The following is a 72,089-nucleotide window of genomic DNA, read 5'->3' on the forward strand; positions in this document are numbered from 1 at the left end:
AGAATCTCTTCCAACTTTGAAAAGATATGCAGGAGGCTCTTCCCATGTCCTTGATGGCCCACTGTCCTAGGGGGACATAAAGAAGGAGAGGAAAGAGATAATATCATTAGGACTACCTAGAAAAGGCAGACAAATGTGCAAGGAAGCTACAACCACTGAGCAGCTGTCTGAAATCATCAATTCGTTAAATCTCTCTGCAAACTGTAAAAAAGCATCTCTGACTGACAACGCATAACCTGGCCTCTAGCAGTGTATGTGTTAAAGACAAGCAGATAGATAGAAACTGAGAACGATTCAAAAACAGAAACAAAGAGAGGAAATAAAAAGATAAAGACAGAGAAAAAGACAAAAAGGAAGAGACAGAGACAGAAACAAAGAGACAGAGGAGAGAATAATATGTTTACCAGTCATAAAGTGGGCATATGGGGAGAATTTATGTTCTACATGGTAAAGTGGAAAAAAATTAAAGTTGGATTTTGAAAAATTAGGTACATTTCCTCCTAAATTTACCTTTCTAAGGTTTCTGAGAGAGAACAAATCTAAATATGAAAAGAGAAGCTTTGGCAGGAGGTAATTCAGTGGAGAGAGCAATAGGGCTAGAGACAGGAAGATTTAAGATCCAAGACATTTTCTAGCTGTGTGACCCTGAGAATGTCATTTAGTCCCTGTTTGCCTCAGTTTCCCCATCTGTAAAATTAGAATAATAACAGCACCTACCTTCTATGGTTGCTATAAAGATCTATATAAGTCATATAAATAAATAAATATCATAGAAATGTTTATTATTATTGTTAATTGTTATTATAACAGATTTGTGCTCTTTGGTCAGGTTGATGAGCAGATAAGCTCCCAGATATTACTTTCAAGGACTTTTCCCCACAGTTTCTCCTTTAAAAATGTATTTAAATATGTCTTGCCTTCAGGTGAACAGCTATTTGTGAATCTTTGTGAATGCCCTGGACCTGGCATGGAGAGACTGTTTTTTGTTGTTTTTCCCCTTCCTGGGTTAAATGAGGTGTCCCTCCAAATTAACAGTGCATCTAATTGGGCACAGCAGGAAGCAGGGCTTTTGTCTATGTCTGTCCTCTTCCTGCTTAGCAGAGACTAGCCAACAGGGGACCAAGGTCATTACCAATGCATAGAAGATGAAAATGAAAACCCCTTCATATTTCTGTATTGCATTTTCAAATGATGGGGAGGTCTGTCCATCACAGAAATTTCACTGTAGTTTGATTTTTCTCTGGTTATATCCTGACATCACAGAGTCATGATATAATGGAAAGAACCTGGCTTCTAGCATGAGAGGGTTTAATTTAAATCCAGTCTCTGAGATGATTTCAGGAAATTCTCTTAAAATGGTCTTAGTTTCTCATCGATAAAATGAGGGGGGTGGATTGGATGGCTCCAAAGTCCTTTAAGACTACAAGATCTGAGTGTAGGAGTCTATAAGTCTAAATATCCCAGAAGTCTTCCTTTACTCATCATCCAATCCAACCTCAGTTCCCTCCTCTTACAGATTTAGGAAACTGAGACTTAGAGGGGAAATGATTTGACAAGGTTATAAGCTTGGGAAGAGTTGGTTCTAAATTTCAGCTCTCTTTGCTTCTATTCCAGTGGACATTGCACTAGAGTATAAAATCTCACCAAAATGGGATTCTTGGCTCTGTGATTTCCCACTTTTTTTTAACTTTGGGCATGTCTTTGGTCTGCATGAGAAATGAATGTTTTGGGAGAGATGATCTCCAAGTTTTCTGCCAGCTCCAAATTCCATGATCCTGACAAGTACATGGGGAAGAATGAAATGTGATGAAGAAAGAAAGGTTCAGTCAAAAGGAGCTAGGAAAGTTGAAGGAAGTAGCGATCAATACATATCTTGACATTTAAAATAATAAAGGTTCCTTTGAGAGTTATCTTTGCTGAATAGTCATTACAAGCCCAAGTATCAAGAAGAACAGACAGGTGCTATTTTAATGTCTGCTTTATAGATCTAACTGGCCTTTTTTTCACTTCTGCAACTAGTGATTTTTTAAGGCCATGATTACAGGTGCTATAATGATTTTAGGCTCCAGTCACATTAGCTTGGGATCTGATAATCAGGCTATATACATTGATTAGGTATTTACTATGATACTATGTATTTATTAGACACTGTGCTAAGCACTGAGGATACAAAAAAAAAAAAAGGCAATAAACAGTCCCTACTCTCAGGAATCTTACAATCTAATTGGGAAGGCAACATGCAAACAAATATAGACAAAACAATCTATGTACAGAATAAATAGGAAATAATCAAAAGAGGGAAAGACTTGGAATTAAGAAAGATTAGAAAATGTAAAAGGGATTTTGGTTGGATCTTTCAGAAAGTCACTGGAGTCATCAGTTAGGGTAGGGGAGAGACAGCATTTCAGAGATGGGGACAATAAAATGCCTGAAGCTGAGAGATAGAGTATCTTGTTCCTGGAAACATATAGGAGTCAGTGTCATTGCATCAGAGTATATATTGGTGAGTAAGAATAAAGATGGTAGAAATATAGCAGGGGGCTAGGTTGTGTAAGGCTTTGATGCCAAATATTTGCTCCTGGAGACAACAGAAAATCACTCACCAATCTGATGTTAGTTATAACAGTTTACATTTAACTTTTAAATTCATGTGCTAGAAATATTCTCTACTTTTGATGCCTTTTCTTCTGATTAGAGGGCTCCTCCCAGAACTTTCATGTAAGGAGGGTACCACGTCCAGAGCTATTTTTATACTCTCCAGCTATACTCTTGACATTTTTCTATCATGCTCCCCCACTACACACACACACACACACACACACACACACACACACACACACATTTTCAGCTGCCTTTTATGTGTGGTCTTCCCTTCATTAGAATGTCACTCCTTGAGGGCAAGGATTGTTAATCTTTCTAATTATATTTTTATGGCTAGTGCTTAGCATTGTGCCTGGAACAATAAGGGTTTGATAAATACTTGCCTAGTTGGCTAACACTATATACTTTACAAAGTGACCACCCTGTGAAGAAGGCAGGTCAAGCACATTCCATACTCATCTTACAGATAAGGAAACTGAGGTTTATAGAAATAGAATAACTTGCCCAGAGTCAATAAGTCATAGCAGCCAAGAATCCCAAATCCCATGAGATAGTATGGTTTACAATCCAGAAAAGAGAACTGAAGTGAAGAATGAAAGATCTGAATTTTTTTGCCATTTCTGCCAATGTGACTAACTTGACCAGGTAATAAGCAGAGAAGTCAGATTTGGAATAAAGAGATGCTGATTCCAAGTCTAGGACTCCTTCTGTCACATCATGCTGCCACATTCAGAATAGGGTAGGCAGGGACTGAAGGTCTCCCCATCTGAGATGCTATGGAAGTTTCCTCCTTCAGTGAAAGGTGACCTCTACATTCTCTTACAACTGAGATTGTTTAATTCTAACAATAAAAGGGGGAACTGAACAAAGAGCTTACATGGGAAATATATGCAGTTTGGATTTTTAACTATATATTGGTCTGACTTTTAAATCAAGGAGCTCCCCCTACTGCACACACACAAAAAATATTTTTTGTTTTGTTTTGGTTTGGTTTTTTCCATCTATGGATTCACCAGTGAAACAGGTCTGTTGTAGAAAACTGACACAAATCCTGCCCTAAGGAATCTCGTGGAGACATAGAATGGGGCATGTGTATAAATGCAAGACAAAGTGTGGTCAGAGGAAGAGAGAAATCCAAATAAAATGCTCTGGGATTTGATAAGGGAAAGAGTTTCAGCTTCAGCAGAATGAAGGAAGACATTTCACTGGATCCTAACCATGAGATCACAGAGATGAAAGGGAATTCGGTATCTATCTAAAGGAAGTGACATTAGAAAATCAGAAAACCTGGATTAAAATCTCAGCTCTGTTGCTCACTACCTATATAACCATCATCTTACAATTGCTTTGGCCTTTTTTCTGCATCTGTACAATGAGAATGTTGGACTCAATGATCTCTTAGTCACTTCTGGCATGAAATTAATGAGCCTAATCCAACCAGCACCAGAATAATATTGTACTCTGAAATAAATCCAACAAACAACATCCAACTTCCGCTGGACAAAAAACATGGGATTGGAGATCCACTATTGCACCACTATTATTTCCATTTTGGGACAATTTTAATTATTAGGAAATATTTCTTGATATTTCCTAAATCAGTCTTTTTGCCACTTCTTAGGTCTATCCATTGAAATCAAGCAGAGCAAGTTCTCGGAATATTTGAAGATGGCTTAGTCAGCAGTCTTTCCACCAGATTGGATGTCTTTAGTTCCTCTAGCCAATTGTTGTATAGAATGGCATGATCCTTTAGACACATTCCATTTTGTCAATGGCCTCTCTGAAATGTTATAAAATGAACTGAAGTAATATTCCAGATGTCAGGTGACAAGAGCAAAGGGATTGTCAAATGAACTACTCTTTAGGGATTTCAATAAATTGACATGTTAAGGCATCGTTGGTAGGACATTGAGATGGAAGCATCCATCTTGAATTAAATATCAGGCCAGAAAAAAGAGAGAAAGAGAGGGAGAGGGAGAGGGAGAGGGAGAGAGAGAGACAGAGACAAAGACAGAGAGAACAGAGAGACAAAGAGAAACAGAAAGAGAGACAAAGAAGAGATACACACATATTCACGCTCATATAAAAAGGGGGGACAAAGCATTTATTAAGGTCTTATTTTGTATCACGTACTGTACTAAATGTTGGAGACATAAATATAAACAAGTAGGATGATCCAACTTTTCAAGAAGTTTGTATTTCAGTGAGGGAAGATAATTCATTTGGGATAATCAGAATGGGAACAATAAGTAAAGAGAAAGGGAGAAAGAGAGAGAGACAGCAGGGAAAGCAACACAAAATGTCCTGAAATTAAGCTTTTTAAAAAACAATTTCAATTTGGGAGTCAGACACTTAAGTTTCAGTAAAAAGACTGCCATCTGAGTGGATTTCAAATTTGTTATAAAAGAAAAAGCTATATATTTGCTAAAGGTGTTTGACACTATTATAGAAGAAATACGGTTTGGATTCAAAATCCAAAGAGTTGTTATAAAAGAAAAGAATCTTTTGTTCATGAATTATTTTGGACTAATTGCATCAAGTTTTAAAACGCTGCAGAACCTCCTAAAATGAGATCTATAACTACTCATAGGAGGCCTTTTCATTCCCACAGGAAGAAAAATATAGAAAATAATTCCCACTGTTGTCTTTTAGAATATGTAATCACAGAAAATTTTTATTTTATTCATTGTGTGTGTATGTGTGTATGTCAAGACACTTAATAATGAACTAAACCCACAATAGAAAAGGAGTAAAGGTGGTTTTCTTGTCTTAGGAAAATAATCCAATTCTTTTAATGTTCCCATAGTTTTATGCTCAAAGAACTAAAACTTTGAACAAGTCATTTTCCCTGAGCCTCAATGTCTTTATGTGTAATGTGAGGGGTTGATTTGGATGTTTTTTCTGGTGGCTTTTACCTCTAAATCTATAATTCTGGTGATGTTCTATCTATGAGTACTATAAAATAATAGAATCTCCAAAAGTTAAAGCGGAGTATTCTTTAATGGGAAATGGTAAGGACAATTTTTAGCACATGAGTATCTTTAACACATTACAAATAATAAATTGCTCAAAGAAGAGGAATGAAAGATGTCATCCAAGAAATAGATGATTGGGGGGGGAAAGATGGGCTGTCATGTTATTGAAGTAAGGATAGCCCACATGCTTCATGGACATCCATACTTTGTCAGTGTCAAGATATTTAGATGAAGAATTAAATGAGCAAAACCAAGAGAATGATTTATATGACAATATTGTAAAAATAGTCAACTTGGAAAGCTATAAAAAGAAGATCAATAATACAATGTCCATTTATGATTCTAGAAGATTAATAATGAGACAGGCTATTATAGAGACATGATGGTTTTATAGAGAAGAATAAAATACAAAAAAAAAGCTTTTATACATAATGAGAGAATGTTTTGCTTTAAGATACATATTTGTTACAAAAATTTGTTTTTGTTTTCTTTTTTCCTATTGAGGTAAAGGTGGTAGAAAATAGAGAAAATATATTTTGGTTCTTTTTTAATGGATAAATATATATTTTTTTCAACTGGGCAAGAGTGCAATAGATATGAAATATGCATGTACTTTCAAAATATTGCATACTCCATATTAATTTCATTTAACTTATACTAACTATTTTATTTTGTTGCAAGACCTCCATAAAGCAGAAGTAATTATAAATGTATATAGTATAAAAACATAGGCTATTAGTAAAAATTTTAAAAATATTTACAGCTCTTGTATTCAAATATTATCACACTATAAAAATAAAAACTGCAAAATTACATATTCCTATTTCTAAATTATTTATATATGCTACTATTATAGACATTATAAAACTTACAATGGATAAGAACTTTAAAAGGCTAAAGATAAATTAATATTTGATCATAGAGTAAACAAAAACTACTAGAATTAATTGAGTAGAAATGTGACAAATTCAGACTCTTGTTTTAGAAAAATCATTTTACCAGCTATGTAGACAATGAATAGGATGAAGGAAACCCTTGAGCCATAGAGACAGATTAGTGAAATATTACAATAGTACAGGAAAGAGATAATGAGGGCCTGAGTTAGGATGATGGCTATGTAAGTAGAGAAAAGACATATGCAAGAAATAGCATAAAGGTAGAAATAAGGGGATTTGGCAATTGCTTTGATAGATGATGGAGACTGAGAAGTGTAGTATTAAACCAAGAATACAAATCTAGGTGCTTGAAGAATTGTTTGTTCTTAACATTAACAGGGGAGTTCAGAAAAGGTTGGTTTTGAGGAAAAGATCATATAACTAGATCTGTGATTACAAATAATGGGTGAAGACTAAAGTGATGTTGGATTGGAGTTAAGTTCATGATTGGTTTATTGTGGAAAAGACAGGATGAGATATACCTTACCACTGTCTAATTCATCACATACTACTTGTAGGTGTGTCACAGTACCCTTGGAGTCATGCCATAGACCCCTGAAGGGGTACAATCAATAAACCATTGATATTGAGAGGCTGTCAGCACATTAGGTGAACCTGGAGTAATACATGGACAAGAATCACATTGGCTAGGCAGGGAATATCCACATGGATGAAACTACATGACCTTTGAAATATTAATTTTTTCCCCAAACACTGTCTCTTGCACCTAGTAAATAAAAATTTTATACATGTTTGTTGAACTGAGTTAAAATTAAATCCTTCTCTCTTTGCAATATGCTGCTTGATGGTAGCTTTATCCTCCCTAGAATCCTTGGGTCCTAAGACTAGATGTCATATTCCTATACCTAATAACAAAGACAAATAACTGAAGAAGTGTTTGAGAAAAACAATTAAACAGTGGAAACAGAGAAAGATGACTTCATAATGCTGCAGAATTACATTTCAGACATTTTCTACAAAAAAAAAATGTATCTGTCCATTGGATTCTACTTTAACTTTGACCTTGTGCCTGAAAAGTACATTTCAAAGTCGTGTTCTATTCAGTAACTTAAACATTACAAAATGCTTCCAGGTTGTTTGTCAATGCTGCTGCTGCTGTTGTTTTACTGTTTGTTGGTGCTTTTGTTTCGAAGTGCAGTTTGACTTGTCTCCCATTCATAGAGGCGCAGATTTATTCCAGCGTTGCTGGCAATTTAGCATTCCCTAAACCTCTTGCCTTTGCTCAATTCAGAGAAAGCTCCTCCGATGGCCAAATGAATTGTGACAGACAGTCCAGAAATAGAAGGTCAAAAGAGAGGTAGAAAACAATTGGGGTTTGTTCAAACCTTTGTCAGGTTCTGCTGAGTCTTAACTTGTCAGTTCATCATATTTTCTTTTAAGCTGAACTGATGCTACAAAGTTAGGAAATCTTAGACAGCTGTGGGAGGAGACAGGCTCACCTTCTTTCACAGGAATCCTTATTCTTATACATGCACAACAGATATGCACAAAAATGCATTTCTGTACCCTGTTAGACATTTGGGCCTGAACCCTTTACACAGAGGAATGAGACAAGAACTGCCAAGGTCTGTCAAAAGTTCATTTACCCAAGCAAAGAAGTAATCATTTTGATACATCATAGACCCTTTATTCTAAGCTCACACTCTCCTCAAGTCTCATCCTATTACTATTCAGTCATTTTATTCATGCCCCACTCTTAGTGACCCTATTTGGGGTTTTCTTGGTAAAGATACCTAGTTTGACATTTCCTTCTCCAATTCATTTTACAGATGAGGAAACTGAGGCATAAAGGATTAAGTGACTTGTACAAGGTCACACAACTAGTATCTGAAGCTATATTTGAACTCGGGTCTTCTTGACTCCATGTCTGGTGCTCAATCCACTGTGTCACCTAACTGTTTTAGTGACTTTTAGCAGAGATATATAGAGTATCAGAATTTTGCCCCAAAACACCAAAATTTAAATCCAAATGACAATATTTTTTATCCCTTTAACAGTTTAAACCAACTGAATTTAGCAAGTAGTTAAGAATATTAGTCATAGAGATTGGACTTGTGCTTTCAATGAGGGATTCTGAGATAATGAAACTCCTTCTACTAAAGTAGGTCATCAGCTTTTCTGAAACTTGAAATCTCAGTTACTTGAAATACTTAAAAGTTAAATAATTTTCTCATAATCACAGCAAGACTTGAATCCAGGTCTTCCCTGCACTAAAGTCCCTATCTACTCCTCCCTGACCCCTTTCCTAGTCACCATAAATAATCAGTTAATACCAGATAGCCCCTAGTATCTTGTGTTATTTGGCACAATTGAGGAGATCTCCCTTGTATCCTAAGGTTTCTTTCTTTCGCTCTACTACCCACAACCAAAGTTATCTTCAAATGTTGATTTGAGAGTGTTTTTTTCATGGCATTCATTTGCAGTCCAGATTGAGAAGCAGGCACAAAATAATCGTAGATCTAGACCTGACCTCCAGAACAACTTTACTTTCCCTTTCCCAAGATTCCTATTCACATAACCATATACACTCCTATGGATTGACTGACTTCTCTGGTTCCTGAGATTTGGAACATGTAGAGATATTTTGTAACTGGGTTCAGTTCTCCTAACTTTAGGATGAAGAGGAACCTTTTGGATTAATGGTTCCATCCAGTAATGGAACTGAGGATACTCAAGGGGCACTAGTCAAGCAAAGCTTGTCCTTTTTTTTTAGTGGGATTCCTTCCTTTTGAGCTGTACTCTGGTGATAGAAGAGAGAATCCTAAAAGGAAAGCCCTTGGTCTTCCCCATCCAAGACTGTTGTGTGATCCTTGAGTACAAGTCTCAGTTCATTAATGGCCTTGACATTTGTTCTTTCTACTTTTAGGTTTAAGAGATTGGAGAAGATTATGACTCTATGAGCTTTGAAACATCAGGAGAGTTAACTACCAGGCTATCTGGGAACAGAGAATATGCTGTATTTTGCAAGCAGCCAATCAGTAACACTGCCCTGAGGATCAATGATCTTTGGAATTCAGTTCATGGATAACGGAAATGCAGGCTTATTCAGTAATCATGGCTAAGGCTGTGTAGAAATTAAGTCTCAGCCTACTCTCACCAAACAGCAGAGTACAATATTGCCCAAGGGTGTTGGGTGGGAAATTTCTACTTCCTATTTTTTTAAAATAAACATTCAACTGTGATATATTTAACATGTATAGGACTGCTTGCCATTTGGGGGAGGGGGTGGAGGGAGGAAAGGGAAAAGTCCGAACAGAAGTGAGTGCAAGGGATAATTGTAAAAAAAATTACCCAGGCATGGGTTCTGTCAATAAAAAGTTATAATTACTAAAATAAATAAATAAATGAATGAAAAAATTTTAAAAATAAAATAAATATTCATTTGTAAAAGCAACTTAATGATAACTGCTCAAAAAGAAGTGGAATGCTTCAATGATGAAAAGAAAACACCAAACTGGATATTCAAGCTCATAGCAATTAGTGAAAAGACAATTTAAACCCTTAGTCCTCAAGTATGACTATAGTGACCATCTATGTATCTGTTGCATAAGGAGCAGCCCAATATGTTTTGAAAGGGCAATTAATTACCAGGTTGTCTGGAGGGTGATGAATTTTTCTGGTTCAGCCATTTATTGAAGACCATTTTCCAAGTGATGAAATTAGAGATCCTTGAAGTCTTAAAGTAAGTAGCAATGATAGCTTAGGGTTTCCAGAATTGCTAAATGAAATCCCTCTCCACATTACCTAATCTAGAGTTCTTTTTTTTCCCCATTAGCAAGAGTGCCCAGTCTCGCTTCTCATATTAAACCATTAAGATGTCTAATCTATCATGTAAGCAATTGTTGTTCAGACTCTGCTACATAAGAAAGAATAAGAAATCAATAGAGCCTGTGACCTTTAATGAAACTGACATTTTCTAGGACATATCAGCCGCACATGCTCTACATGACTGCTCGCTCTCAGCACTTGCTATCTGTCCCCCGAGTTCTAGTGCACGATTACAGCTCTATTGATGTCTGCCAGTGCCTAATATTCAATGATATTTTTTTCTACTTTATAATAGAAAAGCAAGACTTCCTGGCCCCCGAAGACAGAGAGTAAAAACCTCTGGAAAGGATATCACACTTTAACAGACAGACTGTCAAGAAGAGATCGGTAAGGGTACAGAGGATCTGGCTTTAGAACCTAGAGGAGACCGGAACCGAAAGGGAGACCCTAAATAACCCCTCTTTTTTTTTTTTTTTTTTTTTTTTTACAAAAGAGGATGCAAAATCCTGGATATTTATGGAAGGGAAGCAATTTCTCATCCCAACTTATGCCCATGTAAAACTAGCCTGTGGCAAAATCACTGAACAGGCTGAGTTTGCTCAGAGTTCTTTTCTTCCACATTCAATAATTTTCTTTCTTTTAGAGTTTTCCTTCCCTTCCCTAAAATTTAAATTTTAGATCCCCCATATTAGCCAATCCCTACTCTCTCTCTTCTTACTGTTCTATAGACATAAGGAAAGAAAATGTCTCAGAAAGACCCTCATGGAAAGAAATATCCTTGTTAGCAAAATCTGAGTTTAAAATATAATCATAATGGCTTCATTAGTAATTACTGATTTTACCTGATTTATAGACTGACTCACTGATTTCAACCCTCTTATTTCATAGATAACTAAAAGAAGGCCACACAATTAATAAAGGACTGAGGTAAGAGTATAAATCATGTTTTCCTGGCTCCAAGTCCAGCATGATAAAGATTAAGCCATCTAGCTGCCTAAATGAATTGCATTATATTTCCAAGATACCAGCATGACCCATGGATACAGACCTTGAAATATCCAGGGACATAGATGAACAGAAAGAAAGTTTCTTAGAATTCAAATTCTTCAAGAAGATGCTACAAGAAGCACAAAAGGTCACATAAAACTTGGAGTAAAGAATGGACTCAATACTAGTTGACAAAGTGGCTATTATGACAGCTAGACCTACTTCCAATTTTCTGTGGAAAATATACTTGAGGAAGAGGCTTAGAGATATAATTCTAGTCATATACCCCTTCTCACAGAAGAACAGCAGTTATCCTCCTGACTCCTTCTACTAACCTCTAGAGCAAGAGTGGAGAACCTTTTTCTTCTATGGATCATTTAGAAATTTATTTGCAGGTCATTTGCAGGTCATTCAAAATCATCAAATAATAGAACTCAGAGGGAGTTATTGTACTTTGCTTTCAGTTCATCATTGCCTGCAATTGTCTTGGCAGGGCCATACCAAATACTTTTGCAGGCCTTATATGGACCACAGGCCAGATGTTGCCCAATCCTGCTCTAAACAGAAGTCCCCCTTAGAGAAGAGTAGGCAAGATTCCAGAGATTTCTACTCATGCCATTGCACAAATAGTATTTAGACAACCCAGGTGGAGATATCATTATACATACACACATACATACACATACTCACATATATGTAGGTACATAAATTTATTTGTATGTATATATGCATCTGTATATATGTACATTGTATATTATATTAGTTATAATATATAATATGCATTCTTAATATATGTGATATATACATATATAATACTATGTATATAATACATTATTACTATGTGATAATCAAACATTAGTAATCATAATAACAGTAATATAGAATTGTAAAGTTTGCTAAAATATTTTAAATAGATTTTCTTACATGGGGGAAATAGGATAATGGAGTATAATGATTTTAAAATAATAGGGGAATTAGACTCTTTGACTCTAGGAATAAGTGTGATATACTGGGAAGTTTACTGGTTTGGGAACCAGAAGTTCTGTATTCTAGTCCTGCCTCTGCAACTAATTCATAGTGTGAATTCATGAAAGCTAATTTACCTTCACTAGACTCTAGCTTTTTCTTCTATAAAAGGAGAGAAAAGGACGAGATGATTTCAAATATCTCTTCCCTCAACACAGTGCCAGAACTAAGATGATTTTTTTTTCTTTGTGGTAAATAAAGAGGATAAGATTTGGAGTGAGAAGAACTTGATTTGAATCCCTCCTCTGCAATTTACTGCCTGTGTGATATTTATCCCCTCCTTAGAAAATTAGGGAGCTGGACTAGATGTGATCTAAAGTCCCTCCTCACTCATGTACCAACCCCCATACACACAAACACACAAACACACACACAAACAGCAACATGTCTCTGATCCTGCGATTCAAAAATGTTTTGAAAAATGAACAAAAAGCATCTGCCCCATCTCCCCCCCAAATAATTATTACATCTACTCCTCACTCCCAGAATCCACTTCCAGCTTTTCCACCCCTGACATCTGAGTCTGACATGTCCTTTTGGCTCATAATGAGCTTTCATTCAAGCCCCTGATCAATAGCTGAAACCAGCAGGCCTGTCTTTCTTACTTGTTTTCTCTATCTTGAATCTGCCAAGATAGATTAGGCTATTGCCAAGGTCATTCAATATGCTGGAAGTGAATGAAAAGCTATCTTGTGGACTTTTTGGAAGTCGGGACTGAAAAGAGACAAAGACCAGAGCTAAACTGTGTGTATTGTGACATATTTAATTTGCATCAAGGTCAAAGTGGCTATTTTTGTTCTTTAGTGAACCTTTACAAACACCTGAGTGGGTGACTTGTCCATCATCCAAGTATGAGGTCTTTGTAATACAACAATTGGCTACAAAACTCAAGATTAGATTCACAAGTCAGGACGAAATATATGATCACACATCCCACTGTCAGTGTCCTGAGTAATTCATGACATTGATGAGACATGTAAATTTTTGATAATCTGGTATCTCTTCAGATAGTTAACTGTTCTATTTTTAATAGATCATAGGCTCAGAGAATAAGAGTTTGAAAGGATCTATAGAGATCTTCCAGTCCCATTGATTGATTTAACAAATAAGTACCTTTTGTTTTTAAATCACATTTAGTTCAGAATTCATCCCTTCCCTTCCATCTATTCAATGAAACTTCCCTAGAAACAAAGGTTCACAGCTATGCCCAGAGAAAGAACTCTGGGAGATGACTAAAAACCATTACATTGAATTCCCAATCCCTATATTTATGCCCACCTGCATTTTTGATTTCTTTCACAAGCTAATTGTACAATATTTCAGAGTCTGATTCTTTTTGTACAGCAAAATAACGTTTTGGTCATGTATACTTATTGTGTATCTAATTTATATTTTAATGTACTTAACATCTACTGGTCATCCTGCCATCTGGGGGAGGGGGTGGGGGGTAAGAGGTGAAAAATTGGAACAAGAGGTTTGGCAATTGTTAATGATGTAAAGTTACCCATGCATATATCCTGTAAATAAAAGGCTATTAAATAAAAAACAGTTGAATAATAGATTAATAAAATGATCATAAAACAAATAAAAAAATTCTGACAAAAAAAAGAAACAAAGGTTCAAAATGATATAGCAAAAGCAACTAATATACTGACCAGTATATGTAATTTTTCAAACTTAGAGTTCCCACCTCTACAAAGAACAACAATGTTTGAATGGGTCTGTCAGACTATAATCCCTCTAACATTGAGAATTTCCAAGTATTGTCATCTGCCAATTTTCTGAATATGAGATAAAAATCTCATTTAGTTTCCATTGTTCTTATTATTAGTGATTCAATGTAATCTGTTAATAGTTTGCAGTTATTTTTGTGAACCTCATCAAAATCAATTTATTTCTTATCTATTAGTGAATGGCTCTTGGTCTTGAATATTTCTCATGATTCCCTATATTTATCTTGAATAACAGACTCTTATCAGTTGCATTTGGTGCATTGTTCTTCCTAATTTCTACTTCCCTCTTTTATGAGCTTATGATGTTGTTTGTGCAAAATCTATTTAAATTTCTTGTAATCAAAAGTATTTATTTTTATGTTCTCCATATGTTTTATGTCTTCATTTTTTTCTTAAGTATCTAGTCATAATTATGAATGATATCTTTCTTCACTGCCTTCCATTTTGTTAAATTATATGGCTCTTTTACATCCCAGGAAATAATTCATATTGAGATATATGGTACATATGCTATTATTGTTGGTTAGTCATTTTTTGGTCATTTCCAATTCTTCACGATCTCATTTGGGATATTCTTGGCAAAGATAGGAGAATGGCTTGCCATTCATTCTTCTGTTCTGCTTCTTACTTAAAAATTCTATTCTATGGATCTACTTTTTAAGCCAATCACAATTTTTTTTTTAAGTATCACTGCTTCATAATAGAATTTCAGGTCTTACCATCTTATTTATTTTTCATGGTTACATTATTATTATTAATTAAAGGAATTTACACAGCAAATCAAAAAATAGCAAAAACTATTGGAAAAATAGCTAGAATATGAAATAATATCTTTTCAGATTCTAGATACTTTTTTCTTCTAATTATTTTGACTTTTTTTGCCCTATAAAGAAATATTTTTACAAATTAATTGCTTTAATGTTGTCATTTATTATGCTGACACATTCTAACCATGAACAATGATTCTTATGTTGATTATTTAAACGGTATTTCTTTTTTTTTTAATGGTATTTCTTTTTAAGAAATATTTTTATATATAAAATTTTAAATATAAACATTTTTTAAAAATTATTTGCAACTTAAATGTAGTTTGTTAGAATGATGCCTATTTTAGGCAATTTATATCTTTTTTGAATGGGATTTTCTTTTATGTTATACTTCTCTCATAAGATTGATTTTCTTATAAAGAAACAATTTAGTACACAAAGGATTTGTAGCACTCTTCCCATTACCTTCTCTTTAAGTTTTTCTTATTTTGGGGGGCCTTTAATATATTTTATCATCCCTCTATGATCATTCGTTTGCTTAATTTCTTTTCTTTTCTCTTGAAATAATAGACTACAAACATGAAAGAATTTATCTCCTTATTCGGTTTCTTGTACATAATTGCACTTATTTACATTTTAATGAGTATATTTCTATTTTTCATATTGCTTCCAAGTTGGCTTTTCTGGTCAACAACCTTTTGGTTACTGTTTTGTTGTTATTATTGTTATTTTCTTTTTCAGGAATAATTCATGTCTCTTATTTAAAAATTCTCAATGTTTTTTTCATTGATAGTAAGGCTCAGATGTTCTTTGTACATTAAAATAAATGTGTTTGCTTTTCAAAATGTTATATCCCACGCATTAGTTTATTTCCTTTTATCTGGAAAGTAAGTTTGGGTCATTTGGCATTTGATCACAGAATCATATAACCAAGACTTACAAAAGATGCCATAAAGTCATCTAGTCTGTCCCCTAATTTTATACATGAGTAAACCTTGGCCCAGGCTATTTAAATCAGGACTTCTTAAACTTTTTTTTTTTTTCACACACTTTTTGCTTAAGAAATTTTTACATGATCCTGGGTACATAGGTTTACAAAATAGGTATGTAAATCAAGCATTCACTGATAATAAATCATAATTTTGCAACCTCACATTCAGTTATAAGATCCCATATGGGATCACAACCACAGTTTATGATTTTCCCAAAATGTTACAACTTATATGAGCTAGGATTTGAAATAAGGTCATTAACTCCAGAATCACCACTCTTTTCAATGTTCCATTCCATTGCAGAATTCTCCTGACAATTAAAAATAGTTTGACACAATACCTCACACTTTTGCTCTAAAAACCAAAATATTTTTAAAAATTTATTGTCTGTTAAACTGTGATTTTTTGGTAATCTACTACTCAGGTTTTTAGATTTATCATTGTCTTCAGGGAGCACTTTGATCCTTAAGTTTTCTTTGTGCATTCTGTCAACACCATGGACTTAGCTTATATAGAGTCATAAGTTCTTTTAAAGTTATTAACTTTTTTCCTTCTTTCCTGCTAATTTTCCACATTCTATATTTTTTGTAATTAAATCAATCATCCTCTTTCAGAAACTCCACTACTTAATGTTGATTCTCCATTTTGCTTTTTTTTTTCTTTTTCCTGTGGTTTGTCTTAAAAAGTAGGTAACTTCATGATGTCACCTCTATTTTCAATCAAATTCCTAGAAAAGTTCAGATATATTTATTGACATGACTTATTCTCCTCTCACTTCTCATTATCTTATAATATGGCTTCCCTTCTGAATATACCATTCAAATGAAACTTGAATGATTTGCCTAAGACTAGCAATGAAGATTTAATTTCAAAATCAAATGACCTTTTACCAGTAATCTTTCATCTTGGTATCTTAGTGATATTTGCCACCATTGAACACACTGTCATATTAGAAACTTTTTTCCTCTTCTTTATTTTGTGATACTGTTCTCCCTTGCTATAATCCTACATAGAGACATGGTTGAGGCATCAGCTTCTTTACTTGCTGGCTTCCTCCCAGAGTCCTTTTCTCTCTTTACAAACTCTTTTCTAAAGAGAATTTGAACCTACATCTTTCCTTTCTCAAAGCTGAAAGCCATAACTTCTCTCATATCTGACCCTCTCGGGCCCAGAGCTCGGAGAAGTTAGTTGCCATCAATGAGGAAAGTTTTAGGCAAATGTTTGACCCCCACATTATACTTCTATGTGTACACATTCTATTCCCTGACAGAATGTAAGTGTCTTAATGAAAAGAACTTGCATTTTCCCTCACAACTCCAGAAACTAGCATAGTGCCTGGCAAATAATAGGAACTTAATAAGTGCTTGTGGATTGACTGATATAATTTTGCATTGACAGGTCTGATTTCCAATTTAATTTCATTCCTAATATGTTCCTTTAGACATCTTCTTCAGTTTCTTTTAGTTGTCCTGTGCTCTCTGGGATATTCACAACATTATTTTTTTCATCATGGAACTATAGTTCATTTTCTCTCTACTATATTTGTTGAATATCTTCTCATTTCTTCTTGAATTTTTATTCATTTTTTCTTTTTGATTCCCTCTTTTGTTTTATCTGCTTGAAGCTTAACTTTATATCCACCTGTCTCTTTTATGTTTCCCCCCCCCCCAAGTTTTAGATTTTCTCTCATATTTGCAGGAGTTTGCTTTTTGTTTCTCTTTTTACTCTCTAACTCTTACCCCATTTACTGCTTCAGAGACTCTTCAAGCAAGCAAGCAAGTGTCCTTACTTTCTTTATATTGGGTTGTGTGGAGCTTGTCTATGACTCATTCCTTATCCAAAATAAATTCATCAAAGAAAAGAATGATGTTTTAGAATTTTTCCCCCTCAAAACTCAGAAGCTCCTTCTCCTCAATTCGTGCCTTGCATATTTTGCCTACTATTTCTTCAAGGTGCTACATCTCTATTTTATATAATTCCACTAATCAGTTAGTCAATAATCATTTATTAAGTACCTACTATGTTTTAAGCATGGCCCTAGGTGCTGGAGATACAAGTACAAAGAGGTGATCTCTATTAACAATGAAGTGAATTCTGGTGGAGAAGACAAGACATATATATAAAATTTATACAGCAACCTTATTATGTTGCTAAATGCACCCTACTAAGCCTCAGCCTGATTCAATCTACTACAAATGTAATTTACAAACTTGCAACTAATTCCTCACTAATACTAGGCAACTTTATGCTTTTCTTATCAATTCATTTTTATCCCTCTTTAAACCTCTTCCCCCCACCCTCTCAGATGAGAACTTTGTCTGATATTTTGGAAAAAATATTAGGCCATTCATCACAGGCTCCTCTTTTCCCATCTTCCTCAGATTTTTTTTTTTTTTTGCTACTGTTCTCTCCCTCATCCTTTTCTCACATGAGGAGATGGCTTCCTCAAGAGATCCCATTCCTCCCCATATACTCCAGGTAACCCCCTCTATCATCCCCATTTTATTATTTGTTGTTGTTTAGTTTATTCCCTACAGCTTACAAACATGCCTATGTATCAGCCATCCTCAAAAAAATCCTTACTTGATCTGTTTTTGAGACAACAGTCTCTCCTGATTCTCCTTCTACCTATCTGACCTATCTTCTCTGTTTTCTGTACTGGATCCCCTTCCAAATCACAACTTTTAGCCATATGTATTCCTCAGGATTCTGAGGAATTCTGAACCCTTTTTTTCCTATACATTTCCTATTCATTTGGTGATCTCATCAGCTCCCATGGATTTAATTATCACCTTTAGAGTGGTTTTTTCACATTCATCTATCCTGCCTCAGTCTTTCAATTTATCTCCCAATCTCTCATTTCCAACTTATTTTCAAATGTCTTGTAGATATCTTCAACTTTATCTAAAAAGAGCTAATTATCTTTCCCTCAAAATCTATCCCTCTAACCTTGAGGTTGAGACCATTTTCTTGGTACCTCAGGCTTACAACCCCCTCAACTCTTCACTATCTCTCATCCCCCTCCCTGCTCCCTATCCAATTTGTTGCCAAGGCCTCTTGATGTCACTTCACAACATCTCTTGTATATATCCTTCTTTTCGTTGACACTGCCACTAGTGCAGCCCTTTCTCACCTTGTACCTAGACTGTTTCAATAGCCTTCTGAAGGGTTTTCCTAGTTCAAGTCTTTCCTTACATTAATCTTTCTTCCATTTAGCCACTTGATTGACTTTCCTAAAGCACAGATATGACCATTTCATGGCCTTTCTTAAAAAAGTTTTTGCCTTCAGAATCAAATATAAATCCTCTGTCTGACAGTCAAAGCCCTCTATAACTTAGCCTTCTATTTTTCCATTTTTCTCCTTGACATGTGACACAAACAAGACACACCTCAGCCAATTTTTTTTTTCTGGCTAACCCGGACTTCACAGTTCCACACGTCTGAAATGCAATCCCCTCTCATTCTGCCTTCTGCCTTTCCAAGCTTCGCTCCAGTCCAAATTAAAATTTCATCTTCTCCAGAAAGCTTCAACCTTTTTAATTATTTCTGATTTGTCCTAAATATTGATAGTTTTTATCTTTTTTTCTGTTTGTTCTCTCCTTCCATTACCATATGAGCTCCTTGACATCAGGGACTGACTTTTATCTATTTTATATTTCACAGCTAAACACAGTGTCTATCACACAGTAAGTATTTAATAATTTATTTTCATTGATTCAACATCCTAATAACTTTCCTATGGACACTTTTTAACTACATCAATGATCTTTCTAAAGTAGTGTCCCAGCATAAATTTGGTGCTCTAGATATGGCCTAACAAGTGTTCATTGGTTGAGCTCTTTTAACTTCTCACTTCTCCTAGCTGAATCTATACATGAGGGAACTAGAGCCATTCTCACACTCAGGGATAGCAGGAACTCAGCTATATATGTCCCTCTACTTCATGACTTGGATGTCTATGAGGGGAGAGGATAAGGAACTCTCAAAAACCTCAAATCAACAAGACTCAAATGAATGAATATTTAATGGCAGAATTTCAGATATTCTAACAGATTATGGAATTCTGCCATCCTTAATGTCATATCCCTTATGTAGAGTTGTTTTGTGCTATTTCTAAAACCAACCCAATATATAATCAAATATGGGGAGAGCATCTCTCATGATTCCTTCCATTACCTTTGACAATCTAATAATGATAAAATTAAGACCCTACTATGTGAAAGGTATTATGTTAGGTACTGAGAGTACAAGAAAATTTGATTAAAGTCAATTGCATTTATTACATTCTCAGTATGTGAAGAAACCGTGCTAGACACTGGAAAAATAAAAAATAAAAATACATACTTGAGATCAGGAGCAGGGAATATGCTAACTATTGAGCTCAATCTGAAGCTGAGTGGAAGCAGGAGACAAAAGTAATCTGCCAAGAAAAATCCTGCTCTGATAGGGAGAAGTCTCAGAATTCTTTGACATTTTAAAGCTATCACCTCTGGGCCAAATCTTAGTCTTGATGGATAGGTACCTCCATACAAAGCCCACTTTCTTACATCTTACTGAAAGTCAACAAAGTTTACATAATGGTCTTTTGCAAATTACTTTTAATTTATAATTTGGAATATTAATGGAAATAGTACAGTTTTGGAAGATGCTAGGTAAGTATCACTTATCTATTTTTTCTTCTTATTTAGTGCTTTAAAACATTACTTCCTGCTTTCAAGGAATGTGTACATTCTAATTCCTAGTATTTTCTCCTTGTTCTTTCTCTAAAGAGAAAGTCCAGGAAAAAGTAATGACCCTAGGAAAATCACCCTAATACTAGCTCTACTGCACTGGCTTTATTCTTTCTTCTGCAATAGACCATGTACCTCTTTGGTAGTTAAAGAAAAAACACTCCATATTTTCATCAAATATTATAGCACCCAAAAATGGCATTTATATTTCACAATTCTGAGATTTCCACTGAGCCCTGAAAAGCAAAAAGGCAGTTAACACAAATGTTCCTGGGTAAACTCAGTTTTCTATTGGTTAATAAATCTTTTTATATTAAGGTGAAACAATAATCATCATTTTAAACAATCATGTGGAATGCGCTGGCAAAATAGCTCATTTGGAAAGAACATTATCTGCTTATGAGCTCCTTAGAGAGTCAAAGATGGAAGGTGCTAAGTACAAAACCACTGTTCTGGTAGTTATGTTATTTCTACAACACACGGAAGCAAAATTCTGGTTTTAATAGCATAATGAGAAAACAATGCAAATTTTGATTAAATAAAAACAGAGAATACTTATTATAGCCACATGCATTTCTCATTTCCTTTCTGGCTTTGAGGAGGATTCACAGGAGATATCAGCAACCATCTGTAGCACCTCAGGTACCATTGAGGGAGAAGTAGATTCTAAATCTGATGCCTCTTTTTGTCTATACAGAGGAGATCACACTAACTATAAGGTAATATGGTAAAGAATGAGAGACAATCAGGAAGCTAGAGAGAGAGAGCCAGAAAGACAAAAAAACAAAGAGAGAAAAACTGAGACAGAGAGACACAGAGAGAGATGGCTGAAAGAAAAAGAGAGACAGAATCAGAGTAGTATGGAAAGAGAGAGAAAAAAAGAGAAGAAAGATGCAGAGACAGAGATGGAGAGAGGGGGAGGGAGGGAAGGAGAGAAGGAGGAAGGGAAGGAAGGAGAAAGGGAAGGAGGAAGGGATGGAGGGAAGAAAGGAGGAAGGAAGGGAGGGAAGGAAGAAGGGAGGGAGGGAAGGAAGAAGGGAGGGAGAGAGAGAGAGAAAGAGAGAGGGAGAGAGAGGGGAGGGAAGGAGGGAGAAAGAGGAAGAGAGAGAGAGAGAGAGAGAGAGAGAGAGAGAGAGAGAGAGAGAGAGAGAGAGAGAATTGTTCTTGACATGAGGAAGACCTGGATTCAAATCCTGCCTCTGACATCCTAACGTATGGGAAGCTATATTACTGAGCAATTTATGTGATCTCTTCATAGCCTAGGAAATACTTGAAGCTTCTTCTGTTTCTTATTTAATGCAATAAAATTTATTTTTTTCTTCTATAATAGTTGATGGAAATATGGAAATATTTTCTCCCTAGTTATTAAAGATTTTCATTGTCCAGGGCAAAATAAAAGATAAAGTTACTGGAATCAGTGCTGAGGATCCTCCTAGCATCCTTATGCTTTCTTGGGTATAAGAATATGGAGACAGAGAAAGGAGAAAATACAAGGAAATCAAAAACATGCATACTGGGAAGTCCCTGCAGCAACAAAAGAACAGTTCTGCACCAAAATTCCTGGAGTACCTACTTCATGGGGTTATTTGAAAGCTTTAATTAGATAAAGTAAGCAAAGTGCTTCTCCTGCTTTATAACCCTGCATAAAAATTACTTAACCTTTCTGTGCCCCAGGTTCTAAAAGTGATAGTGACAAGCTGAGTTGTAATCTGTATTGGTGGAGGGAGTTTCCACAATAGGGGGTTCCATGCACTGATGAAAACACTGATCTGAACTTGAACAAAATTCCAATAAAGTATTACTGGAGGGGAAATGCTGATCATCCATGTATCATGTATCCTGTGGAGGTATGTAGCATTGCAAGAAGATATGTCATTGAAATAGTTATTGTTGGAAGCTGATGCATTTTGGAAAAGGTATTTCTTTCTGTTGTGATTTATCCTTTCTTTATGTTTCTCCCTGGGATGGCCTCAGCAAACTGTAAGACAAAATATTCCCATTCTGCTTGAGTTTCCTTGCTTCTTCCCAGGTTAGTTGGTAAAACAGGCCCAGCAGAAGGAAGGAACCCAGCAGAATGGGACAAGTCTTATAGCTTATAGACTTAGTTAGATGGTACTTTACAGGGCACCACATTGAATCTATGCGTTGTTAAGATATGAAAACTGAGGGGCACTCTTTCACAAAGTAGCAAGTTAACAGAGTATTGGAGAATTGACAGGCTTAAAGGCAAATAGGATAAATGATGCCATTTGAGTAGGAAGATTCCTTTTCCATCCCTTGCCATCCTAGAGATGAAGTAATTTAAAAGGAAGTAATTAATTTTCTAAGAAGGTGAATAGGCAATATTCTTGTGTATAACAAGGACTGATTGGGAGCTATGTTAGGGACTATAGGATGGAAGAAGGAGCATACTGGTGGAGGGCATGCATCTCAATGTTCCACTTGACAGTGAATTCAGGAAAAGTCAGGACTCCAATCTCTCATACTACCTTATTGATATCCTTGGATTTTGTTTATCTATATATTCTCCTTGGTGTATGGAGGTGGGTGCATGAGTTTAGAGCACATCATCCATTTAATATGAATCAATATGGAGCAAGCAATGAAGGGAATCCTAGAATCAGAATCTGTATACTTTGTAAGACATATCTTAATTTCCCTCAGTTATGATACTTCTAAATGAAAATGTCTTGGAAGGGGGAAAGAGGGACATTATCATCTCCTATATCAATAATCCTCAGATCTAATTTCTTCTTTTGATCTTTATTATGGCATCTCCAATTGTTTATTGGACATCTTGGATTGGATATCCTATAAATACTTTAAACTCCATATACCTAAAATTAAAATTATTACCCTTCAAACCCCTGCTTCTTCCTAACTTTCTTATTTTTGAAAAGTTATCACCATCCCTCAGTCATTTCATGTCAAAACCTAGATTTCATCTAACTCCTCACTCTTTTTCAATCTCCTGCCAATAGTCAATTATTTCCCTTTGTAACAATTCTCACAAGTGGCCTCTTCTCTCCATTTCCACAGCTTGGGTACAGGCCCCCATTCTTAGACTAGTGTGATAACCTTCCATTTGGTCTCTCCTCACTCCTCTACTCAGCCATAAAATTGATCTGTCTAAAGCCCAGATCTGATCATATCAGCCTCTCTATCCAATCAGTCAGTAAATCTGTCAACAAATATTTATTAATACCTTACGCTGTGCCAAGCACAGAGCTCTGGGAATATAAATATGAGCAGAAAGTAAGAGAGCCCCTTATCTACTGCAGTGAGTTTTTTTTTAACTGTCTTCCAGACCAAATATAAAGTGCTCTGTTTGGCTTTTAAATTACCTTTAAATGACCTTCTGTTACATATCAAATATTCTTATACTCTAGTCACCTTCACTCTCTTTGATTCAGTGATATTGTCTATCTTCAATCATCATGTAGCAGGCCCTGTACTAAGTGTTAGGGTTGTTGTTGTTGTTCAGTCACTTCAGTCATGTCCAGTTCTTCATGATCCTATTTGGGGTTTTCTTAGCAAAGATACTGAAGTGGTTTGTCATTTCCTTCTCCAGGCATTTTGCAGGTAGGGAAACTGAGGCAAACTGGGTTAAGTGACTTGCTCAGGATCACACAGCTAGTAAGTGTCCAAAGCTAGATTTCTAAACCCAGGTCCTCCTGACTCCAGGGTCAGTGCCCTATCCACTGGGCTACCTAGCTGCCCATAGTGCTGGAGATACAATTTTTTAAAAAGACATTTCTTGCCCTCAAGACTTACAATCTAAGTCCCTCCAAGGTGTTGCCTCACAACATATACCATCTCCAGATTCTATGCACAGATTCTCCCCTGTACCTGAAATTCTTGCCTATCTCATTTATATCTTTTGTTTTCCTTCTCCTCTTGCAAGTCTCAACTACAATCCTGCCTTCTGCACTCAGCCTTTCCCAATCCCCTTTTAGGACTTCCCTCTAAGATTATCTCTAATCTTTATCTTGTTGATGCATAGCTTTTTGCATGTTTTCTCCTGTGTTAGACCATGAGTTTTTTGAGATCAGAGTCCATGTTTTTGCTTTTCTTAATATATGTAGCACCTAGCACATCATCCAGCTGATAGCAGCAAAAATAAATACTTATTTATGTCCAAGAATTACAACACAAAACAGAAAGATACCAGCTAATAAACATTAGTGTATGCTTATCATTTCTAAAGTTCAAGAATGATTTATTAATTTTATGCTATATGTCAGAGTAGAATAGTGTGCAGAAAGCTAGTCTCAAAGCTGAGAAGAACTAAGTTCAAATCCCACCTAGGATATAAAGTGTATCTTTTATTTGGTGCAAGTCACTTAAGCTCCTGGTATTTTAGACAACTCTTTAAGTGATAGAGAAAGGGCAGCCATTCATTAGCAGAGTGAGTTTCCCCACAAGGGAATTCCCTAAACCAATGAAATCAGAGGTCAGATCCTTATTCAGATTCCCAATGTCACATTCAAGGCATTGTGCTAGATGCCTGTTTACACAGGCAAAATTAAAGCAGCCCATTTCCTGCTGATGTTGTCCTAGGGGGATACAACATGTACACAGTCAAGTAAATACAAGTTAATTTGGAGAGTGTATATGAGAGAGGGAAAGACAGGGCAGGGGGGAGAGGCAGAGACAGAGAGAGACAAAGACACAGAGAAAGAGACAAAGAGAGACAGTGAGACAGGGTGAGAGAGCAGAGAGATAGAGACTGAGAGAGGGTAGAAGAGACAGAGACAAAGAGACAGTCAAAGAGATGGGGGGAAACACAAAGAGAAAAAAACAGAGAGAGACACAGAGAGAAACAAAAACAGAGACAGAGATGGGGAGGGAGGAGAAGCAGAGAGAGAGAGAAAGACTGAGAAAGAAATTTATCAATAATTACTAGGCAGATGGGGAAGGCTTCTATGAAGTAATCCTTGAGATTATCAATAAAAGCTGTTGAGTATCCTGAGAGGTAGAAGCTATGGAGTACAAGCATAAAGCCTTAGACATAGAGATGAGAAATGAATTGCTCAATGCAAGGAACAACATACAGGACAGTTTGGCTGAAATTTTAAGTGGATAAAGACAATAAGGCCCCAATAGAAATTATTTCCATGTCATGTTAGTTTGGGATTATCCATACTACTTACTCTTCTACATTAAAGAATTTAAGTGGCTTAATTTAAATTTCTTTAAATTTAACCCTGTCTAATTCAACTTTTTTTTTAACTATTGATAAGATCTAATGATAAATACTGGACATACAAGGATTTTTTTTTTTTCAATGACATCCTGAAATTACAGTCAGTGTAGAGATATCAGGGACTTTTCTTTGTGGTATATTTTTATAACCTTGGCATGATGGATAGAGAGCTAGTCTTGGAGCTAGACTGAGCACCATCATTGACTCTGGGTAAGTCGATAGAAGAGGCAGAAAAGGTACTAGCCAGAAGAAAAGTTTTCTAATGAATGAGTTCCCTGGATCAGTGAAATCATAGATTAATCTTGACCACTGATATTTACTGCAGTGCTTAATGAATCGATTAAGTGAATAATAAGTGATAGTTTTGTTAAACTGAACTTTATAAGTTGTTGGCTAATACCCACATTTGGTCATGTCTCTAATGTGGGGTTGCTATCCAAGTGCCCTTGCCCTCACGATGAGGGCAAAGGATGGATCCAGACAAAATGCTTTAGGAAATTTTGAGGATGGAAAAAACTGATTTTAGCTGGGGAATCAAGAAAAGCTTCAAGGAGGAAGTGGCACTTCAGCTAAGCATTGATGTTACTTTTGCCCTCTGTCACCCTGAATTAAATGAGAGTCGAATACTAAAAATTCAACTACTACTACTAAAAATTAAAAGATATTCTCTCCTATATTTTTCTCTTTGTTATAGAAATCAGAGTAAATCTGTTCTTATTATGTTCTTATTATTGCTAGAGAATTCAACCCAAAGAACTGGTTTCCAACTATGACTAAGACTGAAGTATCCTACAGAGAAATATCTATTTCCTTTAAAATTATGAAATTCCAAATAAATTATAAAATAGATCAGTCTGAAAAATAAAAGCCACTATTTTATGGCATAATTCCTCTCTAGAAGATAGAGTTGTTTTTCTTCATTGCATCATGTTTATGAATTTAAGGATTATTTAAACACCACCACCAAATAAAAGCAGATCAAAGAAAAGCAGGAGCCAGAGAATACAGATATATACAAAAATGCACAAACAACCTCATCAATAATAGCACCCCTACTAAAAAAGCATACTAATTTCTTGTTGTTAAACATCTGAGTGTTTTTAAACTCCCAGATTGCATTTTTAAATTACTTTTTTTTATTTTTCCATTAACAAATAAAAATAAACATTTAGCACATGCATACACTAAAATTCAATAATCAGGTAGATCTATTATTTCATTGACTGACGTTCACTCCAGTGATTCAAACCACAATCCACCCATGCCTACCCAACCAATCCAAACTCTACAAATTTTAATTATATCCATCATAGTAGGGAGTTTCCTCAAAAATGGCTAGGGAGCTTCCTCATTTTTTTCTGATATAAAAAAGATACAAGCTGAGCATTTTGGCTGTTCTTCTGCTATTTCTTTCTTTCCCCAACTATCTTCTTTTCATGTCATCATCCTTTGTTGACTACGTTGACCCATTTTGGGGGCATTCCTCATTGCTTATGTTAACAACATCACAATTCACCATGTGCCTCTTCATTGCTCTGTGTATAATGCTCATTTTTAATTCTTTGGACATCTTTATGTTTCATGTCTTATTGACAGATAGAAATATTGGGAGAATGCTTGCATTAAAAAAGATGGGCTTTTCCTTTCAAGATAAACTTGAAGACATTAAAAAAAGTTTTAAAATTTTCCAAAGGTAATCCAGCCTATTCTCCTCTTATTAAATTCTAGATAAACTCTTACGTATTCTCTGTTTTATAGGCAATTTAGACCATAGATGATCTACATCAACTTGACCTTTTCCGTATGGATTGTCAAGCCAAAATCCCAAAAAGTGATTTAAAATCTCTCCCAAGAGATTGTCATTCAGCACAATGATATTTGCAAAAAGGACTTCACCATCCATAAGTAATCTCCAAGGACACAGGAATAGAAACCTAAAATGAGGATTCTCACTCTAGACAAATCATTTAGAAGTTGGGTTCATTTTGACAAGTCGCCATCTTGGTGAGCTTCAATTTCCTCATCTGTAACATGAAGATAATAAACTCCTTTCTGCCCCTCATTCCTAGCATTGTGATGATCAAATCAGATGTCCTAGGAAAAGGAGTGAATAGTCGATGCTAAAGTGTTTTAGATGCATATATGAATATTTTACCCTTAATCAGTCCACATTTACAGGAAACTCCCAAACTCCCAAATAAATACCTTAGATCTATGTGATAATATATACTCTTAGAAAACTGCCTGGGTTACTTTTCAATTTCTTTCCATTTATTGTTCTTTGTCCTTTTCCTTGAAACCAAACAGAATCAAATCCCTTTTACCTGAGAGCCCTTCACATATTTAAGGCTATTATGTGCCATCACCACCACCACCCACCCCGTCTTCACTTCTCCAAGCTAAACGATGTCAGTTCCTTCAATTGATCCTCATCTTATGAACTCAAGCTTTGACTATACTTGTTGTCCTCCTCTGGCTAGTCTCCAGATTACCAACATTCTCCCTAAATTGGAATGCACAGAAATGAAGTCAGAACTCCAGGTAGTTTAGGAACAAGGCAGAATTCAGCAGGATCATTGCCTCCTTCCTACAAGTTAAGTTTCTCTTAGTGTCATCCAATGTTGTAGGTTTATTGTTTTTGTTTTGAGTATTCTGTCAATGTAACATGGTAGGCTCATGATTAACTTTCAAACCATTAAAATCTGCCAGAGCTTTCACTTTTTTTCAAATAAATTGCTGCCTATAAAATATATTCACTATGTAAAAATGACTTCACTATCAACTGTTACATATGAATAGTCTATTCATATAGATATAGATATATATATTATAGCTACATAGATAAACATACATAAATATAGATATTTAAGTCAACTTTCATGTTTACAGAGTGTTATAATGTAAAAGTTAAAAGGAAAATGAATTATATAATCTTTGCTAAAGAAGAAAAAATGTTTCCTGTCATTTTCAAAGACTGTTGCCAGATTTTTCAACTGTTATGATTGGTCAAAAAGCAATCATTGAATTGTGACAGGTATATTGAGAGTTGTAGAATATCCTCATGTGGGAACAAAGTCAATGGCATCAGTGATAAATATACTCTGTGATTGCCCAGTTCAGGTTGTATAGAGGAAGAAAGGTGAAAAAAATAAAAATGCCAAAAAATATTTTCCAACTACCAGCAAGCAAGAAAAAAGGTCACCTTGAAAAGTTAAAGAAGCTTTCTTTAAAGAGATGATGAAAAGAACCTGTTGAAATGAATCCATACTGTTAATATCACAGAAACATCACTTTATTGTCTTGTCTGATTTCATGAAATAAAGGTTAACAATTATAGACCAAAGCAAGGATCAAATTGTCGAGATAAGTAGAGAGTTGTGGTTATCAAAAAAGTTCTCATGATCAAGAAGTAGAGCTGGAAAACTAAGAAATCCCTTGGCACCAGAAGTCATTTTACAGACTTCAAATATTTTTGAGATCTTATTCTTATAATATCAGATTGTTTGAGGGCTTTTTGTTTTTAAAGCATGATTATGGGATTTGAGGTAAAGAAATAATTCACCAAATACCCTAAATCTAGGTACCCATAGATTTTATTAAGTTTAAGTCTTTTCCTAAAATAAACATTGTGAAGGGGGGGGGAGAATATTACAGAAAACTTTTTTGAAATATGGCTCTCAAATACATGTCTTTAAAACTGTGTTTGCATTGGTCATCTCATGTGAACTCAGCCTTACAAACTTAAATGCAATTAGGCACTTAGTACTTATTCCAATGTATAATGCATGATTTTGCAAAATTCTGTGATCTAGTAAATGTGGGGAACTCTTGGTATAAAAATCCCCTTTAATAAATGCATATTTTAGCTCCACTGTGATTTAGTTTTAAAAAGACAGGGATTTGCTGACAAAAATTTTCCCAATATCAGAGGCAGAATTTGAAAGAAAACCTTTCTAACTTGGAGCCCAGAAATCATTCACTATAACATGCTTCTCTACAATGTGATGAATATGTTTTTAATGCATTTCAATTCAACAGGCATTTGTCAAGCTTCTTACATGATGTCTTCACTGTGCTAGGCAAGCACCAGTAATAAAGAGACAAAATAGCCTCTGTCCTTAAAGAGCCCACAGTCTTGTATGAGAATAGAATATGTTATCAAGATAAGGAAAGATAATATGTATGAGACGGATAGTGTTGTATACACAAGCAGGCCTTCTTAAACTTTTTTGACTTACTACGCTTTTTCACCCAAGAAATTTTTACACAATCTCAGATATATAGTTATGTAAAATAGATATACAAATAAAAATTATTAATAATAAATCATAAAGAAATTTATGTTCAGATAATTTTGATATGCATATTTTACCATTTATTAAAAACAAAAGTAAATTTGCATACTAATGAGATGGATGGGCTTGTTTATTTTTACATAAAAATTAAATCTTAGCAGAATATTTGATACCTTTTACTGTTGCCAATTTTTTTCAAACCGCACATTCAGTTACATGATGCCATATGTGATGCTGAACTGGAGTTTAAGAAGCTTTGAGGTACATAGTGTACAGTGAAAGGTTCGGGAAGGGTTGGTACTAACAGCTAAAGAAATCCAGAAAGGTATCTTATAGAAGGAGACACTTGGGTTGAGTCTTGAAGGGGCTGAGGATTCTATGAAGAAGGGGTGAAGAAGCATAGGACACAATTTATGCAAAGGTACAAAGCAAAAGCACTAAAAATGTATTTGTCATTTTTTGGTAAGCTATTTTCATTAAAACCCCAATAAAACAAATCATTAAAGCACTAAATAAGAATAAAAATTATCATGAAATCATTTCTACCTAACAAGATAGAATCAAATCAATTAAGAGACAGAAAAACCATTTTATGTTGCGTTCCTATCAAGATGTCTAAAGCCTTGCTTCCTCTCACTTTGTTCCTTGACTTCTCTCTTTTCTCTCCTCTCATTACTGCCTCCCCCAAATATAATTATAATGAAATCTTTTAATTAGTCATTTTCTTCTCTTCTGTCCTTCCATCTCTTTACAAATTCAGAAACAAATGGAAATGCAATTCTTGTCACAATGTCTAGTACTGTATAAATCATATCTCATCCACTCAAAGCACTGAGCCAGGAAGAGTAGTAAGCAGGTACCTCATTCTCCAAGTCACTTGCACACCACTCTCTTACCATCTTCATTCAATGATCTCCTGGGACTATTCTTAATTGATTCTAATTGTGCTAGAATCAAGAATTGTCGATAACCGTTAAATATAAAGACTTTGTTAAGCCACATCCCTTTGTATGACTTCAGAATTTGTTGCTGTTCACCATTCCAGATTCCTGGAATGTCTTTCTTCCTTGATCTTTTCAAAACATTTTACTTTGTTTTTCTCTTTCTTTTTTTCTACAAGAATCCATGTTCTGCCCTCTAAACAAAGGAATCTGTTTTAGGTCTTCTTCTCTCTCTCTATCCTTTCTGCTAGTCTCATAAAGTTCCAGCTGTTCAGTTTTCTTCTCTTTAAGATGGCTACCTAAACTCTATTTCCAGCACTCATATCTCTTATTTCAAGTCTCTTTCTCTAAAGAATATCTCTACCTAGATAATAAAATAGCCATAGTAAATCCACTGTCAAAAATAGAATTCATTATTCCCTCAAAAAATCTTCTTTTCAATTTTCCTATTTCTGTTAGAATAATACCATCCTTTCAGTCACCCAGTTTCATTATTTCACTGTTAACTTTGACTCCATCCTCTTCCTTCCCCTCTACATCCACATACTGCCTGTAGATGCATAAAATAGTAACCTTTTGTCTAATAAATCATATTGGAGCAACTGGAACACATCAGTATGAATGTTCTTGTGATAAATTCATCTAGAAGACAATAAAGAAAGCAAACAGTAGAGTGCATCTCTACAGAAGTTAAAAGATGTTTTCACAGTCACTCAGTTTGTATATCAGAGGTCAAAGGTAAGCCTACATTTTCCAACTTTAAGAATAATTCATAACTCACTAGATCATATTGCCTTTTGGTTTTCTATTCATCTTTTAATAGGGTATTATACTTAGTAAGTAAATGATTATATGTAATATGTATACATGTAATATATTCCTATAATATATACAAATATATCTTTTGGAAATATGTGTATAAAATATGCATGCATATCCTTGACAACCAATTAAATAAAATAAATGTTTTAAAAAATTTAGTGCTGCATGGCTGCCATCTGGTTCAATTCTGACAGTGACGGAACAACAGAAACAGGAAACAAAGTACATAATTTTTAGACCATTTATAAATATTTATTTGCTTTAAGCACATTAACTAGTAGGGCAGTGACCAATAATTTGTATACTTTTGAAAGAATAATGTGACATAATCTCATGATATATGAACTCTGAAACAAGGGGGAAAATAGTGGGACACATCCTTACTGTCATCAACTAAATTATAGGTCCATCATGGTACTGAGGGGAAACTGGCTCTTGAAAGCTCATCAGCAGAGTACAAGTTATGGAAGATTCTATCACATTGGAAAGTCTTTTACTAAATTTCATGGGATTTGCTATGTCTCCTACATTTGCTATGTCTCCTACAGTCAACTGAGTGACTGAAAACATCTTTTAACTTCTGTAGAGATGCACTCTACTGTTTGCTTTCTTTATTGTCTTCTAGATGAATTTATCACAAGAACATTCATATTGATGTGTTCCAGTTGCTCCAATATGATTTATTAGACAAAAGGTTACTATTTTATGCATCTACAGGCAGTATGTGGATGTAGAGGGTAAGGAAGAGGATGGAGTCAAAGTTAACAGTGAAATAATGAAACTGGGTGACTGAAAGGATGGCATTATTCTAACAGAAATAGGAAAATTGAAGAGTAGCCTAGTCAGTTTTAGAAAGGCCAGTTATCAGTAGACTAGATCAATGGTGAATTCTTTGATCATTACAACCAGTAGACAAAGATTCAAAAGCAGCCTAAGGATGCAAAAATTAACACTGTAAAATATACTTTGGTAAATACAAACCCATATAACTCAGTTCAACAATTCTCTTTCTAATATAAATAAAGATAAAAGAATGGTGAGGAATACCCATTAAAGATGATAACTATTACGATGGAATGTGGCCTGGGCAAAGTCAATATGGAAAATAAATTTTATAGATGGTGAGATCTGCCAGATGTGCTTGTATATAAATAATACTGGGCTAACTGAATTAAGCCCCAGGGCATTACAAGGCTTCTTCAATGACATCCATGATAACTTAAATGGGATCTGTCTAGAAATCCATACGGAAAAAACAAAACTGATTAAAAAAAAAACACCTCTGGCTCAAATCATGCAATAAAATTTTATGCCTAGTCTAGTGAGTGAGTATGTAGAGACACATATTCATATTTATACATAATATACCACTATGTACATATGTCCACATGTGTATCCATACATGTGTGTATATGTACACATATATGTATCTAAATATATTGCTAGATTTATGGATATAGATATGATATAGACATACATTTACCTATATACACACATACTGGAAAGCTAGATGTTATAGTAGAAAGAGAGCTCTGGTCTTGGTGCCAGAAAGTTTAAATCTGACTGGATTCAGACACTTACTAGCTTTGTGACCTTAACCAATCACTTAACCTCTGTCTGCTTCAGGTTCCTCATATGAAAAATGGTAATGATACTAGCATCTATCTTCTGGTAACTTATAAGGATCAAATGAAATAATATTTTAAAGCACAGAGTGCCTGATGTGTAATAGGTACTATATAAAGGCATTGGTATTATGATTATCATTACCATTATTACACTAAGCACAATAAACATATTATATAGTATACAACTATATACCAATAGTGTTACTATGTATGCAGTAACATACATATGTCTATATAAATATAGGTGGATTATATGTATATATGTATATACAGCAATTCTTCTTTATTGATACTTTTCCATTTTCTTAGTAATAAATATAATAAAAAATTATGACAGCCAGCTCAAATGGACAATGCCTATCCCAGATTTAGGTAGATAGATAGATAGTAGAGAAATAGATAGACAGACAGAAAATTTGATAAATTATAAACAAAACTGATTTTCAGTGATGATATGCAATATAGTGGAAGAAATGTATACCATGAAGAAGGAGTGGATCATGTTTCTTGAGTGAGGGATAATGCTCAGATAATGCAAATACTGCCCTATTTACATCATAAGGTAACAAAGTCTAGAGAAAGGCTTTCAGATCAAATAATTTTTGGAGCTCCAATAGGAAACATGATATAGGAACCACATGGGATCAGAAGGAATGAACAAGTTATAATCTAGACAAATGGGGAGAATTCGCATATTGATATAACCACAGATTCATAGAAGAATTCAAAATATATACACACATATGACATTTATCAAAGTTCATTCAATAGGATATAATGTCCCTTAGATTGCTTTCTTGCTTTAGCTAAACTAGGGGTCTAGTATTCCTTGCTTTTAGAAGAGAGGTAAGGGCTGTAGATGTGGCAAATGTATTTGATTCTGGGATTAAAGCTTGGGTTGGTGGCTTTAAATTAAATGTTTTGTTTTGTTTTTGCTTTTCCTCTGTCATAATAGAGATTTTGTTGCCACAAAAGGATGGAAATAGTTGCAGAGGTTGGGAGAAATATCTGAGGCATAAAAACAAATATCAATAAAACTTTTTAAAACATTAAAATAAGATTTAAGTAATTATATCATAAAATATTAATTTACTACAGCATAGATTTATGTTGAGGATTCTAAGAATCCTTCTCCTAATAAGAATCCATCAAATTTAGGAGGCTTCAGAGACAGAGATGAATAAGTCAGATACATGTGGAATATGGAAGTGATTTTCCAAAAGCAAATGCTAATGGGGTTAGTGCATAAACTGTGACAGAGAAAAATTACTGATTCCAGTTGACAGCAAATATGCTCTTTAATTTCTAATAGCAAGGACTGGTTTTAATACAGTCAATGGCATTGGTAAAGTTTATGCTATTTTCCCTTCCATTTCACTTTTCAATGACTTTGCACTCTGGTTTTCCTCTTTTTTTCTCTTATCATGAACCCTTTCATCATCCCCATCCTCACTCAATTAATTATTAAACAAGCTCTGTGGATCAGAAATCATATTAAATATTGTAGATACAAAGAAAAATGTATTTGGCCTTAAGGAACTTCCATACTAATAGAAAAAAACAGCATATATATATATATATATATATATATATATATATATATATGTGTGTGTGTGTGTGTGTATACATATATGTATATATGCCTATGGAGGGGATATATAGATGTATGTATATACCTATGTATATACCTAGAGACAATGGAGAGATGACAATCTTAGAGATAAGCCTACCTACAAAGACATGAATAAAAACTATATGCACATAATTACAAAATAATTTTTACACTAAGACAGATCTTTTTTTTTCCCAAATCAATACATGTTTATTAAAGTATCTTGTGCCAGGCACTGTGCTGAACTTCAATAGATACTGGGCCTTTCTTTTTTTTTTTTTTAATAACTTTTTATTGACAGAACCCATGCCAGGGTAATTTTTTACAACATTATCTCTTGCACTCACTTCTGTTCCAATTTTTCCCCTCCTTCCCCCCACCCTCTCCCCCAAATGGCAAGCAGTCCTATACATGTTAAATAGATTACAGTAGATCTTAGATACAATATATGTGTGCAGAACCAAACAGTTTTCTTGTTGCTCAGGGAGAATTGGATTTAGAAGGTATAAATAACCTGAGAAGAAGAACAAAAATGCAAGCAGTTTACATTCATTTCCTAGTGTTCTTTCTTTGGGTGTAGCTGCTTCTGTCCATCCTTGATCAATTGAAACTAAGTTAGATCTTGTCTTTGTTGAAGAAATCCACTTCCATCAGAATACATCCTCATACAGTATTGTTGTTGAGGTATATAATGATTTCCTGGTTCTGCTCATTTCGCTCAGCATCAGTTCATGTAAGTCTCACCAATCCTCTGGTCATTTCTCACAGAATAATAATATTCCATAACATTCATATACCACAATTTACTCAACCATTCTCCAATTGATGGGCAACAAAGACAGATTTTAAATACTTAGAGAACTAGTCATTGTTCATGGGTACACCAAGACAATATAATAAAATTACTATACTATCTAAATTGATTTACTTAATCAGTGGAATACAAATCCTACTACCAAAGGATTACTTTGAAGAGTTAGAAAAATAATAACAAAATTCCTCTGGAGGATCAAATGATCAAGAATATCAAGGAAATTAATGGGTGGAAAGTGAAAAGGAAGGAGCCTAGCTATATAATATCTCTCCAAAGACATTATCATGAAATAATTTGATATTGTGTGATACATATTGAGGATGATCTCTGAAACAGACTAGGATTATGCAACATACAGAAACAAATGTACACAATATCCTAATGTTGGACAAAACTCAAAAATCTTAGCTATTAAGCCATGACCTTAATATTAAGCAAAAATTACTAAGAACTGAAAAGCAATCTGACAGAAACTAGCATAGATGAGTATCTCACACATTAGACCAAAACAAGTCTTAAATGGGTACATGATTTGGATATAAAGGGTGGTGTCATAAATAAACTAGAGAAAAGTGGCCATTCTCCAATTGATAAATGGTCAAAGGATATGAACAGACAGTTTTCAGATGATGAAATTGAAACTATTTCTACTCATATAAAAAAGTGTTCCAAATCATTATTGATCAGAGAAATGCAAATTAAGACAACTCTGAGATACCCCTCTATACCTGTCAGATTGGGTAAGATGACAGGAAAAGATAATGATGAATGTTCGAGGGGATGTGGGAAAACTGGGACACTGATGCATTGTTGGTGGAGTTGTGTACTGATCCCACCATTCTGGAGAGCAATTTAGAACTATGCTCAAAAAGTATCAAACTGTGCATACCCTTTGATCCAACGGTGTTACTTACGGGGCTTATATCCCAAAGAGATCGTAAAGAAGGGAAAGGGACCTATATGTGACAAAATGTTTGTGGCAGCCCTTTTTGTAGTGACTAGAAACTGGAAAATGAATGGATGCCCATCAGTTGGAAAATGTTTGGGTAAATTATGGTATATGAATGTTATGGAATATTATTGTTCTGTAAGAAATGACCAGCAGGATGAATACAGAGAGACTTGGAGAGACTTACATGAACTGATGCTAAGTGAAATGAGCAGAATCAAGAGATCATTATACACTTCAACAACAATACTATATGAGCATCAATTTTGATGGAGATGGCAATTCAGTTCTAATTGATCAGTGATGAACAGAACCTGAGAACTACACCCAGAGAAAGAACACTGGGAAATGAATGTGGACTGCTTGCATTTTTGTTTTTCTTCCCAAGTTATTTTTACCTTCTGAATCTGATTTTTCTATTGCAAAAAGAGAACTGTACAAATATGTTCACATATATTGTATTTAAGATATACTTTAACATGTTTAACATGTATAAGACTGCCTGCCATCTAGGGGAGAAGGTGGAGGGAAGGAAGGGAAAAGTTGGAACAGAAGTGTTTGCAAGGGACAATGTTGAAAAATTATCCATGCATATATTTTGTCAATAAAAAGCTATAATAAAAAATAATTTTAAAAAAGAAAAGAAAAGTGGAAGAAATTGCTTATCAGATGTATGGATAGAGGAAGAGTTCATGACCAAAGGAGAGATACAGAAGTTCACAGAGAGGTAAAATGGAGAATTGTGATCATAAAAAGAAAATTAACAAGTTTTTTGCACAAACAATATTAATGAAGGAAAAATTAAAAGAGAAGTAGGAAATTGAAAAAAAGTTCTTTGTGGCAACTTCTCTAATAATGATCCCATTTCTAAGATCTATAGAAAATGGTTTCAAATATATAAGATTAAGATCCCATCCCCAAATTATAAGGGGTCACACAATATAAATAAGCAGCTTCAGAGTAAGAAATCCAAGTTGCAATAGCCATAAAAATTTTAAAATAATTAATAAATAAAGATATGAAAATAAAAACAACTTTGGGTACCACCTCACAGTCTTAAGATTGGCAAAGTTGACAAAAAGGAAAAATGACAGATGTTGGAGGGGCTGTGGAAAAACAAATACATTAATGCACCCTTGTTGGAGATTTGAACTAACCCAGCCATTCTGAAAAGCAATTTGAAACCATGGCCAAAAAGCTATGAAATTGTGTATACACTCTGACCCAGCAAAGCCATGACCATGGTTGTATACTAAGGAGATTTTTAAAAAGAGGAAAGGGACTTATATATACATTAAAAATTAGCAGTTCTTTTTTGTGTTGGCAAAGAACTAGAAACTAAGAGCATGCCTATCAACTGGAAAATGGCTAAATAATGAATGCAATGCAACACTGTTATGCACTAAAAAATGCTTAAGAGGATGGTTTCAGAAAAATATCAGGGAAGCTTTGTATAAAGTAATGCCAAGGAAAATGAGCAGAACAAGGAAAACAATTTATTCAGTAAGAATATTGTGAAAACAAACACTTTTAAAAGATTTAGGAACACTAGCCAAAAAAAGGACCAACCACAATTTCAAATGATTTATGATGAAACATTATATATATATATATATATATATATATAGAGAGAGAGAGAGAGAGAGAGAGAGAGAGTTTATGTTATACTATATAGTGATATATGTATGTGTGTGTATATATATACATATGTGTATATGTATATGTGTATATATATATATATAGGAATAATTAAGGCAAGAATTGTGTTTTTTTGATTCAATATTTGTAATGGGGTTTATTTTTCTTGTTTTTTTCTTGTTTTCTTTATTTTATTTTTTCAATGGCTATAGGAAATGGCAGAAAGGAACTGAAGGGGAAATAAAATTGAATTTCAAATATAATAACTTAAGTCAGTGAAAGAAACTTGGTATAGTCCTCAGATCTGTTATCAATGCGTCAAATACTCCTGTGACTTTTAATCTTTTCTAAGCACTAAACAGTGACCTGGTTCTTTTATTACCACAACAGATGAGCTGCCAAGGGAAATAAAAACTTTTCTGTTAGAAAATGTTTTTAATGAAGCATTCTTTTAAAGGCACTCAAAAGACCATCCACCCATAGGAATAGGTGATTGAAGTAATCATATTATTGCTTCCCCCAGCTCTCCTTACATTGTGTTGTAGTCTAGTCAATCTTAGCTCTTTCTCCCCCAAATCTTCCCCAAATTTCTAAGCACTTCCTAAATTCTGTTTCTTTGGAAGGAACTTGGTATCCTACAAAACTGAGGCATATGTATCTGTTATATGTATACACACACACACACACACACACACATATATATATATATATATATATATATATATTCTTCTTTTTTAATGTGCCAAATCATGTCTAAGAATAAAATTTATGTGAATTTTTCAGAGGAGGGGGGCTTAAAACTATTATATGATTTAGTAGCCAAAACCACTCCATTGTTTGTAGGGCAACTGCTGACAGTGATGATACTTCAGGTCACTGCTAGCTACATAATCCATTAGAGACTTTAAGAATCATATAATATGGGACCCATATTTCTAGAGGGAAGAACAGGAATGGTTCTATTTGCTCACTATGTGATAGACTTTAGAAATATACTTCATTCGCATAACTACCCTGAGAGGGAGGTGCAATTTTCATTCCTATTGCAGTTTAGGGAACTGAAGCAAGCAGAAGTTAAATGACTTGCCTAGGGTCACATAGCTAGTATCTGAGGAAAGATTTGAAGGTCTTCCTGACTCCAAAAAAAGGTTCTATTCACTGTTACCCAGCTGTTACCATTGCCTTATCAATCCAGAGGAATTCAGACAGTTATGTCCTTTTGGATGTAATATTCATGACAAATCTTGTTAGGCACCAGAAAGGGCAAGAAGTGAGTGCAGGGGCAGCCATGGAGCAGTGGATAGGGCACCAGTCCTGAAGTCAGAAGGATGAATTTAAATCCAACTTCAGATACCTAATACTTACTACCTGTGTGATCTTAGCCAAGTCATTTAACCCTAATAGCCTCAATACAAAAATGACTGGTATGAAGTAGAGTGTTTGAATCCTCCTTTTAGGGTTGAAAGAGAAGGAGGAAATAAAGGAAAGGAATAGAGAGAACGTAGTTTGCTAAAACCATGTTGGCAGATGGATTAAACAAAATTGAGGTTAAACCAACAGGCTTCGAGAATAATTGGTGAGTTAGAAAAGGTGTCTATTCCAAGCATGAGAAGATGCATGCTCAGCAGAATAGCTGGAGGAGAAAAATTTGTTCTATCCACTATGAAGGTGACTACAATGCTTAGTTTTTTTTTTTTTTGTTTTTGTTTTTTGTTTTTTGTTTTTTGTTTGTTTGTTTGTTTTTGGAGTACTTAGAGCTTGGTGAGACATCAAAGACACCAAGTTTATTCACTGAATTCTGGACCACTACTAGCCCTCCTGACTTTTATCTTTCCATTGGACTTCAGGAAGAAAAAATAAGGCTGACAACTCTGTGCAGCTCTGCCTCACTTGAATTCAATTCACCCACAAAAGTCAAGACATCTTTCTATGATGTCCTTGATCCTATTTGAAAATGAAGAAGGAACAACAATATTATATCATCAAAAAAAGAACATGGTATACCAGAAACAGAATAGCAGTTGGAGTTAGGAAATTTATAATTGCAACCTAATTCTGACACTAATAAACTGTAATTAAGAGAACATCATTTAACCTTGATGGGGACTAATTTGTCCATCTGTAAAATGGGATTGATGATAATAATACCTGTAATACATAGGGCATTGGATTGTTCTGAGAAATAGCTTTTTATCCCTAACGTGCTATCGAAAAGAGAGTTATTAGGACTAATAAATCTTCACAATGATTCTATAAGGAAGATTTAACATATATATATATATATATATTCATACACATATATAACACTAGAAGTACCATAGAGCTGTAGAAGAATAACTATTTGTAGCCAGGGGACTTCAATTTGGATTCTAGATTTATTGTCTATGTAACCTTGGTCTAATTACTGAATCCATTTAACTTCTCTAGTCTTCAGTTTCCACATCTGCAAAATGAGGAGGTGTCCACTTCAATGTCCATGATAGTCTTATTTTTTTTTCTGTGTTTCTAACTCTCTTTGTCTCTCTGTTTCTCTGTCTCTGTCTTTCTCTAATTCTCTTTCTCTCTCTCTGTCTCTCTCCTTTCCCTTTCTGTCTTTCTGTGTCTATCTCTGAGTCCTCCTTTCTGTCTTTGTCTCTGCCTCTCAGTCTGTCTCTGTCTACTATCTTTCTATCACTTTATGTGTGTACCTCTCTGTTGTTGTCTATGTTTGTGTTTCACTTTCTGTCTCTATCTCTGTCTCTGTCTCTCTCTGCCTCTCTCTGCCTCTCTCTCTCTCTCCCTCTCTCTGTCACTCTCAGAGGATAACTGAGTGGTAGAACTCTGAAAGAAAAAAAATTGTTCCCAACTTAGAATCTCATTTCAACAGCAAATTTAACAATACACTTTTGACATTACATTTAATAGAAAGTATTTTATTCCCCAATTTTTCCTTTGATTTATAAACAGCATTGTGAACCAACATTCATCAGTGACCTTTAGAAACATTTGTCTTCCTAAAAATATCAAGGTATAATTTTCTGTTGTCATGAGAAAAACTCAATTATTTTGGTAGCACCATGCTTTGAATTGCCCTTACATCACTGTTGTAATTTTGAAAGAAGTGAGTCTATTGTCCAGCTCACAAATTTTCAATATCATTTCAGCCTCCATAGTCTTCCACCAAAGCCAAATCATGCTATTATATCATTAATACAACATTCCAAGGGCACTCACTACTAGACAGGACCATGAATTAAGAATACATTGAAGATAGCTCGTCTTTTCCATTTCTTTCAGATGGAGTTTAGGATGTTTTTTAATGAAAGAAAGGAGAAAGTTTTCCATTTGGAATGAAGAATAGCACAAAGGCATGATATAGAATGTTTATCAATATTAATGAAGTCAGGTGAACTGAGGTACAATGTGACAAAGAGCAGTTCAAGATGATTGTTTGATCACTCTTATTCTTTCTTTCACAGAGGGTGCCTGAAGGCATCAGATAAAAGCAGGATGAACCAGAACCTCAGAGCTAATGCTTATTATATAGTGCAGAGCTGATAGTCTGGGAAAGAAAAAGAATAAAATAGGCAGGAGAAACATGGCAGAGCAATTGTGGCTGAAAATATCTAGCTTTCCTTGGGTATCTGTTTTTGTTCCTCTGTCTCCTGTCTGTCCTTAAGGAAACTATACATGCTATACTGTGCTGTGAGCTACAGAAGTCTTAGACAAGGGAACACCACAAGAATGAGTGATTATGATAGTCACAAAGTCAGCAATGATATGAAAAAGAACAGTATTTAATAAGCAACTTAATGAGCTCCATTTGATGACTTGAGTAAGGCAGAGTAGAGGGCAGGAAGAGAACAACCATTTATTAAGTACTTATTGTGGCCTTCAGAGTGCTATTTACCAATACAAATAATACAAATATTATGTCATTTGAGCCTCACAACAACTGTCTGCGATAGATGTTTTTATTATTTCTATTGTGTATTTGAGGAAACTGAGGCAGACAGTACTTAAGTGAATTTCCCAGATCATACAGTTAGCAAGTCTCTGAGATCAGATTAGAAATCATGCCTTCCTTGGTTCGTGTGCAGGGTTATGCAATGTGGAAAGCTGGATTGTCAATTCACAAAAGTCTTATGATGAATATGGGAGTTATTTCCATACTCAACAATCTATCTAATAAAACTTACATTTTTCTAGAGCTTTATAATTTATAGAACATTTTCTTTGCACCACCCCATGAGAGGTTGGAAATGCAAAAATCATAAACCCATTTCATAAAAGAGAACTTAATTATCAAAATAGATGACTTATCCAAGATGCTGAAGCCATAACTTAAACCCCAGTTTTTTGACTCAAATGCATTACAACATAATACATATGATATTATATGGTATATGATCTTTGACAATAACCCATCCAAAACAAGAATTGGGTAGTAGACTGGGAAAAATACTTAAGTTCTCAAAGGAAAACTGCTAATTTTATTTAATACATAATTACATGATACAATGTGATGCAATAAACATGTATTAAACGTGTAATCTAAATAGCAATTGGGTCACATAGAACTCTTTATTTTGATAGACTAGATTCAATCTCAAATACTTCTCAGAGATAGTTAGGATGACTCATTTGAAAATGTTTCAAATTGGTGCATTTCCGGGGCATTCTTTTAAGTAAACATAAAGCATTTTTGTTACAAAATATATGAGGATATAATTGGGACACCTCCTAACCTTCGTTAGTAAGAATATGAGACTTTTTCCTTCATCCTTTCTAAGGGATTCCATTTTTATTTCCACAGAAGCAAAGTCACAGCATGAATAGAAAGTACCAGTAGCACAAGGGGAGAAATTTAAGAAAAGACCACATATACATCATTCTAGTGCTGCATTCACTGCATTTCTTTCCACAAAGAATAGGTACCATCCTATTCTGGGTTCAAATACTTTTGGTTACTATCCTGATGACTGATATCATGGCCATTGTAATAGTGGCATTACTAATTATTGCTACTCATCTCTGTTGTTCCCACATGCTTGACTTTCCTTCATCAATTTCTACTTAACACCTGTTTCAGTCCAATAAAATTACATGAAACTAAATTATTTCCTCTCAACAGAACTGCTATACTTAAAATTAGAATTTATTTGAAATTATTTCCCCAATTTATATGTTTTGTCACTGAATTAAATACAAATCAACACTTAAAATTATATTTCTACATAAATATGTAAATGTCATTATGTATAAAAAATTAAATAATTGAAAGATGATAAATATAACTGCTGAACATTCTTCAGTAATATTGCAATACGTCATGGAATGAGATGTGTAACTAGAAGATCTTAGTGTTAAAGACAAAATAACATCTTTATCTTGTTTGACATGATTTTTATGAATACCTCTTGTTTTTGTTTTGTGATATGTCTCTCCTGGCCACCCCAGGCTCAAATAGTAATCCCTTACAATAAAGAATTTTAAAACAGGGATAACTATTTCATTAAAGATAACAAACATATGATAACTATTAAATTGTATACAGTGATCCACATGCAGAATTCCCTATCTCTTCCAAAAGACAAGGGAATGTATCCTCTCATATCACTTACCTGGGTCCAAGCTACATAAATGTATTTCATACTAGTCAATCTTGAGTGATCGTGTGTTTTTGTTTTTGTTTTTATTTATATTGTAGTAGTTGGATATTATTTTGCTGATTCTGGTTACATCATTTTGCATAAACTCATATATTCTCTCTTCATTATTTTCATCACTTCTTACAATACAATAATATTACATAACATTCATGTAAAATAGGTTAATTCAATTAACAAACTAAACTATGTACCAGGTCCTATGTTGGATAGTGTGTGTCCTAAGAAAAAAAAATAAAATATATTCTGCCCTGAAAGTGCTCAAATTCTACATGAGAAACCCAGATGTTAGGTAAATATGTGCATTTGTGCTAAGGGAAATTGCTTGTGCAAAAGAACAAAGGTGGGAAATGGAATATCAGGTTTAGAAAATGACTAATGGGTTCCTTTATTTAGAAATCAGAGGTTGTACAGGGAAATTGTACAAAATAAGCTTATAAAGGCACATACACAAATTATGAAAGACCTCAAATGTCATTCTAAGGAATTTATATTTTATCATATGGGCAATAGGGAGGGTTCCACTAGGTTTTTTTCTATTAAAAAGATTTTATTATTGTGAAATGATTTCTTGCTGATAGCAATTTGAAAAGCAATTAAATAGAAAACTATCACATTATTATTCAACGAATAAACTCTTTTAAAAATAACTCCTTTGACATTTTACTGTAAGAGATTTTCATTCCAAAGCATTGATTGTTTTATTTTTCACATAATGAGTGTTTTGTCTTAAAATGTCAAGAAAGCTGACTTCATGTCTTCATTTAACAAAACATTTCTATGAGTACCATTTGGTTCAATTCAGCAGGCATTTCTAAAAGACCTACTGTGTTCAAAAAAAAAAAATCATCCAAGGCACTGAAAATACAAAGACCAATGGAAAAATAGGTTCTACCCTTGAGGTACTTAGATTGTATTCAGAATTAGAACATGGAACCCTATAATATAATTTGAGAAAATTATATTTTTCCACTAACTGGAAGGATTAAGAAAGCATTACCTAAATAGTTCCTGAGACAACCCTTGAAGGAATGAAGAAAATGAAGGACTTTTAAAGGTAAGGATGCCAAATATTTCAAGCATGTGTGAATCTAGTCAAAACTATGATAGAGTTCCAGGAGCCACAAGCAAAACCATTAGATTCAAAAGTAAAGTCTGGAGGATATGGCAGTGAGACAAAGAATTCAGAAGATTAGATACATTTTGTCTATCTTCCTCAAAATTCATGATGTGTTTGATCATAACATTCCCCCTGCTCAAGAATCTTTAGTGAGATAAAATGGAAACTCCACAACTTAGCATTTAAATCTCTTCAAAAACTGGGTTATATCCACCTCTCCAGACTTAAATCAGATTTTTCCCTTTAATCTGAATTGTAGCAATGAACATACAATTGAGAAAACCTATCCCATAATAATCAGGATGTCTCCTACATAGAATAATCAAGTACCTGGTGTTTATTCCTCTTCTAACACTGACTGTGTGATCCTTAGAAAGTGACAACTTCTAAATTACTACAGGAAACTAAAATGATTTCCAATTTTAAGGTTTTATGATTCTATCATAAGATCATATTATGAGGTCACAAGCTAGAGACCTAGAGCTAGAAGACGCATTAGAGGACCTATAATTCATTGCCTTACTTTGTTTTTTTATTGCCTAAAAATGAAAACATAGTGAAATCATACAGTTTAAATGACTTATTCAAAATCATACAGGTAGTTATTGCCTGCAGAATAACCTAAACTTTTTTTTTTTTTTGAGGAGGAGGACAAGGTGGAAGAGCTGGAAAAGATCTGGAAAAATATTTTAATAGTGGGAATAAAGACTGACAGAGACTTACCATTCATAGAAATATTACATGGCATAAAAGAATTTACTCATATTTTATTATGAAAACCTCTACAATTCTGTTTCCAATCTCATCTTTCTTTTTTTTAATAATAGCTATTTTATTTTCAAAATATATGCAAAAATAGTTTCCAACATTCACCCTTGCATAACCTTGTGTTCCAAATTTTTCTTCCTCACTTTCCCCATCCCCTTCACTAGACAGCAAGTAATCCAATATATGTTGAACATGTGTAATTCTATTATACATATTTCCACATTTATTATGCTATACAAAAAAAAAGATCAAAAAGGAAAAAAATGAGAAAGAGAAAAAAGCAAGCAAACAACAAAACAATAGTAAAAATACTATGCTGTGATCCACATTTAATTCCTACAGTCTTCTCTCTGGATGCAGATGGCTCTCTCTTATCACAAGGTTACTGAACTAGCCTGAATCACCTCATTGTTGTCCATCAGAGTTGTTCATCACATAGTCTTGTTGCTGCCTATAATGTGCTCTTGGTTCCACTCACTTTTTTTTAGCATCAATTCATGTAGATCTCTCCAGGTCTTTAATCACCTTGCTGATTGTTTCTTATAGAAAATAATATTCCATAATATTTACATGCCATAATTTATTCAGCCATTCCCCAACAGATGGGCATCTACTCAGTTTCCAGTTCCTTGCCACTACAAAAAGGGATGTTACAAACATTTTTACATGCATTGGTCCTTTCCTCTTTTGATGATCTCTTTGGGATATAGACCCAGTAGTGACACTGCTTTATCAAAGGGTATGCATAGTTTGATAGTCCTTTGGGCATAGTTTCAAATTGTTCTCCAGAATGGTTGGATCAGTTCACAACTTCACCAACAATCTGTTGGTACTCCAGTTTTCTCATATCCCCTCCAATTTTGATTTTTCATGTCATCTTAGCTACACTAAGAGCTGTGTAATAGTATCTCAGAGTGGTCTTAATTTGCATTTCTCTAATAAATAGTGATTTAGAGCGTTTTTCATATGACTAGAAATGGTTTTAAATTTTTCATCTGAAAATTGTTCGTATCCTTTGATTTTCTATCAATTGGAGAATGGATTGTATTCTTATAAATTGAGTCAATTCTCTATATATTTTATAAATAAGGTCTTTATCAGAACCCTTGGATACAAAATTTTCTCCTAGTTTATTGCTTCCCATCTAATCTTGGCTGCATTGATTTTGTTTATACAAAAATCTTTTTAACTTAATATAATCATAATTATCCATTTTACATTTCATAATGTTCTCTAGTTCTACTTTGAACATGAATTCCTTCCTTCTCCACAGCTCTGAGAGGTAGACTGTCTCTTGTTCTCCTAATGTTTATAATATCACCCTTTAAATCATGAGCCCAGTTTAACCTTATCTTGGTGTAGAGTATTAAGGTATTCAACCTCATCTTTCAAACAAAAACCGCTCTCTCCAAAGATATTCTATTTGACAATTCTAATGACTTTTTCCCAAGTCTCTTTCTTCTATACCTCTCTATACCTCTATACTTTTGACAATTTCAATCACTCTCTTCTATAATATTCTCTTCTCTCTAGATTTTTAGGACACCAGTCTCTCTTGGTTCTTCTCCTAACTACCTGAACACCTCCCTCACAGCTTCCTTTGATGGATCCTCTTCTAGATCAGGATTCTGTCTTGGCATTATTTGACTTGAAGATCTCATCAATTCTTATAGATTTAATTATTATTTTAGTGCTGGTGATTCTTAAATATATTTATCTAGTACTAATCACTCTACTGATCTCCAGTCTTTCATCTCCAATTGTTTAACAGACATTTAAAACTGCATTCTAGTAGACATCATGTCCAAAACCTTAATTTATTACCTTTTCCACTAAACCTTGTTTCTTTCCAGACTTCCCTATTTTATCACCATCCTCCTAAACCCCCAAGGTGACAATTTAGGTATTATCCTCAATCATTCACTATTTCTCACTCTCCCCCATATTTATTCTGTTGCCAAGGCCTGCCAATTTCACCTTTGCACATTTCTCCAATATACCTCCTTCTCTTTACTTATTCTGTCACTAACCTTGGTGCAAGATGTTGTCACCTCATATCTGGACTATCACAATAGCTTCTTGTTAAATTACATTCGTTGTTGAATTCTGTTTTTTTTTCCTTGACTGAAACTTAAATTTTCCCCATTTTGGGGCAAAGTCACAATGAAGGCAAGGACTCACCTGAGCTCTCCTTTAAATTTCTTCAGATACCTTTAAATAATGACTCTAAACAAAAATTTTTAGCAGCAGAACATGCAAAAGATGGAGTGGAATAATTTTTCCAGCCCAAGAATATTTAGAAAGTTGGGAGGAAAGATCTATTGCATCAGAGTGAGAGTGGAGCACAATCCAGACCACACCAATCTAATCCCAGCCCCAGCAGAAACAAGCCCCTTGTGACTGAATCATTGCAAGAAAATTGTATAAAACAAGTCAACTGATTGGTAAAAGAGACCCATAAAAATACTACAAAAAATAACTCCTTGAAAAAAGAGTAAGCCAAATAGTAAAAGAGGTATAAAAAAGTCCAAAGGGATTCAATGCTTTAAAAAACAGAATTGGATAAATGGAAAGAGAGGCACAAAAAATCATTGGTGAGAAACCTTCCTAAAAAGTATAATTGACTAAATAGAAATGAAGATATAAAAGCTCACTGAAGAAAATAATACCTTAAAAATTAGAACTGAATAAATGGAAGCTAATGACTTTATGAGAAATCAGGAAACGACAAAAGAAACTTCCCAAAAAATGAAAAGATAGAACTCAACATAAATATCTCGTTGGAAAAGCTACTTGATGTAGAAAATAGATGAAGGAAAAATAATTTTTAAATTACTGAACTACCTGAAAGCCATAATCTAAAAAGAGCTTAGGCATCATCTTTCAAGAAATCATAAAAGAAAACTGCCCTAGGATGAATACAGAGAGGCTTGGAGAGACTTGCATGAATTGATACTAAATGAAATGAGCAGAACAAGGAGATCATTATACACTTCAACAACAATAGTATATGAGGATCAACTCTGATTGAAGTGGCAATCTTCAGCAATGAGAGAATCCAATTCAGTTCTAATTGATCAGTGATGAACAGAACCAGCTCCCCCCAGAGAAAGAACATTGGGAAATGAGTGTGGACCACAACATAGCATTTCTACTCTTTCTGTTATTGTTTGCTCGCATTTTTGTTTTTCTTCCCAGGTTATTTTTAACCTTTCTAAATCTGATTTTTCTTGTGCAACAAGAGAACTATATAAATATGTACACATATATTGTATTTAACATATAATTTAACATATTTAACATGTATGGGACTGCCTGCCATCTAGGGGAGGGGTGGAGGGAAAGAGGGGAAAAGTTGGAATAGAAGTTTTGCAAGGGTCAATGTTGAAAAATTACCCATGCATATGTTTTGTCAATAAAAAGCTATAATAATAATAATAAAAGAATTTCTGGTGAAAATAAAAAGAAAATTTCCCTGATGTGCTAGAACCAGAGGGTAAAATAGAAATGGAAAGAATCCACCAATCACCTACTGAAGGAGATCTTGAAATGAAAATTTCCAAGAATATTATAACTACATTTCAGAGCTCCCATATCAAAAGCAAAATAATGCAAGCAGCCAGAAAGAAACAATTCAATTATCATGGATCCATATTCAGAATAACACAAGATTTAGCAACTTTTACATTAAAAGATTGTAGAGCCTGGAATATGATAAGGCAAAGCAGGTAGGATTACAACCAATAGCTATCTACCCAGCAAAACTGAGTAAAATTCTCCCAGGAAAAATGATATTCAATGAAATAAAGGACTTTCAAGCATTTCTTATGAAAAGACCAGAGCTGAATAAAATTTTTGACTTTTAAATAGAAGATTAGAAGTATAAAAAGGTAAACAGCAAAAGAAAAGCATAAGGGACTTAATAGGGTTAAAGTTTTTTATATTTCTACACATGAAGATACTACTTGTAATTCATAAGTACTTTCTTATTATTAGAGTAGTTAGGAATATACATGGACAGATGGCACAGGTGTGAATTGAATATGAAGAGATGATATGTAAAAAACAAAATTAAATGGAAAGAAAGGAATGTACTGAGAGAAAAGGAAAGTGAGGGGTAGAATTGGATAAGTTATTTCATCTTAAAGAAGTAAGAAAAAGCTTTTCTAAAAAGGTAAAGGGCAGAGGTGGTAAAAGGAAATGTCTGAACATTACTCTCGTCAGAAGTAGTTCATAGAGGGAATAGCACTAACAAAAATTGGATATAAAAATCTATTTTAAAACCCTACAGGAAAAAAATGAGGAGAAGAAAATCAGAAAAGAGGGATGTGATAGAAGGGAAAGTAGATTGGGAAAGGGGATATTCAGAAGCAAAATCCTTTTGAGGAGGGGTAGGGTAAAAGGAGAGAGTAAAAATAGAATGAATAGGAGGAATAGCATGGGGTAAATACAGTTAGCAACAGGAATCATGAAAAAGAATTTTGAAGCAAGTGTCTCTGACAAAGGCCACATTTCTCAAATATATAGAGAACTAAATCAAACTTATTTTTTTAAAAAGAGCCTTTCCCCAATTTGATCAAATTGATCAAAAGATATCAAAAGCTTTCACATGAAGTACTCAAAGCTATCCACAGTTATATGAAAAAAATATTATAACTCACTATTGTTTGGAGAAATGAAAAATTTTAAAAAATCATGAAATACGATCTCAAACCTATTAGATTATTTAATAAGATGGAAAAGGAAAATTACCAATGATGGAAGATATTTGGGGGGAAATGAGACATTAATGTACTGTTGGTGAAGTTGTGAACTGATTCAACTACTCAGTAGAAGAATTTGGAACCGTATATGCCCAAAAGGCTATAAAATTGTGAAATGGACTGTGTACAAAGTAGTAGTAATATTGCATGAGGATCAGTTGTGAATTAGGTATTCTCAGCAATACAATGATCCAAGATAACTCTGAAGAACTTATGATTAAAAAAAAGTCTATTCATCTTTAGAGAAAGAACTGATGGTGTCTGAATACACATTCAACATACTTTTTTGGCTTTATTTTTTCTTGAGGACTTTTTTTGGGGGTTATGTTTTTTTTACAACATGATTTTTATGAAAATTGTTTGCATGACTACACATGTATTACTTGAATTAAATTGTTCACCTTCTCAATGAGGGAGGGAAAAGAAGGAAGAAAAAAAACTTGAAATTCACAGTTTTTTAAATGAATGTCAAAAATCATTTTACATGTAATATGGGGAAAATAAGATACTAAATAAATTTAATATTAAAAAAGAGAAAAAAGATTTTCCCAAGTTTTCTTTTATCCATTGTCAGTCTAATTGCATAAGGGTCACCTTTTCAGCACATGTTCATTTGGATAGCTTAGGAAGCCAATGCTATAATTATTTTTTACAGATGGAGAAACGCAATACAAAAAAGCTAAATGAGAGCTGAGTAGAGCCAAGACAAGAGCTCCCAGCCCATTGCCATCCCAGATCTCAAGGTAATTATTAGTCAATTTCCATGCACTTCACATAATTATTTAATTATCTTAAATAATAATGCAATCATGTAATTAGAGCATTTGATTATGCTACTGTATTTGGAAGTAACTATCAAACAAAATGAATATAGCACATTACATGTGTGTAATGGGAACTTTGAAAAATCAATTTAATTCTTTGGGTTTTTTCCCTTTAAAAATTATGAAATCCATTGGGTTCTAATTTCCAGGTGTAGAAACAATCATTTTTTACTAACTTATGGGGACAAATAATGCAAGTTCAGTATTTGACTAAAAGTGTAACTTTACATTAGTCTAATCTGAGAAACTAAATGTTTGATTAAAAAAAAAGCCACCTTTAGCACAAAAAGTAGGATTTTAAGGAGGGGAGGCAATTGGCAAAATATTTGCTCTGTGAACCTTCACAAGTTCCTTCAAGTCTCCAGATCTCAATATCTCTATCAGTTAAATGAGGTGGTTGAACTAAATTAATTCTAAGGCACCTTCTAAAATCTACATTTTTGTTCTTTCAAAATTTCTTAGAACGTTCCAAGGGTCCTGTCTATGTCTCTATCAAGTTCTTGATCATTGTGTAATCCTCATATGCTATGAACTTTCAAAGGGCAGGAGTTATGTTGGTATGTTCTTTCTTATCTCTGTATCTTTAGTGTTCCAACATGGGATCTTTCACATAACAGGTGTCAAATAAAATTTTCTTGAATTCAATTTAATTGAAATCAAATGAAACCAAGACAGACAGAGTTTGTTGACTTACCCAATATCATACAACTACTGTTGTCTACAAAAGGCAAATTTTTAAAAGTTTAAAAATATTTCTTAAATGCTCAGTGTGGACTCAAACAAGCTAAGAATGTTTCAATATCTTTTGGAATTGATAAATGTCAAACAGTTCAGATACTAGGTTGAAATACTTCCAACTCATTTCAAAATTGTAAATGTTCGCTTTTGTTTCTCATTGCTTTACACAGCAAAGGCATTTATCTTGAAAGTAAAATGTCTTGCTGATACATTGTTGGTGGAACTATGAACAGCTCCAACCATTCTGGAAAGCAATTTGAAACTATGCTCAAAAAGTTATCAAACTGTGCATACCCTTTGACCCAGCAGTGTTTCTACTGGGCTTATATCCCAAAGAGATCTTAAAGCAGGGAAAGGGACCCATATGTGCAAAAATATCTGTGGCAGCCCTTTTTGTAATGGCAAGAAGCTGGAAACTGAATGAATGCCCATCAGTTGGAGAATGGCTAAATAAACTGTGGTATATGAATGTTACAGAATATTATTGTTTTATAAGAAATAATCAGCAGGATGATTTTAGAAAATCCTGGAGAAACTTATATCAATTGATGCTGAGTGAAACGAGCAGAATATATACATATGTACATATATAGATATATAGGATTTAACATTCATTTTAACATATTTAACACATATTGAATTACTTGTCATCTAGGGGAGGAGGTGAGGGGAAAGAAGGGAAAATTTGGAATATAAAGTTTTGCAAAGGTCAATGTTGAAAAATTACCCATGTATATGTTTTGTAAAAAAAAAAAAGCTTTAATAAAATTTTTAAAAATAATAATAAAAGAAAGTAAAATGTCTTGAAACAATTTCAAATGATTTTGACATTGTTGATTCCATATGACATATGCCTTATTAGTATTGAAAGAGTCCAATGTACTGTTCAACTATGACTTCTAAAACTTGCTTACCTAACTGATCCTTTCTACTCATTGAAGCCCAGTTGATTGATCTGTAAAATGGGTACAATAATAATTTGCCCTTCCCAATCTAATGGGGAAAAGGAAATATGAAAAAAAGAACGATATAAACATAAAAGTGCTAGCGAATTGTTACTATTCCAAGGGTCCACTGGTTCAAAACCAAAACTAAATTTTGAAACAGTTTTTTGTAAATAAAACTGTTCCCATTTTGGGGGGATAATGAAACAAAGTTTCCAAATCATTCTCTATTTTTTTCAAGTCTTTAAGCTGTTCGGAAGGATTTTCAAATCACCTCAAACCCAAACCTTTGAAACACAACTGTGTTGGTGCCTCTTCTCTGGGGAGGTGGCAAACTGTTACTTTTAAGGTCAGATGGAAGCAATGTTCCAAATTATTTGGCATCTTGACAGAGTATCCAGAAAATTCAGATAGCCTATTTTTTTACTTCAATTATCTGAACGACTGCCATATTTTCCACTCTATTTTACTCATATTATTATAAGTTCCTTGAGGCCAGAAACTGGTTTTGTTGTTTTTTTTTTTCTTTTTAACCCCATAGCTTTGTCTATTGTAGGACATAAAATAAGATTGATATATGCTTGGTAGGATTCTTGATTTGTGGTTTCATCCACTGAATATTTTCTCCAATATGCAGATTGTAGCCTATCCACACCTAACCATTCCATAAAATTTTTGTCAATTTCCTCCCAGAAGCTCACTACCAAGGGGTCTATGAATCAATGTGGTTGTTGTCTTCAGTTTTCTAAGGGGATAAACAGAGCAAATGGGTTATCGCATGTGTCATCCCTTATTATAACCATATGATTGACCCATAGTCTTTCTGCCACATGTATACTGTTTCTATAGCTGCAGACTGCATATAAGCAAATGTGCAATTAGGAGAAATGGGCAAGAAAGCATGGGTGATTCTGTAAAATTCCATCTCCAATTCATAGGGTATGCTGCAACTACACAGCTGATGATGGGTTAATAAAGTGATATTCAGCTTACTTCTGTTTTAAAAGTGTTCTTTTACTGTTGTTTGAGGAAATACACATGAAAGATAGATAGATAGATAGATGATAGATGGTATATACATATAATAGTCATATTAACATATTGGTGCATATTTTATATCATATATAGATACTATATCTACTCTTGTTTCCCCCCCCCCTTTTTTTTTTTTACCATATTTAGGATATTCTTCATCTCCCCCAAAGAAAATTATGTCTATCTGTCAAAAACCCTTTGGACCTTAAGCTTCCCAAACTGAGTTCTAATCTATAGCCCCACTATTCTGATTGTCTTTTTTCTCAGTTGCCAACTACAACTCAACCCGAGTTCTAGCTATGCTTCATTTCACTCCCCAGACTTCTCACCAGCCATCTTTCTGCCTATCTCCTCCTTCTCCTCCTCCTCCAATCTTTGTTTTCCAGTTCTGAAATCAAAATTAAATGAACATTTTCATTATTCCTGGAAAAAATATATGAATCCATACACCATCCTATTAGCTATTTAAACTTAAACGTTTTGCTTTTTAGTCACCTCCTTGTGTCATCATCTCTCCCAATAGTAAATTGTAAACTCTATGATGAGAGTGAATCTTTTCATTTTTGTATAGATATCTCCAATGCTTAGCACATTTTTAAGCACTTAATAGACATTCAATAAATTCATTTGTATTCTTTCAAACCAGTCTGATGTAAGCTATGGGTAGAGGAGCCTTAAATTTATGTCCTTCCTCAGTCTGTGTTTTATAACTGGGTATTTAAATTGAGATATTATGGAAAAATATGCTTCTAACAGAAAGCTTGACATATAATTGTAAGTTTATTTTTTTCTCCTCACTGATGTATACAGCAATTCTTTAGAACTAGAAGTAACTTGTTTTACTTCTTTTATAATTATTAGGGACAACAGGTTTTGTAGTTTTATTATAAATTCAACACATTACTTTTATAGTGATCCTACATTTGTGTATTTACCTTTCAATTTATTTCTCTTCCCTTGGCTTTTTTTCAGAGATGTTCAATTATTCTTTCACTCCTTTTTTTTTCTTTTTGTTTGTCAATACTTTCTATCTTTCCTCCCTGCCCCCACCAAAAGCTAAAGATAAGTATAATAAAGCAAAAGCAGGCCATACTTGTGCCATGTTCAAAAATTCATGTCTTGTTTTATACCTTTGATCCAACATCTCTGTCATAAGGTGGTTAACATGCTTCCTCATTAGTCCTCAGCATTCATGACAGGTAATTGTATTAATCAGAGTTCAAGTCCATCTATGTTGTGTTTTTTTCTTGTGATGTTTATGTAAATTTTGCTTTCCAGATTCTACTTACTTTATATCAGTTTATATAAGTCTTCCTAGGGTTCTCTAAAATGTGCTTTTTTGTTCTCATGATGCTATATTATCCCATTACAATTATAAACTATTATTTGCTCAGCCATTCCCCAATTAGGGATCCCTGGAAATCACATTTTTAAAAAGCAGTGCCCCCTAGGTTGACCAGCTTTGTAATTTTAAAAAAATGAACAAATACTACCTGAAGGGAAAAAGTGGTTTTATTCCACAATAATAACATGATTTTCATATACAAATCAAACCAACCAACAAGTCTACCATTATTGCTAAGTACTGAGAACTATGCTGTGCACTGGGTATTCAAAGATAAAATAAGCGTTCCTCTACCAAAGGATCCTATAGTCTATAATAAACAACTTAGAAATAGATACCAAGGAAAGGATTTTAATTCCTCTTGTAAGAATAAAATGCTACTTCTCTATTATAGAAACTTATAACTTGAAGGGACCTTAGAGACCATCAATTCTTAACCATTTCATGATGAGGAGTATTTTGAGATTCAGAATAGAAGATATTTAGTTAGGGTCACATAGCTTCTTAGTACTGGAGGAGGGACTAAAACTCAAGATTCCTAATTCCTAGTATTCTGTATTTTCCCACTAAGCCAAAGTGCCTTCTGTCCAACATAGTATCCACAATCTATCAGGCAGTACAGAGCAGCAATGAAGGCAGAGATGTCCTGGTAAATATTTAACAAACAAGTTTTAGGAGGAAATATATGAAATACATTTCTAAAGTTTAATCAGTTACTAAAAATTTTTCCATCATTGCCTTAAGTCTAAATACTCAACAAAATAATGAATCAAGACTTAATCTGTAGCATTTGCTGTTTTCTAAAACATAAATGCTTACACAGAAAATTTAATAGTTGGTTTTCATTCAGTATGAGGTAACTTCATTATATACCTGAATGAAATGGTCTTGAATTTGGAATCCAAAGATGTAGGGTAAGAGCCAAGTTTTGTAACATCAAATAAGTCAATTAATACCTCTGACCTTTAGCTTTCTCATCTTTAAGATGAAGAAATCAGTTTTTAAATATAGCTAAGGTCTTCACCAAATTTGAGATCCAGTTCTTCTGTGATTAGATAACCTCTAAGGCAACTTTTAGCTTTCTTGGCCTCAGTTTCCTTTTCTGTAACAAGAGAGGACAAAGAGAAGCCTAAAAGGTCCCTTCCAGTTCTAAATTTATGAGCCTAAAATTCAGGATTGAAGAACTACAAAGAAGGTGCTAATATTTTTAGGGATGATAGGGAATGGGTGGAGCAACAGTATTTTATTCGATATAAAGAGAATCTACAACCCCGGTGAGCTACAAAGCTCCTCACTTTGCATTAATAGGACTCTTAAAAATAGGGAAAAGCCCATTATGCTTTTCTTTTTAAAAAAAAAAAAAGCTATTTTATTTATTTTCTTTTCAGTTAATGAAATAAAACAAGCATTTCTACAACATAGTACAATAAAAAATATGGGTACATATGAAAATGCAAATCTATTGTATACAACTTGCTATTCCTTTCAAATATATGACAAAATTATCATGTAAATTTATTTTTTCTTCCCTCCCCACCTCTGCCCTAGAGATGGCAACCATTAGACACAAATATGTTTATATATGTAAAATTATTCTATACATACTTCTATTTATCCATTCTTTCTCTGGATCCAGATACTATTTTCCTTCATATGCCCTTTGTAGTTAATATGGGTATTTATAATAGTCAAAATGACTTATTCATTCAAAGTTGTTCTTAAAACAATATTGCTCTTACTGTGCATAACATTCATTATGCTTCTCTCTTGTGTCTCATCATCCTTTAGCTCTCACCATGGTATCACCTATGTGAAAAAATACATATCGGGGAACCCAGCAGACTTATCTCTCTTGTTGTTATCAACATAACATTGGAATTCTAGTTTGTCAATTCTGCTAAAGAGACTTAGGACATTGGAAGTAACTACAGCAACCAGGCAGATTTTATAAATATAAATAGTTCACAAAGACCATGATACTTGAACTGTACATTGGAAGAGGATGAAAGGAAGAAAGGTAGAAGATCGATCTTGTTTGGGCAACACAAATAAGGATGGGAAGCAAAAAAGGTAACAATCAACTGGATTCAGGGTGATTATCCAGTTCTCCATTCTTCTTCCATCCTTCCCCAGAGTGCTATGCAGGTTGCCATCAAACATGATGGAGACTGGAAACTTGTGGTTGATGAATTCTGAATAATGCCATATTACTAGGTATCTTATCCTCTACTTCTCCTTTTCCACAACAGTGAATTTATTTCAAGGCCCTTATACCAAGCTGAAGCTAAGAGCCGTGATTTCCTGTTTATTTTCTGCCCAGGCAGAATATGAGGGAAAAGAGGGAAGAATACAAGGAATTTCTACCTCCCAAGACAAAATTCTATGCTCCCCTAAGTGTTATTCCTTTGAATTAATATATTTTGTTTAACATAAAAATTGATGGGCAATGAATACTAAATGAATTAATGTGTCATTTTTTGGCACAGATCAATACCAGAAGAAAAAGAAAGAAAGAAAAACTTCAGAAAGACAGGAAACATTATTCCCTTTTAACCATCACTTGAGATGGGGTGGAACAGATCAAGCTATAATAATGATAGGTTCTTGACCCATGACAGACTGTGCCTAACAATGAAGGTTAAGAATGCATTTTCAAAATACCTCTCAATCTAATAAAAAGGACTTTATATTAAAAAGCCAATAATCTCTGAAAGCAGAGAAACTCATCTTGCAGATGCTGTGCTGAGATCAGAACGGGCATGGAATGGAGTTAGTTATACTGATATAGAAGCCCAGGTAGCCCAGCTGAGTAACCAGGAGAGAGTAGCCTTAACCAGCAGGAATAGCATGAAAACATCCTAAGGACCTTGAAAGATATAGGTACATAATGGAGTAATAATTAGATAACTTGATGATAGCTATTTGTTACATAAAAATATGATAGATGTATGACTGAAAGGAAAGATGTATGACAGAAAACAGAAAGACAGAAAGAAATCAACAGATTTTTTTTTTAAGATTATGTCCCTATCTCAGCTGGGAAGTACAGTAATTACTCATGGGCTCAGCTCTACTTCTGACCCTCCCATTTCCCAGCAGGCATCTTTACACCTCTCCCCATATTTCTCCTCCCTTTTGTAGATAAACTTATGAAGACTATCTTCAATCAGTGCCTTTGCTTCCTTTCTGTATTTCTCTTCTTAAATCTCTGTAGTCTGGCTTCTTGACCTCATCATTCTACTGAAGTGGATCTTCCAAAACTTGTCAAATATCTCTTCATTGCTTTTTTTTTCCATCTTCCTCCTTGACCCCTCTGCAGCTTTTGACACTGCTGATCATGCTCTTCTCTTTGATGCTGTATGGGATTTCATGCCCCTAATGTGCTTTTTCTTCCTGTAAAACTGATCCTTCACAGTCTCCTTGTTTGGATCATCAGGTGATGGAAAGACTTGTTATCTTTTCTCTTCTTTTTGGTTTCTTCATTCTGTTCAACTTCAGCAGGGTACACTGCTGGGCTCCCTATGTCTTGCTCCTCTTTACAACCCAACTTGGATTATGTGTCTAGATCATTCCAGTGTGTTTTCTATTAGGTTACTGAGGTAAGCTTCTCTGCTTGTCATTGGAAGAAAAATATAGAGAAATATCTCCCCCAAATTTGTAAAAACTGGAAAAGTAAGGAAATATTCCTTCTGAAGAGCTGTATTCTTATATAACTGACTCTCATCTTGAGTTACTTTGAAAGGAACAAGTTCCTCCAGACATTAATATTTGGTATGCTTGTTTTTAAAATTCCACCAGAGCCATGGCTGAAATTTCAGTGGCAAATTAGTCACTCTAACGTTCCACCCTGTTTGGTTGAAGAACTTCATGTCTCCTAAAGGGACAATAAAAAAAATATATATCCATTCCCTAATAGTTTCTTTCACTTCTTTTGTGGAGCAAAAAAAAGGTGGCAAAGGGTGAATATAAAATTATGATATGGTAACAAAAGATATGCTAAAGCTTAGGATGAAACTAGGCTGGTAAGGAGAGGTAAGGAAAACAAAGTTTTCAAGTTTTTGTTTTTTGTTGTCTTGTTTTGCTTTTTTACACTATTGGGAAAAAGAAGAAGCTCAAGACAAGAGTAGCATATTATGTAGAATGGATAAGATGACACTAACTGATAATAGGGAGAAAAAGTAAATTGTTTGATACTTCTTTCGTTTCTATTTTCTTTGACAAGGAGTATGGTTTTGAACTTGAAAGCCCAGAACAGGTGATTCTGTGAAATTGATATCCAGAATAAGTAAAAGGATAGTTACATTAATGAATTCAAGTGCCCACATCTAAACAAACTACATCCTTAGGTACTGAGGTAACTAGTTATGATTTTTATTCATACCTATGATCTTTGAATTACTGGATAGAATTAAAGAGATGCTTCAGGACCAGAGAAGTATATCAATGTAAGAAATTTGTATCAATGTAAGCAACAATATGGAAAAGAATGGAATAGGTGATTCATAAGTCAGTGAGTTGCCAGAGATGGCAACCAATATCTAGAAAGGAAGGCTATTATCACAAAGATTTGACATGGCTTCATAAAATATGTCAAACTAGACTAATCATATTTGGAATTCAAATGATTTACTAAAGTTGTATTAAAGAGAACTTAGATTTTAGCAAGATATTTTATCAAGTGTCTAAAACAATTCTTATGGAAAAGATAGAGATCAAAGCTAGACAGTGGTATAGTTACTTAGACTTGGTAGAAAGTTCATGATGAGATACTAAAAGCAGCTTTTAATTAAAAATTAAATTTTCATTTTTTTTTTATTTTAAGCAACAATCCTCAACTAGCTAAAGCTTTCTGATATAAAAAAGAACCAAAGAAGAGAATCATACAAGAAATTATGAATGGTTACATGTGGTTGATTTTTTAAAGTATATATTAAATTGAACATAGTAGTAACAGAATTTTCCCTGTTTACTTGCACCCTCTTTGAACTCATTTTTGTTTTCTTCCATGTGTTTTTGAAATATTTTATTAATGTTCTTTTCTTTGAGTCCCATGTCACCTTGGAAGAATGCCAAAGATCCTTGTTATTTCTGCTATGCTGTGCTGTGTTTAGAGCCACCTCTTGAGGAAATGGCCATATTATAGTCAGCTCTACCACTCCAGTGAAAAGCCAGTGTTTTGAAATTTGGACAGTAAGAATACATCCTACCTGAAAAGGGACCAACAGATTATCCAAGCTCAAAAAAATGACTAAAGTAGAGATTACTGGAAAGCAATATATAAAGCAGAAAAAAACAGGGTTCTATGTAAAGGGTTGAAACTCTTAAAAGGTATGCTTGGAATCAGACAATCAAGCACTTAAGGCTAATTACCTATTGCACAATAACTATCTTAGCATATGTTTGGGAAAATGGCCCTTCCCACTATTCTGTGCTGGCTCGATCTTTTGGTGTATACAGATAATAGTAGGAGGGATTAGAGGGTGGAGTGAGATGAGCCAGACTCACTTGGTCCCAGGGTAGAGAGGAGAAAAGTATGGAGATTCTGAATTTTAGATCCTTGGCAAAACTGCTGGCAGTTTTGTCCATCTCCTTCACTTCTCCCCTTAAAGACCAAGGACTTTTACTTATCCTGACTCTGGCTAGTCCTGAGGCCTCCAGAGAGCTAGCCCAGACTTCACCGTTCTAGATTAGAAGAAAAATAGCATAAATTAAAAGGCTTAGAGCCAGGTCAGATACTAGGATATCTATAAACCATTAAAATTTATGAAACTGATATGAATTTACTGATCAGAAAATTCAGTGTGAAGGGAGTCCATAGATAATTATGCATTCCCCCCAGTCAAACGAATCCATTTAAAGGCAATTTTTGCCTCAAAGGCCAGCTGAACTTCCCATCAACAGCAGTTATGGTCCTTCTGTCTCCTTCGGTGACCCAACTTATATTGCCTTTGCTGCAACTAAAACAATAGCACAATTGCTCAAAGTGTTTTGCCTCATCTCTGTGGGGCTTCTGTAATTATAGCAATAGCAAAAATGAGTTAACCAAAATTAGCATCCAACTAGATTCTACCTCTCCATTCCCTGGCTCCATTTGCTTGCTTCATGCTGCCTTAGTGTTGAGTCATAGACCTTGTTTTACCTCTGTGCCCTTCTGTGGGACAACTCAGTATGAGTCAGGAATCCCAGTTTGCCTCTGGCCCTTTCCTCTTTTCCTTCCACAGGATGATTGTCCCATTAACCTTACAACTTTTCTTTAGGATTAAAGCCAAACGTCCTGATCCTCCTACTCAAAATCCCACACACAGGTAAGAACTGCAGACTTTTAAACATTATTGCTTCTATGGTGAATAATAAAAGCCCAATGTTCCTTCTGATAGAAGGGGAAGAATATGACAGGAAAAGAATCTAGCCCCATCTTATCCAGCAATATTATTATTGCTTCTATTTTGCAGTTGTGGAAATTAAAACCACTAAGTTAAGTGACCTGAAAAGTTACATTACTAAAAATTAGTAATATGTCTGAGACTACAGTGCAGGTCTCCTGATACTGAGAATTCAGAGTTGTTTTTCCCTTCAAATCAATATTATAGATATGAGGTCATTTTTAAAAAATATATTAATTTGAGAGACTGGATGACAATTACATATAATAATAAATTAGCAACATCATTTTTCAGCTTCTCAGAGAAAACTTTGGCAAGAGATCACCAATTTTCTGAGAAATTGCTTCCTAATTAATCTCCTTGCTTTTCTTTTTCTCCCATTGGAGATAAGTAATGTTTTACCAGTAAGGAGATATGTTGTCATCAGCAACCAAAGAACTCAAATAGCTGCTGTGCCACTGTCTTGATAGCTTCAGGTCTTCCCTAACTTTGGTAAGAATGTCCTACAGGAACCCATTCCAGAAATTTTATTTTTTTGATGACCCCAAATGTCATCAAATTTAGTTACCCAACTATCTCTAAATGGGCGATTAACATTTCAAGATTAGTTTTTCTACTTCCTTTTTAGAATCTTCCAACATGATATTTTGTCATCCATATAAAGGATTACCTCCATATCAGGAAGAAACTTTGATTGGAACAGAGTCCAACCTACTGAGTGGTGGCAAATTTCAAGACTATAAAAATATTCCTGGGGAAGGACTATGAAATTGCAAGGAAAAGAGGCAATCTTGGGATGACCATCAGCATCTCTGGGATAATCATAATGTCAGGAACTGTCCTTATTATGTCCCGAATATAATCCAGATGAACTACCCTTAAAGGTTCACCATCCTCCAACTAATGCCTTTTATAATCATATCTAATGGGATCCATCTGGTGATATTTTGTCATTTCAGTCCAATCTCACCTGGAGGTTATCTCCATACCCATTGGCATAGGGATGTAGAGGTTTCTCCATCTAGCTATTAAGTTTTGTGGAAGGCTTTCATCTTTATTGACAAGGGTGATGGGATGGTATGTCTGGTAATCTCCCTCTCCTGGGTGATCCAACATAATTGTGAGATCTAGAGAACTAACTCTCCTGACCAGTGAGTACCTTCCCTACATAATTGGATGAAGTTTCCTGCCACTTCAACCCATGGAGATTTTTTCCTAACCTCATGGGACCCAAGACTTTTCTCTCCTAGGGACTTTTTTCCCTCTAAACAGCATCCTAGTTGAAGTGTCAGAAACTCTATTCCTAGTCCCACAGTTTTTCATCAAATTGGCAATGGCTTTAAGTGAATGGCACACAGAAACATTAGGATGAGAATGAGGATTGCCTCTTTTCCTTGCAATTTCATAGTGCTTCCCCAGGAATATTTTAATAGTCTTGAAATTTGCCACCAGTCAGTAGGTTGGACTCTATTGAAATCAAAGTTTCTTCCTGATATGGAGGTAATCCATTATATGGATGACAAAACATCATGTTGGAAATGAGTAATCATTTACTCATACTTAGAACCAAGCACATCATAGGAAGATCTGGCCAAAGGACAGAGATTTAGTCAATATTATTATTACATATAACTTTCCCACTGTCCCATGAGATAGAATACAAAGTAGTGGCTTGGACTGGCAGTGGAAGGTACTCTTCTATCAAAGACCCAAAACTACTGGGGTCTTAGTTTTATATGAGATTCTTAGCCTTTTTTGCATGGCATGGACTCCTTAAGCAATCTACTGAAGCCTATGGATCTACCTCAGGATGATGTTTCTAAATGCAACAAAATACATTGAATTCCAAAGGAAACTATTTATTTTTAAATAGCTATCAATGTATTTTAAAAACAAATTCATATACCCCTGGCTAAGAACCGTTGGTGGTCTGGATTCAGCATTCCCACTATCTCAGAGTCCAGAAATTTGTGTTATTAAACCTTTGATTCAGAAATGCTTTTTGACTTCACCACTATACATTTGAAAAAAACAAAAAAAAAAAAAAAAAAAAAAAGGGCTGCCTGGCTAGAAAACATGGTCAGAAGGCTTGAAAGATTTAGATAAAAAGATCAAATTCATAGCTTTTATTGATTTGTACCATCTTTTATTCTAACCATCTAAAATGCCAGAGTTTAAGGAAACAATACAGTCAAAAAGTCCCAGAGGTCATCCCTGTGTTCTTGTTTTTTTCCACAACGGGTTCTCTAGTTCAAGGAGTAATAGAAACATTGGACCCTATTGAGCACTTGGAATGATTTTGAAAAACAAATAGCAAAGCCTGCCATTGGATAGACTGACAACATAAAACATTTTTCAAATATCATAGCACAGAAGAGAATGGATATGCTTAGAAGAGATGATTTTTTTAAGGCAAAGAATATGTTCTCACAACAGGAGACAAATGTAGGAAAACATCTATTAATATTCTTTCTCAGAAGAGGGATGAGTTACTAAAAAGCCAAAAAGGTAACAGTCATGTGTCTTTTTCAGTCTTCATAAAATCTAACCATAGATAAAATGTATGTGATTACTTATGAAGTCAAACTTTCTCCTTTTTTTTTTTTAACTTCTCTGTGATAGTTGCTTGTGCTTTAATATGCTTTCAACGTATAATAAAAATGTAATGAAAAACATACATTTATTCAATGTGGCAGCTCCAGCATATGCTATAAAGCTGCAATCCTATAAAGTTAGGTTTTATGGCTCTTTTTAAACCTGTTTTTTCTACTTATGGCCACTAAAATATTAGGTAGAATTTAGTGCCTCATGTGGAGAAATTCCACCTCCAAATTCCACTTCAGGCTGGTAACTACTTAGGCTGATTCCCTTCTGTCACGATAGCAATGACTGAGCCCAATGCCACTTTCTCACAATAGAAGCTACTGACCCTGATTCTGCTGTGTTCTCTGGGAACAACTTCCCTTGGCATTTTATTAGTGTGTTTCGCTTCCTTACAGCATTTACACCTGGCTATAAGAGGAACATCCAGGTTCTATTGTCCCAAAAAGCACCAGTTCTTTTACTTACAGCAGCTTACCTACTTTACTTTCAGGAATCCTCCTATTATTTTTGCACCAGTGTTTTCCACCATCTCTATGCTCCTGCTCTACATACTTCTTTGTCCATTTTTTGAACTACATGCTCTGAGGATCATAGGGTTCCCAGAATAGTGGAATGGCAGAACTGAAAGGAGCCTCGGTGGTCATTTAAACAAGAAGTCTATAATATACCTAAAAAACAATCTTACATGCTGGCTGACATATTTCCAAAGAGAGGAAAGCTACTGTCTCCTTTGGAAGACATAATAATTAAGCCTGAACTTTTGAGGCAAAGAAAAATAAGTGAATTCCTCTTCTGCATTTAAGACAATTATTATATTCTTCTTAAAGTTTCTCATCTTCATTGGAACTGAAATAACCTCTAAATATCACCAACAGATTAATCTTCCTAATAAAAATAATCATACTCTGACCTCAAGGAGCTCACATTTTATCAAAAATTTGCACAATATTTGCTAATTAATTAGTATGGAGTCACTGATCTATATGATTTGGAGGAGGATGCTAATGTATAACTCACATTCATGTTTCTTTAAGATTTACAAAATACTTCACAACTATTATCTCATTCAGCACTCACTATAATCTTATAAAGTACATGCTATTATCACCTTCATTTTACAGAGTAAACCAGGCTTGAAGGAATTCTCAGGGATGTTCAGATAGTATGGATATGGGATGGGATCTGAACATGTGGTCAAGCTCTCCATCCACTATACAATTTCACCCTCATTGACATTAGAGGTTTTTGATGGGGGGACCTTAGTACCTGCAGGGCAGGGATCAGAGGTTTCTTTTCTTAGTGTCATATCCCTTCACCCATATTATGGGATCATGGAAAGAAGGATTCCAAATTTGGAATCAGAGAATCGAGTCTTGTCTCTGTTACTTGGGATCTGCATGAACCTACAAAAGTCACCTAATGCCTTTGGTACAGTTCCTTCAACTATAAAAAGAAGGGGTTTTACAAGATAACCTTAAAGAGTCTTTACAGATAATAATCCAAAAATCGCATGATCCCATAATTCTCCCACAGGAATCAGAAGTACATATTACATGAAATATGTATTTCTTAACAAGAACATGAAAGAAAGGAATGAAGCAAGCATGCATTTAACACCAATCATGTGTCTACTGCTTTATGAATATCTCATTTGATCCCCATGATGCCCCTGGGAGATAGTTACTATGATTGTACCCATTTTACTGAGAAAACTGAGCTAGTTAGAATTTAAGTGACCTGCCCAAAGTCACACAGTTTCCAAGTGTCTGAAGCCAAATTTGAACTCAGTTCCTAGTGACTCCAGACTGAGTGATCTGTCCACTGTATCACTGAGGAAATCTGGTTTTAAGTCCTGACTTTACCCTGCAACATAAGCTGACACTTCCTTTCTCTGAACCTGTTTCCTCTTATGAAAAATGAAAGGTCTATGTCTCTAAAGACCTTTCAAACTCTAACAGCCTAAGATGCTATGACTAAAGGAGTTCTAAAGTTTCCTAGAAAAAGCTGAGCCAGCATGTGTTCATTAACTGATTCTGATCTCGGCCTCCCTGGGGAAGAGAATCATTTGTTTCCTGTAAATACACTCTCTCAGTGGAGAATGGTTCTTTATACAATGACCAGATCCCATTTGAGGGAAATTTTACTCAGCAACATAGAGGCTGCTATAAAGTGCCACTATTAAGAGAAGCAAGTATATAGTTGTTACAAAATGGCTGCATTTTTAACCAAAGGTAGGTGAAAGAAAGTGTTTGAAGTTAGTGGAGAAAGCATTTATATTTCTGTTCATGCTGCTCTGGAAATTGGGGAAATGATAGCTGCTAACCAAAAGATATTATTAATGTGACGATACCATCCATCACTTTTCTTTTTCCTTCTCAGTCACCCTAGAAGAAAATCACAGCCTCTTCTTGTTCACTTAAGACATCTCTTTTCTCACTAGTTATGTAATATATGTCTGTCGGTATCATGAAACATTAAGGTTTTTGAACTCTTTTTCTCTTTTTTGTGCATAAAATCTGTGGGGTGCTTATCTTTTCTTTGTTAGTATCATATTTTCAAATCTTGGACCATTCAGATTCATGGCACCTAAAGGAAAGAATGAATTAATTTTGGAAAATCAAGTATCAAACTTGACAGGCCTTACTCCAAGATATGGCAGGGGGCATACTTTATAAGAACAAAAAAGTAGGCCAACCAACTACAAATGTTCCTTTATGTGGACGTGATGAGTGACGAACCACAAGCATTTTCCTTTAAGGAGAAACTTGGATAAAAGCATAAACGATATATTCATCAAATCTGAAGATGATACAAAACTGGGAGAAATGTCTAATATGTGGGATGACAAGATCAGAATCCAAAAAGTTCAAACTGAAACAAATAAGGATGAAATTCAGTCAGGATAACAAATGTAAATTCTTGAACATCTGAGCACAAAAAATCAACTAGGCAAGAATTACATAGAGGGGGATGACTTATACAAAGCTGTGATTATAAAGATCTAGAAATTTTAGTTGCCAAAAATCTCTATGTGAGTAAGCAGTATGAAACAGCCAAAAAATAAAAAAAAACCTAATGCAACATTGGATTTCATTAAAGAGGAATGTAATAGGTAACATTAATATAATTCTTACTAAGTGCCAGGCTCTAAAGTGCTTTATTATTATTTCATGTGATTTTTACAACAATACTGGAGTTAAGTCTAATATTATCCTCATCTGAAAGATGAGGAAATTGAGATCAAGAGAAGACAGGTATCCTGTCAGAATCATACAACTGTTATGGGTCTGAGGCTGGCTTTGAACTCAGATCTTTCTGAGTCTAGCCATAGAACTCTATCCATTGCGTAACCTAATTCCTCTGTTATAATTTTCAGGAATAAGGAAATAATAAGCCCAAAGATCATTTGGAGTTTTACATTCAATGATTCAAAAACACTGATAAGTCAATGGGATAGCCAGAATGGTGAAGGGCTTTGAATCTATGCTATATTAAGACTGGTAGAAATATCAGGTCAACTAGCAGTTGTTAAACCTCACTAATTGTCAGATACTGTTGTTCTTGTTCATTCAGCCTTCTTTAGGAAGATCAGTGACATCATGGATGTCACTCGGATTTAAGTGAGGTAGACCATACAAAGTTCTCAGCTTCCAGGATCATACAAGTCCATTGGCAAAACAAAGTCAAAAAGACTGGTGATGGCCCAAGATACAATGGGTGACCTGAGTTTTTTTCTAAATTAAGATGTTCCCCAAGTCTCAGTGACTGAGGCAACACCCATTCAATGTCTAAGGGTTAGGTTTGAATTAAGACCAAAGATAACTTAATTCAATCTAAGAGGGAAAAATCCTCAATATTTCTGGCCAGAACAGAAAACCATTGCTATTTACGTTGATTCTAAACTATCATAACCTATTCGAAGTGACAGAGTTGCAAAGAAAAGAAAAAAAAATGGTTCCTGCTCAGAATCTGACAAACTAATGCAAAGGTGTGTGTGTGTGTGTGTGTGTGTGTGTACTCGAGATACATTTAAAGTAAATCAAAATCTCAGATAAAAGGCACTCATTAAGGGGGACATTGAAAAGCTGCTTTCAGAAGGTATGATTTTAGCTGAGACTTTAAGGAAGTCAGAGTCAGAGTTAAGAGAAAGCTTTTTAGATCTGTGAAAAAGCAATGGAGTCAGAAAATGGAATGCCATGTGTGACAAACAGCAAGAAGGCCAGTGTTACCAAGTCATAGAATCATCATGGAGGGGGGAGGGTTTAGATGTAGGAAAAATGGAAAGGAAGAATATAAAAATCTTTAAAAACCACACGGAAGATGGTATATTTTATTTTGGAGATGATTGAACAAAAAATACTCTAAAATCTATATGATTTTGAACAGTCTCCATTCCTTTATGCTACTCTGTCACTGTCATTATATAGATAGAGAGCTGCCTAGGACTGAGGTTTATTTTATAGTTTCCCTTGTATAATGGGTTGCCATAGCCAAACAATTTATCACCTGATGTGGTACCAGCTAATGGTGAGGTATCGCTGGGTATTTAGCTAGACTGTTCCTCAGAAAGCTGACACTGTGTTGATAAATAAAAGCATATGATTCAGATTTTCGCTCCAAAGAAGCTTTATCTTAACATTCTAATGAAATATAAAAGTGATAAAAAATAATTACCACACCAGCCAAATGTAGTTTTAGGTTCCTAAAATTTTAGTGCTGAAAAAGACCTAGGAAATCATCTAGTTCAATAACTATATTTCAACATAATTTCTTTTTAATTCTATGCATTTTATTTTATGAATTTAGAAACATCATTATGGGAAAGGATTCATAGGCTTAATTCACCAAACTGAAAAATTGGGTCAATGATTAAGAATTCACAAATGATTAAAAATTCAAAAAGATTAAGAATTCATAGTTTTCAATTGCCTCATTTTATGGGTGAGGAAATTAAGGTGAGTGATTTAAGTGTCAAAGGCCATGCTACTCATGGTGACAAAAGTGGACTGGAATCTAGCTCTCCTGACAATTAGAGAACCAAATTCCCCACTATAGATGATGCCTTTTCTCACTTTAATATTGCTTCAATAGAAGAATTTTCTTTTATTTTGCAGTGAATATAAAATATTTAACATTGGGAATGGAAATAAAAGCAATTCACAGAAATCCTATCAATAACCAATTGAATTTAATTCAGCAAGCATTTATTAAATACCTATGACATGCAAGGAACTGTCCCAGGTGTTGATGATTCAAAGAAGAAAATCATTTCTGTCTTCAAGGATCTTATATTCTCCAGATGACTACGACAACTTGACCAACTCATCTGTATTATGGCAAAACAGCTGGATTAAAATTTTGGCATCCTTTATCCAGGTGTTCTTCCAAAAAACATTAAATATCTAAATTTCATATGTACCAACATCTGTTTGGCACTGTGCCAACCAATCTAAGAGAATGGATAGGATTTTTTTCACATTCCAACAAAGAAGTAACATTACTTGATCGCTAACATCTTCATATTGGAAGAAAAATGTATCAGTGATTTTTGAATCCAAACTAGTGTTTTAGAGTGAATCTTTACAAACCGATTACACAAAACTCAATCAATTTTTCTTTTCTTCTCTACTCATCTACATAGCAGCCCAACCCAGTTCCTTTCCCCCTCAAAAAAGAAAGAAAAAACTAAACTTGTAGGGGAAATAAGAAACTATTATTGCTATTGTGATGGGGCAGAGGGTTATGTAAACAATTTGCCTACCAGCTGAAACGGGTGGTTGAATATCATACATTCCTAGCAAGTGAAGTCAGTACATTATCCAAGACCATTTCATGAGCTTTTGTTTGATCAAGAATGTAGGCCTTGTCCCACATGCCTTATAACCATAGCCTCCCAGTAGAACCAAAGTTAATACTAATTTGCCTGAGGGTACATAAAGTCAATCATCTTGGAGGATGAAGAAAGGGGTAAGGGTACAATATTTATCACTGCAATGTATTCCTCCTTCTCTTGTCCCTCAGTTGACTTCATTATCTTCCATTAGCAAAGGGTAGATTTGTTTCTTGTTCTCATATTCAACCCTCCCCAATCCTGACCTATTTTACCATGACACACTTTATAATTCCCATGGGAATAAGTAGCAACCTATTCCAACTCCTAGGACATCTATGTTTGAGATTGCAATAACCTCTGGGCTCTTTCATCCCTCCTCTCACAGTTCATAGACAATGAACTTTTTATTTTATTTTTTTTTGCCTCAAGTGAAAATTTTTCTAGTTAGGTTTCTGAATGGCAGCCAGATGACGCAGAAAGCTGGAACAATTTTACCACCACTTTCCCTCATAAAACTTCAAAAATCATTAAACCAGAATCCCTTGTCAATCAGTATTACCAAAAATCCAGTTAACCTATTCCCATGAGTTTAGGAAAGGGGCAGGTTGAGATTGAGGAGATAATCAAAATGTGTTAGCTCATTAGAGTACAATCCTTCTAGATTGAGTGAAAAAAAAAAAAAAAAGAATAAGAAAGGGGAAAAAGAGAAGATTTTGTGGATTTAAATTATGATAGAAAATGGTAACTTGGGACACTAAATCAATGCTTCTTTTCTTCCCCCTGAGTTTCAAGCCAATTTGGGGTTCCTTTGAAATCAACCATCTTAAAAAGTCTGGCAGTGGACTTTGCTTTTCCTTGAGAGGGAAAAGGAGAATTCATCAGTACTTCTTGAAAGTTAATTTTTTTACAAGTGAGGCCAGAGTATTGGAAGCACCACAGCCATTCCACCAATGACTAGTCTCATTTATCACAGAATGCAGTTGTGCGGTGGCTGTTCCCACATCAGTACTTCTGAAACAGCTTAACGAAGAGAAGCTTTCGGACATAATGTGTTTGACATAAAAGAACCCTTAATGCTGCTTGATCTGTGCACTCACAGGACCAGCAATTATTGACTGTGAATCATAATTTGAGGGATACTCATCTAGCCAGTCATTCAATCAACTAGCATTAAGTACCTATGTGCCAGATACTGTATTAAGTGCTGAGGATACAGAGAAAGTTTTTTTAAAAGTCCATGTTTTCAAGGAACTCACAGTCTAATGGGAGAGACAACATGCAAATCAGCTACATACAAACAAGCCATATATAGAATAACTTAGAGATAATCAGCAGAAAGTACTAGTGTAAAGGGAAACAGAAAAGGCTTCTTGTAGAATGTAGGATCTTAGCTGAGGCTTGAAGAAATCCAGGGAAGCTGGGAAACAGAAATAAGGAGAGACTAAGACAGAGACAAGAGGCAAAAACAGAGAAAGAAAGACAAATATAGATACACACAAAAAGAGAAAGAAAAGAGAATAGAGAGACAAACAGAAAGTCAGAGGTAGAGAAGAGAGACAGAAAAAGATAGTGAGAGACAGAGACAGAAACAGAGGAAGGGAGAGAGCAGAGAGAGAGACTGAGATAGAAACATAACAGAGAGAG

This window comes from Sarcophilus harrisii, chromosome 1 (assembly GCF_902635505.1).
Source record: "Sarcophilus harrisii chromosome 1, mSarHar1.11, whole genome shotgun sequence".
In the NCBI taxonomy this organism is placed as follows: Eukaryota; Metazoa; Chordata; class Mammalia; order Dasyuromorphia; family Dasyuridae; genus Sarcophilus; species Sarcophilus harrisii.